The sequence below is a fragment of the Salvia splendens genome, chromosome 2 (assembly GCF_004379255.2).
Source record: "Salvia splendens isolate huo1 chromosome 2, SspV2, whole genome shotgun sequence".
NCBI lineage: Eukaryota > Viridiplantae > Streptophyta > Magnoliopsida > Lamiales > Lamiaceae > Salvia > Salvia splendens.
The window spans coordinates 16,667,626-16,725,170 of NC_056033.1; the positions used below are offsets into that span (position 1 = coordinate 16,667,626).

Consider the following 57,545-nt stretch of genomic DNA (forward strand, 5'->3'; position numbering starts at 1 on the left):
TGCCATCATCATCATTAGCGAGACGCCCTCCGCTATCCTCTCAGTGTGCTTAGACGATGTGGCCACAAGATCATTAATGCGCCCCTTGAGGGCCACGATTTCCTCCCTGACTCGCCCGACTTCCATTCTGACTTCAGTTACTTCCTTCCTTATTTTCTCTACCTCGACACTATCCTTTTTATTACCCCGTAGGGTCACAATCCCCTCCAGAACCATCTTAATTTCGGATCGCAACCATCCCACCTCCTGTCTCATATCTTCAACTCCGATCTTAGCACCTACCTCCACACTCGCCGTTTCCTGCTTCACCGGAACTTCTGACCCGCCAACCTCGTAAAAACATACCTCCTTTCCATGCGTATATAGGAGCCCCTTGTTGAAGAAATAATCCATATTGAAAACTTCCGGGGGTAGGTACATCTCCACTCCTCGGCAGGCTTTATGGACTTTCAAGATCACGTTGCGCTGCAAATAAGCCCCTAGGAGATGACATGTGTATAAATGTCTGGAAGGGTTGGCAGTTACCTGGTGGCAAGCCTGGGCAAGCCAATAGCCTAGATGGACACATAAGAAAGCATTTAGAGACTCTTGACAAAAGCGGCTGCTGCCACGCAAACAGGGTTGAGGTAATACTACTACTAGACCTAGGCAGGAAATGTAAACACTAGACCTAGAGAACTGTAAACATGCTGAGATCAAACATCATCAAGACTTCGGTATATTAAATTCACTTACTAGACCGTGTAAACGACTACCTAATTTAGTTAGACATGAAACAACTAACAGTGGGGACCATGACCCAGAAATAGCAAGAACGGCAGAAAAGCTGCAAATAAATAACTTAGCATTTAACTAACACAGCATGCATTTCTTCAACGGGATTAAACACGAAAATGAAGGAAACAGAGCACATACCCAGATTCGAACAGAATGTAAAAGTTTGGTCGTCGGAAACTTACGACTAACCGGAAATAACTCAGATCTACATATACTAGACGAAGCGAAATGAAAACACGAAGACTAGGCATTAAAATAAACCAACTTTGCTCAGATCTCACGTCGAACGCTTAATCCACTCCAGATCCAAGCAATCCGAAACCAACAACAACTAGATTCCACTCCAGAACTTTCGATCTAACAGATATACTCCGATCAACATCAAATTTAAACGTTTCCACAATCAAAACTACAAAACCAAATTCAGACCTCCGATTCATTCACCAACAAACTCCGATCACTCCGATTCAGCCATTACTCTGCACAGATTCAATAAACAATTGTGAAACGCATCCAAAACAAGCAAGCTAGCTCAAAACTCCAGAAAATCACAACAGCAAAATCAGACATCGACATAACAGAAAATTAAACTTGCATAAAACATGGAAATAGTCGACAAAACAGAATGCCGAGCTTCGAACAGCGAAGCTCGGTGGAAACCACAAAATGCGAGAAAAGTAAACTGGAACTTGTTTCTTCGCCCTCAACAGGACGGTGTTACAACCCAACTTGAAACGAGAAAGCCGAAAGTGAACCCCAGCGCGGAACCCCCTGAATTTCCCTCTAAAAACCCAAGTGTATAGAAAAGTGAACTAGCTGCTGACTGTTAGTGAAGTCTCCCCCGAGAAGATCCCTCTAAAATGCATGCAACCTTCCTTTTATAGACATGGACATAATCTTCTAGAACCTTCGTAGAAATCTCCATTCTACCCTTCAGTTCTGAGATTTACTCCGTCTTGCAATTTCTTTCACAATGTTCAATTATTCGCCAGTTTCCTCGGGCGTGTGATTGCCTCCTTCTTTTCCTGGACCTGGCGAATTTCTTCTATACACCTGGCTTAAAACATGTGTTAGACCGAGCAAATTCACAAATTTATCCCCTAGACCTATGCATGAAATTAGCCTTATCACTTCTGTAATTCCACTTCGAGAAGAAGCGATGAAACAATTTCTACTCTTAGTATTATTCACTTTTAGTTTATGCTTGACCTTTCAGACTTTGGATGTGTTGACTCAGTGATTTTAGTTTAACGACCAATGTTTTGTGGAAGTTGTTTACCGTGCATGAACTCTCTGATCTATGTTTGATTTCTGATTTATTATGAGCATCTTAGCTCGATTGTTTTGCTGCTGTTTATTCTGTTGGATCTGCTCTGTTGTCTATGAATCTTGCTCAGTTATGAAGTAATCCTGGATGGGAGGCGTTAGGTGAAGAGGTTCGCAGCGGAAGCGTATAGAAATCAATTACATAATAATTCTGATCTATTTAGCAGATTATTTAGATAAATTCTATTTGCGCAATTATCCCGTGTATCATGCTCATAACTTGAATTAAATTATGCTTTAGCGTAATTGAAACCTAAAACATGATTTCTACGGATTAGCCATTTTACCTTGGGGATTCTCTAAAGAATCGAAGATGGCTAGCGCCTTCTCCACGTGAAGATCTTGAGTACTAAACCATGGATCTTCTGACTGGTTACTAGGACTTAAATAAAGAAGACAGAATCTTATCTCATGGAGGAGAGGAAAAATCGTCCCTCACAGAGAAGGAGGGGGGATGAAAATTTGGAGTAAAAATTAAGTGTATTTTCTGTCTCCTTTATTCTCCTATTTATATTAAGTCACATATTGGGCCCAGTCAGGGATCTATGGAATGTTTTGGATATGACATCCCCCAATTACCTTTTTACTAATTAAATTGAATCCACAATTTAATACAAGCTTATATTGGAATATTACGAGCAGCCACTACGGAAGTAATATTGCACTGTCCATCCAAACCCGAAATTATAAGTAATCCGATTTTCATTTATTTGTCGTTCATTTCCCACGCTTAAGATAAAAACGTCCATTAATTAATTAGTGTCTGCTATGAACTTAATTAATTTACATCTTATTAATTCCAAGAGTGGACTTAGCAAGAAACGCTTATTTAATATTCATAGAGTAATCAAACTCCAACTAGCTAGGTTCTGAATAATAAATCCTTGTTTCGAGCTCCTCTTGAGGAAGTTATCAAATGAGACTCACCTCGCGCACGATTCAATATAATAGCAATCCTAGCACCACTAGATATTAATCACCACTACCCAATATACAAGGATTATTGGGTTGTGAAAAACCCGCACCATTTGGTAAGTCAAAGTAGTGCATAATCAATACCGTATGCCCAATGCTAACGTACATTGATTAAGAAATAAATAATTTATCAAGATCTCGTCATTTATTAGATAGCATAAAGACTTGTCTCGCTGTTAGATCCAATTCAGTGCTCTACCACACCAATGTCATCTTATTTCAGTAAGGCTTAGAAATATGCGGACTGACATTGCAACCTTTCACGATAGGTAGTCTAGGCCTATCTGGGTTGTGGAATTCTTATTTTTTCTTTGTTTAGAACTGACCGTGTTACCTTTAAGTGGACGACGTGCACAACCGGTCTACTAAAACAAAGACTTAGACTTTGTTAAGTTACTTATACATTTAAACATGCAATAAACATCCATTAAATGTAAAACACAACAACATTATGACAAAAATAATCAGTTTCATCCATTGGAAAATAAAATAAGAGTTTTACAGTATTCAATCACTCGAAAGGTGATTTCTAGTATACAAACTCTAACATTAGGACGTTTAGATCTGCTAATTGGCAACATGGTTGTGTAGATCTGAGTATGTTTGCGCTGATCGAAGAAGCGACCGTGTTTGATTCGCTTCGGTAGTCGTAGATCTGAAGTTTCATTTTAGTATTTGCATGAGCATGAGTAGGTCAGTTTGTTACGTACTTATAGCCGTTGTTTTCCGCATTGATTTGGAGTTATGCATTAGATTTATAAGTTTGTGCCTTCTTGCCTAGTTTGTTCTGATGGAAGTCTCTGCAGATCTGATTTACTCTGTTCCTTAATTTGGTTGTAGAAGAAGATGAGTTTGTTAGTAAAATTTTGCTTTATCGTACACCCAGCCAACCCCATCTTGTCTGCAACCAATGTAGAACACATCATCTCTATGGGATAGATCCTTACTTCCCTATACTAGTTAATAGTATTGTGGGTTAAGATTTTGAAATGCCCTGAGTTCCCATCCATCTCACTCAAGTCGGATTAAGTCAAGTTGACCAGTTTGAACATCCACTGGATCCACCCTCCGGTATTCGCAGGTAGAAGGCGTACCTTTGGCTGGCTAGATCAGTTTGACAATATAACTTGAGCAGTTCACAACGACAGAAGAAACGCAAAAGAGAAAGAAGGGAAGGCGCATGAGACTCGGGACAAACTTTCAAATGGTGCCGTTGCCGGGGATGATGGCGTTCTTTATAAATTTGTTGCAAGATATTTTGGTGTAAATATTGTTGATCATTTGTTTTTCCTTCTTTTTCAGTTTTCAAGTTGAAACAGAGACGGCTCAAGTCACCCAAGAGTGTTAACCACAACTCCTGTCCGTGATGAACAATTGTCGTTTGGTCCAGAGGAAGCTAACCCGCTGGTTTGGACCAAGGGGGTGGCAGGGGAAGAGTAACACTTGATGGGCGGAGCATCTTAGGTTACTTTTAAGAAAATCAGTGTAAATCTTGTAAATAAACTTTTTGTTGTTTTATGTTTTCCTCAGTTGGAAGACACCGAGTTTGAGAGGCAACCAAAGGGAGAAGTGGAACCAGTCGTTACCTAACCAAGACGACCTCCTAGCCAACTGTCTGACTCGGATGCCATCGGAGAAAGAAGTCAGGGCATCACCCTCGTGAGTCCGTCTGAACCAAAGGCCATCTCGAATGAGAAATAAGCTACCATGTTTGGCGATCAGGAAGATGATCCGGAGATAGGGTCACTCTATGCCCACAATGAGAATGAACCAACCCATGCTATCTTCAACACCTCCGGTCAAGAGTCAATATATGTTGAGCCGGACCTGCTGGCCACATTACCTGTGTTCTTGTGAACTAGTATCGAAAGTCCAATCAAGTTCTTGCATGAGTTCAGTAGAGTGCAGAAAAGACCAAATGGGTCGAGTGAGGAGGACTTCAAACTGAGGGTAATACCCCTCTCTTTGAAGGGCGAAGCGGATACTTGGTTAAGAGGATTGTTACCCAACACCATCAAGACGTAGTCAGATTTCAGGGAGGAGTTTCTTAACCAATTCTTTCCAGCAGCGAAGACAAATGCACTCCGAAGGGAAATCAAGGAAGCTACTCTGGGGTATGATGAGAGCTTGAGTAAATATTGGCACAGATATAGAGGTCTTTTGGACGCATGCCCAAACCACAACATGTTAGAAGTAGAGATCTATTCAAGGTTCTACGATGGGATGGATGCGAAAAACAAAGACCTGGTGAACTCATCAAGTGGGGAAAGTTTTTCCCAACTCCGGTTGAGTAAAGCCAAGATCGTCTTAAAAAAGCTTCTAAGTGCAAAAAGGGGCTACGATGATACATCAGACACTCTACCCCAATGCAATGTAAAGAATACATTCACGGAGGATGACGACGAGCAACTGAAGAACCGGGTGGATAAGCTTGAGTGGGCGTTCCAGTCAGTGCTTGAAACAAATCACCCACAAGCTTCCTCAATCAAGACCTAACCCCAGGCTGACCAAGTAAGTCACCACTAGAGCACGGGTGGGATCTGGAATGCAAACAGGAGTTGGAATCCTGGGGGGCAGCAGACAGATGTACACCAACATGAATACTCCTACTATGGAGAATGGAAGAGCAGTAGAGCCACACCTCAATGGAGCTGGTATGAGGACAATCCATCTTTCCCATATCCATCGGAACCGCATCCGAGCGTTACTCAAATGTCCACATGGCAAATGAGATATCCAGACCACCGATCTTACTCCAATTTCCAAGGCTATGAATCCAGTCAACCAATGTGCCAAACCGTTTGCTCTAGTTATTATCCACCTCTTCAAAATCAACCTCATTATCCAGGGCTCTCCAATGCCGAAGATCATCTTCCAACATGGTGAGGTGAGGACTGGCAGGCTCGGAATCACCAGTCACACCAGAGCCAAGTCCATCTAGGTCAATATCAATACCACTCGCATCCGCAACAAGATTTTGAACTGCCATCGGAAGGAAATTAGCATGCTGATCATACAGAGGAAAGGATCGAGGGATTGATCGTATCCTAGCAGAACATAAGGCGTTGCTTAAAATCAAATGACGAACTGACGCTGGAAATATAACACACATATTATGAGCAAAAATCCAGCATGGACAAAATGATCAAGCAGGTCTCTCAACTAGCCGATATCATGAAGGGGATACAAGAGGACAAAGCAAGGTTTAGGGAGATAAATAGATGGTAGGTGAAGAAGGTGTAAGCCAACTTGAAGAGAAGGGACCGACGGATGCTGAGCAAGAGTTGGATATACCACTGGAGAAGCAAGAAGAGGTAAGAATTGTTGAGGCCGAACCAGTGGAGAAGGAATCCCAAGCGGAGGACAAGTCGATCGCCGCACCTCTCAAGGATGAACTGTCACAGCAAGTGCCATAGGAGGCAAAGGATGAACCTCAAGAGAAGGAAAAAGATACCCTCAAGCGCTGTGAAGAACTCGACGCTACACTATTTTACCTCCAGATAAGAGCAGGGCATGCCTTTGAAGAGGGAATGGAGAGATATGTGTCCAGAGTGGAAGGAGAGAATGCACATGTAGAGAGACCACCTCCGGTCATAGATAAGCCAGATGGATGCTACGAAGAGGAAGGGCCAAGCCCAGGATAAGAAAGAGCTAGGAAATGAGCTGCGAAGCTAACCCACTGCAAGCAACTGAGGCCGTGGCCTAAGCCGCCTAAGGTGCAAAAGCCTCCTGACCCTGGACTACGCCCCATGGAAAAGACAAAAGTGCAAGGAACCTACAAGAATCATAAGAAGAAACGGGAAACCTTGATGGCAATGTACCCTCAAAAGAACAGATGGACATGAAGAACTGCTAGAAGAAAAATTGTCTCAGGATCTCCAGTTACAGGGAAATTCCCCGACGGATCGTCGACCTATGAATTGATCAAGTTGAAAGAAAACTCAGAATCGCTTGATCCAGCTAATTACAAAGATGGCGGCAGGAGCCGAGGGATGGAAGATTGCGATGAGGGAAGGAAACTGCCAGCTGACGAGCACAAAGTTGCAATGGCTACAAGCAGGGCAGAAGTACTACTCACCCAGTCTTGGTGGGATTCAAGATCAATCAAGCTCAAACAAGCAAGGGTCAACTTGCAAGCGAATCGATCCACCACACCCTGAGAATTACAAAGTTTCAGGGAAGTATCCTATTCCATAACCTTATCTTACTAATCCATCTGAGCGAGAAAATGGTAAATAAGTCTGTAATGTGCATAGCGGGAGAAACCCCGCCACGCATGCTCAGCTTGATCAAGTAATAAATGGTCTGGCACAACTCTTGAAATTCACTTTCTCAACTCATTTACACTTGTATGAGCAAAGCATTGGATCAAGTGAATTCCGGGAGTTGCCCGTGACTTGGAATAAAGTTTTTGTTTTTATTTTAGAAAATAGCAAAAATAATTTTTCGAAAAAAAATCTTGGATGTATCTGGGAGGGATTCTTATTTTCAATGGGATATCTTTAAACTCTTGAAGAAAATCTCTGACCAGTACTCCACAAAAATCTCTTATTTTGTTTCTTTCATGTTTAAGTAAAATTTTGACAGAAAAGCTAAGGTAGAGAGAATCACTGCGCAATTTTGTTTTTAACATGAAGAGAAAAAAGGGGGAAAATCGAAAAAGTTTGAAATTCAAAATCTGTCGCAGAAGGCGAACGATCGCTGATGTCATGGCAACCGTTCCCTCTCCCCTTTTCACCCCTATTTTATTAAACTTCCTCTTCTCTCTCACCTTTTCACACTCCTTTGCACTCTCATACCTCCCAAATTCCTAATTTCTTATTTCTTAGTTTCAGGCGAAGTCACTCTCCATCATCACCCATGGACAAATCATCCGCCTCCAGCCAGTCCCAGAAGCCCTTAGCCGGACGATGAGTGCGACTGATTCCTTCAACCCCTCTCCCAGAAACCATGATACCTCCAACTCCCCAGTCAATGACATCGCCAACAGCCGGTACAGCTCAACCAATGGAGACGTCCTTGGGTAGTACGTACCTAAGAATTCTTGAAGATGTAGTGGGGAGATTCAGCCCGAGTGGTAAAATGAGTGAAGACTTCTCCCAACTAGCACAAAAATTCAAAGATGAAGAGGAACAACTTGCCCCTACTGTCATCGGAATTTCAACTGGAACACTGATCCATACAAACCTAGCTGAAACGCAAACCCTCGTAGCATTAACAACCTCTCAAACTCACTCACCTGTGACAGAGTCCCCAAGAATTGTTGATAATCACGAAAAAGGAAGTGACCGAGAGGAGGAGAAAGGCGGGAAATGAATGGGAGAGGGAATAAGGAGGCCAAATGAGGAGAAATCCACCGGACAAGAAAAGGAAGTGGTGGATGTGGATGAGGAAAGATCGGACGATAACGGGGAGACCCTTGATCGGAGGGCGGTTAGGAGAAGCTCCCGTGCAAGAAGGGGGCTGGAGAGAGAAGGACTAGTAAGCCTGCGAGAGGAAGCTGCAGTTCTGCTGGCTGCGAAGAGAGAGGCGACAGAAAAGAGGAGGAAGGGGAAGTAAGTAGCAACCCCTAGCAAAAGTAAGAAATCAAGACCGGGATCACTGGGCGTAGAGTTCCGGGAAGTTGCTACCAATCCCACCCAAGCGACCCACTATCAAAAGGAAGATAAGCATATCGGGGCATTTAAGAGGATGGAGGTCGATCTAGACCAAAAGCTGCTGGAGGCTATGGTCTATTTCGAGGACCCAAAGTTGAAGAAGAACTGTGCGGGAAGAGTGTCGGAGTCAAGGCCAGCACAATCCGGGAGGAAGATTCACTATCCGTCCCTGCCTATGATGGGAGTCAAGGAGAAATTCCTTGGTTACATCAGAGGCATTGATTTTGGCTGGTTGCTGGAACACGCACCCTGTGAGGTGCCGGTTAACTTTGCGAAGGAATTCTTTACATCCTTCCACTTTGATTATACTACCGATTTGGACAATGAGTCGGTCTATTTCAGAGCAATCAATCAGGAGATGGCTACGACCCTCAAAGAGTGGTCATTGAGACTAGGGCTGCTAGGTCACGAGACGGACGAGAGAGGGGATTGGTCTTTGCGGGAGATTGGCCAACCCAAATGTACTAAGGAGTTTAACACTGAGGAGGTGTGGAATTTGATATGGGCTGAAGGTGCAGACCCTTTCAAAACCAGTGTATCAATAGAAGAAGAGATAACTGATCATGTCTTGAGAATGATACATCTCTTTTTGGCCCACGACCTCCTTGGCCAATTAAACACTACTATCACCACGATAGAGTTGTATTTCATGTGGTGCATGCTCAGGGAAGTTAAGGTGCATTTAGGCTACGGGTTGGCTCACTCATGTCACAAAATAGCCCACCACCCAGTCCGCCGCTTGTATTACTGCCATTTACTTGGGGCGTATCTGATAAGAAATGTGATGCCAAGGCTAACAATTCCCAAGTCACAGGACGATAACCCAGACACCACTCCCACCAAAGCAGTCATGAAGAGAAAGACCACCACCAGCCAACCACCCACTGCCTCATCATCGGCCAAGAGGGCCAGGCTGGCACGGGGTTCTGGCTCCTCAGGGAACAGAAGAAAAACTAAACTAAGACGAACCAAGTAAATTTTACTTTCAGTTTTTAGTTTTATGTTTTTCCTTGATCATGCTTCTATCTGCTTGTATATACGTTTGTGTTTATGCTTTGTGTTATCTTCTCCCACTTAGCCCATTGCTCGGTCTAAGTGTGAGAAGTTTGTTTGTAAATATGTTCACCTTGATCCTATTTTTCATGTGTTCTATTTACCTTCTCCCACTTAGCCCGTTGCACAGTCTAAGTGTGAGAAGTTTCATGTACATAACATGTTTTATTTGGCTTCAGTTTACGGCGTTGCCCTTCTCCCACTTAGCCCACTTCTTGGTCTAAGTGTAAGAAGTTTTGTCTGTATATACGTTTGGCATGCTTGTTGGTGTACATGTGTGTTGTGTTACCTTCTCTCACTTAGCCCATTATTTGGTATAAGTGTGAGAAGCTTGTGTTTTCTTTGCCCAAACACTGACCACCCTGTTTTCCACTTCATCAAGTTTGCATGAGGGCAAACGGAAATGGAGTGGGAGGGGAGAAAAGTCAGTGTAGTCAATGTTTTTGAAGCATGCATATTTAGTTAAGGCCTATATGTTTTTAATATCAACTGGTTTAAGAAAATAAAGACAAGATTCCCTTAGTAAGAGTGATTGAAGAGAGGATACATGTTGATTTGTGAGATTCTCTTTTTCAATAAACCGAAATCTGTTTGGATGAAGTGAGAATGATATAAATGCTTAATCTAGATCCTCTGTATGTGAGTTAAAGGCCTAGAGTAGAATACTTTCTACTGTTAGATAAATAGAGTGGCTACCATTGATGCTATGAGAAATGTGACTGAAGACAGTAAAGACTAAAGGCACTAGGAATAACCAGTTGAGCCAAATTCTTTCGAATCATGTCCAGCCTCACTGTAAAGGCACCCCCTAGTCTGCACAATTGAAACCTAAACACTTAACCTCTCCCTTGTAAGCCAATGTTTTACCTACATGTGAACAGAGGAGAAAAGCTGAGGCAACTCACCAAATTGGGGTAGAAAAGACAGGCTGACCCGGTGAAGGAATTGGAAAAATGAGAGGGATATATGGGTAGAAAAGTAAAAAAAAAGATGAATGAGCTTGTAAAAAAAGAAAAAGGGGAAGATTCATTGCAACTTAACCCCACAAAAAAAATTTCTCAAAAAAACAAAAGGGCATGAATTATGTAACCTGACCCGGAAAAAAAATAAAGGATAGAAAAAATGTATAGAGTAAGAATGGCCAAGAAAAAATGATCACTTTGGGGAAATGATCAGAATAAATAGGGAGGTTGTCCTGGTTCAGTCTCTAAGTTCACATGCTCACAAATTTTGAATTCTCGTTAGTTATGAAATTAGAACCCTTAAGACACTCACCTGATTTCCAATAACAACCCTTCAGCCCCTTTATAACCTGAACAAAGACCTTAAGGAACTGTCCTAAGTCAGGGATTCTCGCAGCATCAATGGTATGGCAAAAAGCATGAGAGAATGGTCCTAACAATTCTGGTGAGGATTGAGTGACTGAGTGAATCAAACAGTTGGAAAAGATAGGAGCTATCTTATCGAACAGACAAACTGATTAAGTAGAAAGGAGGAGGGAAAGGAATCTGAGACTGTTGACAATTGGATTGACCTTAAGCTTATGGGGACGATTGCCGAAAGTGTAAACCAATTCATTCTTTTCTTTCTATGTGTTAATGCTCTTCAGTTTGCTTGTGTTTCCTTTTCATGAACTCTTACATGCTTTATATGTATTGAATAAGAACCATGCATTGAAACTTGCCTTCTTCCTTTTTTCTTGTCTTTCATACTTGAGGACAAGTATGGTTTAAGTGTGAGCAGTTTGATAAGGCTCGTTTCATGCATGTGTATTGTGACAAAACTATACCCAATTCTGTAATCTAACGTGTAAATATGAGCCAGGTGTGTGTGAATTTCGCCATAACCAGAAAACGAACGGATCAATTGGGCGGAAAGACAGAACAAGAAAAAATGAAGTAGAAACTAGAAACTGATGTGCTGAGTTGATCAAGTCAGAATTTAGTGGAGCCAGCAGGAGCCTTCTCCACATGGAAGATTGAGCGTAATCCATAGACCCCAAAAGCCAAGGGCAGAAGTGACTTTTCGAGATGACGGTACCCTAGGGATTTGAGCCCTACTCCTCTCTATATATAGAAAGCCCAGCGCGAGTAGGAGGAGAACGGACAGAGGGGTACACAAGATGCATCTTACAATTCAGCTCTCTTCTAGGGCTGAAATGGGAGCTCATCCTACTTCACAGACTTAACTTCTGTCATAGATGCATCTTTGGGTTCTGTAATTCCGCTACGAGAAGAAGCGATGAAACAATTTCTACCCTTAGTATTGTTCACTTTTAGTTTATGCTTGACGTTTCACACTTTGGATGTGTTGATTCAGTGATTTTAGTTTAATGACCAATGTTTTGTGGAAGTTGTTTACCGTGCATGAACTCTCTGATCTATGTTTGATTTCCGATTTATGACGAGCATCTTAGCTCGAATGTTTTGCTGCTATTTATTATGTTGAATCTGCTCTGTTGTCTATGAATCTTGCTCAGTTATGAAGTAATCCTGGATGGGATGCGTTAGGACGTTTAGATATGCTAATTGGCAACATGGTAGTGTAGATCTAAGTATGTTTGCGTTGATCGAAGAAGCGATCGCGTTTGATTCGTTTCGGTAGTCGTAGATCTGAAGTTTCATTTTAGTATTTGCATGAGCATGAGTAGGTCAGTTTGTTACATACTTATAGCCGTTGTTTTCCGCGTTGATTTGGAGTTATGCATTAGATTTATAAGTTTGTGCCTTCTTTCCAAGTTTGTTCTGATGGAAGTCTCTGCAGATCTGATTTACTCTGTTCCTTGATTTGGTTGTAGAAGAAGATGAGTTTGTTAGTATGTTTTGTTTTATAGTACACTTTTCAGATTTCTGACACTAGTTACTTTTATGTTTTTTGCTATTTCAGGAAACCGTCATACAAGGCACAGTTAGAATAAGTTGATCAGTTTAGTTTAGTCAATCGCTCAGTTTGTCACACCCTTAGTAATTCCAACTTAACCCACCATAGTGAAGCGTGGCAGCAGCCAACCCCATCTTGTCCGCAACCAATGTAGAACACATCATCTCTATGGGATCGATCCTTACTTCCCTATACTAGTTAATAGTATTGTGGGTTAAGGTTTTGAAATGCCCTGAGTTCCCATCCATCTCACTCAAGTCGGATTAAGTCAAGTTGACCAGTTTGAACATCTACTGGATCCACCCTCCGGTATTCGCAGGTGGAAGACGTACCTTTGGCTGGCTGGATCAGTTTGACAATCTAACTTGAGCAGTTCACAACGACAGAAAAAACGCTAAAGAGAAAGAATGGAAGGCACGAGAGACTTGGGACAGACTTTCAGGGAACAGAATCTTGAAACATATTGGCGTCACTTACACGGGATGTGGATCGATACCAAGAACGGCCTATTGCCTTCTGCTCCAGCTTCCGAACTTTGACGTTTTTATGCCCCTTTTTAGCTCTATTTTGCACATTTTGCACAAAACACGTCAAAATACCAAAATGAATATAATATGCAAATAATGGATATATAATGCAACTTAGACACTCAAAACGGACCAAATAATGGTCTTAAAATAGTGCAAAATCTGAGCGTATCACTTGTCCACTTTCCCTTCTCCAATCGAGCACCTAATAATGAACTGGTCGGGATCTCTTTGATTCACGGCCTTCTCCCTTTGAATGATCTCGCTACAATGGTGAGGCAACTTAAGGTCTACTTTTGTAGGCTTTTTCTTCTTCATCACGGCCTCCCTTAGTAGCTTTGCTTACCTAGGTATTTCCTGCAACGATTCAACAAGAGGGATATTAGTATGGATCTTACAGAATATATTTAAAAAGTGCTTGAGCTGCTCTTCAAGCTTGAACTTCTTCTTTGGCTGGAAAGGGAGTACAATCCTGTTGTGCCGCACGAGCTCCTGCTTGGCGGCCGCTTCTGCCTCTTTGGTGGCGGCCCGCTGAGGGTTGTGCAGCGGTCCGCTAGGAGTCGGGCAGACCCAAGAATTCGTTCCGGAGGTGCTGCCTTCATCATTTTTCTGCTTGGCGACCCACTTCTTGTTTATATCGGCCACTCGTGCTGCTGCCTTTGCCTTGTCCTCCTCAATCTTTTCTTGGACTTGGTCCATTTGAGTCTTTATGTTCGAGACGGCAGTGGCAATTGTGTTGATTCCGGCCTCGAGGTTGTTCAACCTTGCTTCAATGACTCCAATCTTTATATCATTGATCCTCCTATCTTGCTCTAGCACCTCTAAAATCTTCATAATCCATTGGTCGTACTTCTCCTCCTTCTTGATGGGTTCAACTACTTCACCTTTGCTCACATTAAATCCTGCGGGGGGTTGCAAAAAATTATTTTTAGAGTATGAAAGGTTAGGATGAGGACGGTTCCCATTATAATTATTGAAATTACGTCCCCCATGGTTAGGGGGATAATTGTTGTTGTAAGCCTTATTGGGACCGCCTCCTTGTTGCACATAGTTGACAACCTCCATAGGAGCAGGAGGAGCGTCGTGTTTGGTGACCGCAATGATGGAGGTCGGTGGAGCTGGATCCTCTCTTCTCGATATGTCCATTTGGTCAACCCGAACTCTAAGTTCGGCCAATTCATTTGCAAAGGATCTTCAGCCTCCTCTATGGCTGCTACTCTCCTTGAGTTGTGCCTATCTTTCAACCACCCCCTGCTGTTGGTGGCGAACTCCTCAATGACCGCCATGGCATCCGGTCCACTCTTCCGCAAGAATCCTCCATTAGCCCCTGAATCCAACATAGCACAAATTTTTTCGTTAAATCTATTATAAAGGATTTCTACCTGATGGTCCACGGTGAAATCGTGGTTGGGGCACTTGCGGAGGAGACCTTTGAAACGAGAAATCGCCTCGTAGAGGGGCTCGTCGTGGCCTTGCATGAACTGAAAGATCTCACTCTTGAGCTTTAAGATTATGCCCGGCGGATAGTACTTGTCGAGAAAGGCAGCCACTATATCTTAACACGTGGAGACTTGCTCTGTGGGTAGACACTCAAACCACTCTTTAACAGAATCAATCAATGAAAAGGGAAAGAGTCTCACCCTAATGGTGTCGTTGTCAACACCATTTAATTTCAAAGTGTTGGTAATCTCCACGAACTTCGAGAGGTGGCGGTTGGCGTCTTCCGTGGCCCGCCCTGCCTGCAAAAGAAAACTGCTCAACCCTTTGTATAAGGGGCATTCGCAGCTCAAAATTGTTAGCATCTATACGATGGCCTTCGGGAAAAGTAATCATATTCTCGTGATTGAACATATGCATCACGGGCACTATCTCCTTATTCTTCTTTTCTTGCTCCTCGCGGGCAACCTTCTCCGCGTCCCTCTCATCTATCAACAACTTGACCATGGCCTGAAGCCTCTCTATCTCTGTCCTGTCCCCCATTAATCCTTGATCACTTCTTATTTTCCTACGGCTCCTTTCAAGTTCGAGATCGAGCGGCTCTAAGATGCTCTTCCCTTAACGCGTTCACATACACAACCTGAAAGAGACAAAACAAAAACCAAATTAAACAAAAATTTTAAAAAATAGAAAGCAATTAAATTCCAAAGTAGTAAAATTGTTCATTTGAATATATCAATCACAAAGTGAATGTAGTCCCCGACAACGGCGTCAAAAACTTGAGTAGAAATAGTATAGCTAAAGGTTAGTACCGAATATCGATCACGGGAAAAAAATCACAGACTGTCTACCTTCTACTAAAACTCAATTACTATTTGGAAAACCGAAAGTTTTGGAGAATTTTTAAAAACAAAACAATTTGAAAGCAAGTAAACAACTAATTGCAAGTAAATCACGAAGATAAAAGTATAGAGATAAGGGAATTCCAGTGATGTGCGTTCACAGTTATGGTTATACAAATTCTAACTACAACACCCTAGCACAGTTCTTACTTTGATAGAACGAGTCACCTAGCTTATGCTCATGCGATGCAAACGTTGATTACAAACATTGGGGTTGTCAATCCTAAATACGTAACTCATAAAATCTCCTAAGACCCTTGAAAAGTCCCCACTCTCAATTAACAGTGTCGTTTTAAAGGAAGCTAATTGTAGTGTCTACTAAGTGGATCTAACTCGCCAACCTCCTCTCACGATTATGTAACAAGTTATATTAAATCACCACAGAATGTGTCACTCAAACTTGAAGCATTATCCAATTACTTAGGGAAGAAACAAAGTAAGAACAAAACGGATATTAAATAGAAAAAGGAATCGTATAACCAAATTCGTTACTAACACATCCCTAGAATCATATGAGTTTAGTTACACATGATTGAATAAACTAAAAACATAGATTGTAGGGAAGACAATGAAAATATAAGGACTAAAGCAAATAAAAGCCAAAGGTAGAATCCTTGTAGCCTTGATGAATTCTTGAACCCTTCTTTAACCCCTTGCACAATGAAGTACTCTAATTTTTAAGCTCTGGAAATATTTGGCAGTCACGCCCGCCCTCACTAAGGATAGTAAAGACGGGGAAATCGTGACTATGGGAAAAACAATAAAGGTCGACATTTATTATAAAAACTCAAATAAATTTTCAAAAGAAATATTTTGGTCTATCGAATAGTTAAACAACGAATTAATGTCTCAAGGTAAATAATGTCATAACATAGTGTGGGGAAAAATGAAAGACTTTTAGAAGGAAAGCAATTTCAACAAGGCAGCGGAAATCAAGTATCTAGAGAGAGTCATAGGATGACGCCCATGTATGAAGACACGATGCATCCGAGAAATCTAAAGGCTCGACTCAACATCCGCCGCAACATCCCGCTCAACCTGCACATAGGGAAAACACATGCAGGGCTGAGTACTTGATATACTCAGTGGGCACACGCCAAAATAGTTGATAAAAGTTATGTCACACATACCACAGTGAACTCGAGTTTTTACATTTAGAAAAGAAATATCATCGAGTATCACAAAAACAGTTTTATAGACTGGCCAGTCAAAACAATCTCCCTACTTTCTCATCAATCAAATAATCACATACTCTTACCATAGTGCGACGAAAGTGTGGCCACACTATTCGCCCACGAGATCGGCCGACTAGCAATGACGGCTCCCGATCCCACCAGTGTACACAGCCTGATAGGGTTTGCTGCCCTACTCAAACCCGAATTCGTTTAACACAGCCCTATAGCCTAACGGAGCAAGCTCAAACGAACTAGACATCAGGAAACAATCTCAACATCAAAACAATCATGGCATGACATAACACTTTAAACCACCCTTATAACATCGTATCATACTTTTGAAAGCGTAAAAGAGTTTAGTAAAAGAAAGCCCACCTCGCTTGCTTATACACACAATTCACAACTTTAATGCGACCCTTGCTCTTGGTACCCTCGTACGCACAACCCTTGTCAACACCATAACACAATCAGTCTTTCCATCAATACATTCATCATGCATGCCCTATCGTTCCTTTCATCATTTTTCTCATATTGCCCATCTCAAACGTTCACCAACATAAACGAAACGAGCACTCTAGCATACAACAACGTGCAACACATAGACACATCATAGGATACGTTCCTTATTCACACATGTATCATGTAATTCACTCAAACTTATCAACAAAGCTTATTTCAACAAAACCAGAATCAGGCAGAACAACGCAATCTTTTTGTAAAAATCATTAAAATTCCATCCGATATCATATAAAGCTAAAGTTTGGTCACCGCCCAGTAGACACATCAGGTTGGATTGCACGTGGACCTCGATAGTAGTGGATTCAACCTGCAGGAATCAATTAATCAAAAAAAACAACACAACAAGGAAGATTTAATTTCGTTGTGTTTTACATGCTCAACTTGCAACATAATTATGAATCTAGATCTGTTATTCTTGTATGTTATTTCCACTGTGCTCATTAGATGAATACAAGAATTTCTAATAGCTTATAGTGAGCTCGAGACTATTTAATTTCTTTGTATGCACTAATTGAAAGTTCATCATCTTCCCTAGACTATGTTGGCTGCCATTAAATTGGAAGTCATGACTCCAACTGTAGAGGCACCTGATGAGGGATGCATAGGTAATATAGTAATATGTATTACTAGTTTTATCGCATTTTAAACGTTAGTTTCTTTTAAGTAATGATGTCAGTAACTTGATACACTTATTATTTGCGGCCATTGACTTCCACATGCCACCTATATTTTATTTTTTGACATTATGGCATTGCCACAATAGAGTTAAAATAATAAATTTTTTTAGTATATTTTATTTATAATTTAATTTTCATTTTGTAAATATATTTTAATACCCCTACATATATAAAACGGTTAATTTGTATAAAACGGTTAATTTGCATAGGAGTATTGATTTTGGAAGGTTAACTATACATATATTTTCAAACTACACATTGTTATAAGGTTACACGTATTGAGTAGTGATCTAGGGAAACCACTACTTAAATACATAACTAAAGAATACGAATTGTACTGAATTTTCATTGTCGGACTTTGTATGGTTTTTGATAATTACTTATGGGGCATCATTCCCCTTAAGTTACTTCCCCCCATCGGCATACTAGGCTTCGGCTATTAGGCATGTATCCCTCGGGTATGCCGGTGTTTTGCTTGTAATTTACTTTTCGCCTTTATATTCCATTCATTGATTCATCAAAAAAATAGAGAACATGAATTTAGTTCACTATAAGAGTGATTTAGTTCACTACACGAAGGAGTGATTCAAAACGTCATTACAGTGAACTCTAATCCTTCACGGAGTAAATACTTCACTATAATGGTGTTTTGGTTCACTCTTTGTTTTTAATTTCATACTGTGAACTAAAACATTCATATAGTGAACTAGATTGTTTTGATCTAATGGCTGAGATTCGTTCTCTAGTTATGCACTTAATATTAGTTATACTTTGATAGTGAACTAAATCGCTTTTATAGTAAACTAAATTCGTGTTATCTAGTTATGCAGTAGTGGTTTCCCTATATCACCATTCCCCCTTGAAGTGATCTACACGTATATCTTTACTTTCCAAGATACAAATTTGAATAAGGTATAGTATATCTTTACTTTTCAAAATTTCTTTGAAAAAAGAAAAAAAAGAGTATTATTTATATCTTTAAATTATAATTTAGATAAGTTAAAAATATTTAATTATATATTTACTGAATTTTGAAGTGAAGTTCTAAAAGGTTAAGAATCTAAATAAATTAAATTTGATGTATTACAAAATAATACTAATTGAGTTTAAATTTTTTTATTTTAATAATTTCATAATTTTGATTTTAATTTCATATTAATACTCATTGAGTTTAGACGAATGGAATATAAAATTATAAATTTATTAGTAACTTTTTACGATAGATCTACATAATTAATTAAGATTAATATGAGAATCAAATATGTTGTGACAGCATAACAATGTTCTTTTGGATAAAACAATCTCATTTTATTTTGTGTGTTACTTAAAAAATGCCAATTCATCCGAATCAACATGATTTTGTTGTCACATTTGATTACATCAATTTCAATTTTGGCCATTGTTTTACAATAGCGGAAAGTGAAAAAATTACTACTATGTTTTATATTCAATTCAAAAAATTGCGAAAAGTCAATTAAAAATTATTATTTCGATAAAAATTACTATTCCTTCCAAATGGAATTTCTATACAAGGAATAAAGACTGTTATTCTGAAATTGATAAATAGATTTACAGAATTATTTACCAATCATAAGATGAAAGTACATTTAACAATCAGATACTCCATTAATTAGTAATTTATTACTATAATTTAATTGTCTGAATATAAAAGAAATGTACCCTTGAAGTTAAGCAAAAAGGAAAAAAGAAAGAACATAATTTTTGCTTAAAAATATTTACAGCTTATAGAAATTTACAGCTTAAAGAAAATTTTATATACTCCTACTATAAATATTTCAGAGAAATCTGAAAATAACCAAAAAGGGAAAAAAGAAAGATCAGAATTCGAAGTTGTCCCGCCATTTTCAAATACGAAAAAGATAAAACACAAACAAATGGATTCGAAAACTGTGGTAGCTTCATTTCCTTCAAACATTGAGCGCAGCGTCGCCTCCGCGCTTCTCAGTCTCTCTTCCTGTCCTTCCGTGTAAGAAATTCATCGCCGTTCACCTCTATTTATCGTTTATTTTGATGATTGAATTTCCATCGTTGAATTTGGATTTGACTGAGTTTTTTTTTCTTCACAGGGGAATGAGCTGCGGCGACGGCGACAGTCCGGAGAGCCTCGAGAGCACGGCGATTTCCGCTCTCAGAATCGGCGGATCGCCGGCAGAAGTGAGTGCGGATGATGAGTCGTCGACCGCTCTGCAGCTGATGGCGGCGGCGTTTGCGTCCAGATCGCATGATCTGAAGCTCAAGGTGATCCTCTGCTTTGGTTTTGAGTAGATCTCAGTTGATTGTGGTGTTTCTGAGTTTGAAATTTCTCTTCGCTGCGTCATTTGGATTATACAGCATTCAACTTTATGAAATTTCGGTCGTGCAATGCAACTTTCTGCAAAACGCTGCTATTAGCTGATTGAGATCTGACTTTCCCTCAGATTTCCTCTGAGCTTGAAGCTCAAGTCAATTTGCTAGCTGATTGTTCATGACACCTGATGTGTTTACTTCCAAAATTGAACCGCCAGTTGATTTTCTGTGTATATTGATTCATCACAAATTTAGCGATTAGCTGTGAATTAGTATTTGATTCCTCTCCTTTTGTAGTGCTATTTGTCCACTCCGCTTTTGGTATGATTATATTGCTTGTGAAGATGCATTAATATCTATGAAACGTATGGAAAGTAGATGATGTATATACAAAATGATCAAGCCCTGAAAAACTCCGTTTCACAAATTCAGGGATGCCGGTTCAATTTACAGTAGCAATCAGTCAGTGAAGATTTCTCACTGTGTGTTATGTTCAGAACTCATCTCTAGTCGTGAATTTTCTGGGTCAAATTCTGTGTCTAATGCTCTCCTTTAGTTACTTATTAGTATGTTGAAACAACATTTGCTCTGTGCACACAGTCTGGTGTAATGCTAGGCAATATGACCATTCAATTCGGATCTTCTCTAGCAATGCTTCTCTACATTTTTTGCTCTTCCTCCATAAAACTAGCTTAATATTCAGTCCTGAATAAATTTTTCAACAATTCTCAGATAGTGCAGAAGAAACGCTCAAGAAGTATATACATCTCCAATGGCAAGAAACTGAAAACCAGCAGCAAGCCAATAGCAACTCCTGCTCCTTCTGCGTCATCTGAGACTTTCTCCGAGATAACAACCGAGGTTTCGTCCTGCTTTTCTAGCAACTCCAGGCAAAGTCTTAGTAGCAAAACTAGTGCTGTTGCTAAGGGGAGGGAGCCAGGTATGCCCGATCACATGGGCCACAAAGCTGCAGCCATTATGAGGTTTCTTGCTGATGGAAGTGCTTCTGAAGTGATGATCCGTCAGTTGCTCGGAGACAGCCCGTCCACAAGCAAAGCATTGCGAATGTGAGTATCATCAATTGACCCCTTCTTATGTTACAGATAAATATTTTCTGTACATTATCAAATAAATGTGATTATGCTTATGAAAAACGTTGGTGTTTTGATCATTTGCATGGATTAGTGTCTACATAACTCAGGAAAAGCACACTTGCTTAGATGATCAATGATAATCTGTAGTGTTGCTATTCAAACCCATCACTCTCGTTCTTGATTTTTGGAATTGTAACATCATTTCATCACAAAGTCTTGTTGAAGCCAGATTTTCATTTGGTGTGACATTGTATTGAGTGATAACAATCTCTAGCAGAAACAATTGTTTGTTATAAACAGGTTGCTGAAGTTGAAAGCAGTGAAGAGATTTGGAGCAGGAGGCCGCTCAGATCCTTATATTTACATGGTAACTAACTACTTCAGCTTCAATATACTCATCTGTTTGCTAAATTAGGTGCTGGTTTCTTAATTTTCTTTTGTACTAATATTTATTTTGTGATTCTTTTTCCAGATTGCCTAGTTAGTTACAGAAATGGATCGAGTTATCTTCCCAGTCAATAAAATATACTATAAAAATCAAGGTGAGAATTTATAAATTCTAGCACGTATTTTGTCCAGTATCTTAGGTATATTTGTTTATATTAAAAATATTTCTTTAGTTGTAATTTGATATTGAGATTTCGTTACACGAAGACGAACCTCAATAGCAGGAATTTTGTGCATCGCCCAATTCTTGTCAACGGTGCCAATTTTGCTTTTATGTTTTTATGGATAAATAAATAGAAATGTTTAAAGATCGTGTGTCTATTTCTTAGTAGTAGAACTAGTTTTTTTTAAGTGGAGTCAATTGGCCACCCGCACAAACAAAATAAATTACTGCTAATAAACTGAGTACTGTTATTTATATAATAACAAAAATATTTTTTTAAAAATAATAAGCATATATTCGTATTATAGACTATAGTGTTCAACATCTAATTGCAAACTTTTCACTGAAATTTTAAGTGTTGGATAATTTTAACACGATATAAAAATTCGATACAAACACACAAAATTAATACTCCTCGACAACAGTTTTCACGAGTTTTCGAGCATCAAATGAACTCCATATAGAATGAAATTTTAACAGACCATACTATATATGTATAGTAGTAGGATCTAAGACCGTATAAAATGTTCGTCAAACGAACGCATGCACACAGCTGTACATAGCCACGAACATGGCAGTCTGACTATTTTTTTCGACTTTTAACAAGAAGACAAAAAAACATGCATCGTAGAATGCAAGCACACATAAGCATCAAGTATCATTCAAATTTCAAACCAATGAGAGGAAGAGGTTAACCGCAAGTAGCTATGAAGCAGAAATCGAGCCATAGGACTCAACTTCTACACTTAGCCGAGAAGAGTTGTGCTGCAAAAAAATCGTGTGGTTCAAGGACATGAACACTTCGATTACCAACTAAGCATAAATGGTTCAAGATCAACTGGAATGAAGAAGATGAGCTCTGGTTTTCCAAAAGAAGTTGGTGAAGAAAAAATATGAGAGAGGAGAAGGAGAATGAGTGTTATAAGGGTTGGGCACATTGCTTTAAAATTCGCAGTTTAATGAAAAACAAGCATTTGAAAAGCCACAAGTTATACAAATGCTCACGTTGGGGTCTTTGGAGGGTCGGTGCGGATTGGTCCCAATGAGTTAGGGCACGGGACTGGTGGCTCGTGAAAGCTAAAGTATAGGGTTAAAATTACCAAGAGCAGGCTTGGTTCAAAACACGGAATAAGCAACAAATGATTCGAAGTCTAGATTTTTATGTGTGTCAATTAAGTATGAGGAATATGTTAATTCAATGTTAATAATGAATGAATGGTTCACATTGAATTTAATATATAATTAAATAGATAAAATTATTAGGTTTAACTAACTGGTCCTATGGTCTAGTGGTTAGGACATTGGACTCTGAATCCAGTAACCCGAGTTCAAATCTCGGTAGGACCTTTTTTCATTCATAATTTTTTGTTTTTATTAGAAATAGGAATGCTCGGAATACAGCCCACTCTTTCAGTCCACAAAATTCTTGACACTTGAAAATTAATAGGAATGCTCGGAATACAATTTCCATTTTTTGTTCAAAATAATTATAAAAAGATATAGTTTTCATAAAAATCTCCATAAATATATAAGTATATTAATTATGACACTTGAAATTGCAAAAAAGCACAAGTAATTCACATAGCTCACAAAATTTAAATATTTGAACTGAACACACCATTGAAATTAATAAAAATAATATATTATCACTCAATAAATCACATATTCTCACTCACAAAAATGCCCCAATTAAATTCTCACACTAATAAATAAATAAAAACACCAAAATCCAAAATTGGTTCGAAAACTCACTAAACCACACAGAAATTAAAATGCACACCAAATAGCACAATTTATTACCTAAAAACGTCACAAAGATTAATTTCATTAGTTAAGGTCGCTCCGATCCGGCATAATAACATTATGCATATTTCACTACTAGCGTGTTCACTCTAGGAGATTTCCATTTCTAACATTTGGAATAATTAAATCTTATAAGAATTGAGCCATAATTAGCCACATATATAATTATTTTCCCCATTGTTTAGTATCCTAGAATTGGCCCAAATGTTACCCAAAATAAAGACTTTGATCTAATTGATTTATGGATTGACAAATTTATCCCTCCAATGAAAAGGTGGAAAAATGAGGTAAATGTGTAAAACCAAATCCATTTCTTGGTGCACTTTTCAATGCACAAACAAATCTTACCTATGAGAAAAGATTTCAATTCTTCCCCAATTGGCATGAATAGTGCGGACCCCACCTAAATTGTAAGGCCGCCAACAATTAAATAGTGGAAGGTGAACAACCATTAATCCCCCAATTATACCAAGAATTGCTCAATTCTTACACAGTGAACACGCATAGAGTTAGTATAACTGAGATTCGGCAAAGCAAAATTTGCATTAATTAATTACTATATCCCTTCAAAATCCAACGGCATTTCTCATTTAATCCAATTACCCAAATACAAAAAAAAAAAAGCAAAATGCGGATGCATCACTATAAATGAATGCGAAGAAAGTACTAATGAATACGAATACGAATACAATGGCCTCACTCTCACCAACCATTTTGGCATCGGCAGTGGTTAAATTCCAAGAAAGGATGTCATGGCAAAATTTATCCGCCATTTGTACCCTGAAAAAAAAAGTTTCCAGACATAGGAAAGACGCGAGAAGCTGTCGCGTGTTTTAAAAGTATAGACGCATTAGCCTAATGCGTGTTTAAATAAAACACGCATATTCCTCTCGCGTGTATTAAAGGAGAGACGCGTCTTCCTCTCGTGTGTTTAAATAAAACACGCATATTCCTCTCGCGTGTATTAAAGGAGAGACGCGCCTTCCTCTCGCGTGTTTAAAGCAAAGACGCGACACGCTCTCGCGTGTCTCCCTTGCTTCACAAAATCCGCCCAGAAGGCAGAACATACCACAAAACGCGAAGCAGGAGCGAAAAACAGTGAAAATCGGCGAAATTCTTCCGAAAATCAGCGAAATTCGAAGCCTAATCCGATATTTAGCTCTCCTATTCCAATTTGAAGTGTTGTTAGGTAACTTTCAACCCTTACTTTCAATTTTTATTGGTATATTTTAGGTGGGTATAATAGTTAGGGTTCATGGGGTAGAAAGTATTTTGTTGAATTTGGTTGAATTTGGTGATGAATTATTCAATTTGGTTGATTTTATCTTGAAATTGGTTGTATTTGATGTTGAATTATTCAATTTGGTTGATGTTTTGTTGAAGTGTTGAATACGGTCGAATAAGGTGTTACTTTGTTGAATTTGATGTTATTTTGTTGAATTTGGTGTTAAGTTGGTGAATGTGATTGATATTTTGTTGAATTATTGAATTTGGTTTTGAATTATTGAATTTGGTTGAATTATTGTTGAATTATTGAACATGGTCGAATAAGGTGTTACTTTGTTGAATTTGGTGTTATTTTGTTGAATTTGGTGTTAATTTGGTGAATGTGATTGATATTTTGTTGAATTATTGAATTTGGTTTTGAATTATTGAATTTGGTTGAATTATTGTTGAATTATTGAACATGGTCGAATAAGGTGTTACTTTGTTGAATTTGGTGTTATTTTGTTGAATTTGGTGTTAATTTGGTGAATGTGATTGATATTTTGTTGAATTATTGAATTTTGTTTTGAATTATTGAATTTGGTTGTATTATTGTTGAATTATTGAACATGGTTGAATATGGTGTTAATTTGTTAAATTTGATGTTGATTTGTTGAACATGGTTGATATTTTGGTTTTGAATTATTGAATTTGGTTGAATAATAAATGATTTTGCACGAGGGGATCATAAGCAACACCCAAACCTGGGAGCTGAATAATTTTTCCATCCCAATATAAACTCACAAACACCATTAAACCTACAAAATAAGTACGACATAACATCATATACTATAAATTCAACATACTTAAATAAATATTGAACAAAATTAAAACCGAAAATTCAATACCAAGTTCAATGCCATAAACCCTAAATCTATACCTAACTAATATATATAGCAATGATAATTGAAATTAATAGTCAAAAATTACCTAACACCACTTAAATTAGGAATTAGAGCATCAAAATATCGGATTCACTTCGATTTTCGCCAGCTAGAGACGTTGGCCGTCGCTGAGAGGGAGAGAATGAGCGAGGTGGAAGTGAGGTCGAAAGTGAGGTTTCTGCCTTCTGGACCGACTTTGTAATTCAAGGGAAACACGCGAGAGCGTGTCGCGTGTTTGCTTAAAGACGCGAGAGCGTGTCGCGTGTTACATATACACGCGAGAGCCTGATGCGTGTTTAATTAAACACGCGAGAGCTTCAAGCGTGTTTTGTTAAAACACGCGACAGCTTGTCGCGTCTTTCCCCTCTCTGGAAACTTTTTTTTTTTCGGGGTACAAATGACGGATAAAAATCGCCATGAGGCTGTTTCTTGGAATTTCGTCCATCGGCAGTCTCGGTCTCAGTCTCCGCCGTCTCTTTACAAGAGATATGTGATCAAACCCGAAACTCGCTACGCTCTCTTGAACGGCCAGGCGCTCGACAATCTCCGACAGCTCGACGAATCCGTGCTCGTCGCAACCACAAACAGCGCTTCGAAAACGACCGCCAAAATCCAATCGCTTCTTCCCGGAACCTCCCATCCCAATCTGAAGGTGGTTTACAGCCTCTGCTCGAACTACTACCGCGCGGCGCTCTCCCCGGCCAAGGAGAAGATCGGATCGGGCGATTTCGGGAGCGTCAGGTCGGCGGCGGATACCGCTTTAAGAGACGGTAAGGAATGCTGGATTGCGTTTTCGATGGCGCCGACGAGCCCTATCGCCATCGTAAGGGAGAACGAGGAGTTTATGAATTACTGCAGTGTTTTTCTCGCTATTTTTCATAAGCTCTACACCATTGAATATTTTCTCGATTACGAGATGCTTTCTCAATTATATTTAATAATATCAAATTTCAATATTTGGATGAGTAATAGTTATTGGTAAGATAAAAGGGAAAGAGAAAGAGAAAGGGAAAAAGATAGGAAAATCATTTTTATGTATTATTAGTGGATTATGTAAATTTTTTTTTACTAAAATGGCTATATCCTATAGAAGTGTTTGTCAAATTAAAAAGGTGATGTTTGGGAAATCCACTTTATTGTGAGGCCGTTTAAAGGATTGTGTACTTTTTTGACAAATTGTATCCCATATAAGAAATGATATTTGAGTATGACAAAGTTTCTCAATTAAATTACGAGAAAAGATATGTGAAGGCACTTATGCTTAGGACTGCGGAAAAATGCATACGGTGATTTTCGGTACGGTATGATATTTTATCCAAAGATTCGGTAAGGTAACAACATGAATTTTCATATACTGCGGTATACCGCTTCATACCAAAATTCGGTATATATCGTAAATTAAGGTATATACCGTAAAATATAAATATAATTATGAATTTATTGTGAAATATAAATATAATTATGAATAAAATATATTTAATTATAAAATGTAAATAATATTCTAAAAACTCAAATTATCTATTTTCATTGATGTTGAAAGTAAGGTATACCGCAAAATTACGGTATACCGAAAATGAGGTACGGCATCGGTATGGAAATTGGTCATACCGAAAATAAGGGTATATCAAAAATTTTGGTAAGGTATGATTTTTTCGTATACCGAATTTACGGTAAGGTATACGGTATGGTGATTTCGGTAAGGTATACCGTACCTACCCACCCCTTATGTATTTTATTTCATTCGGTTTTTGTATAAATTTTTTGTTTTATTTTATAATTTTTTTTATTAGGTCATTGTATTAATTTTTTCTTTTATATATTTTAAAATTAATTCAGTTATAAAATTGACTCAAAGATCATTGGAAAAAACATAAATTTATAAATTGATAACGGAAAATATCAATAAAAATTTCATTTTTTAATAATTCTTGAGTCGATATTGCAACTGAATAGATTATAAAAAAATCTTAGAAAAAAAGAAAAATAAATAAATTTAAGTAACACAAAAAAGTCGATTAAATTTTGAAATACATTAATAAGATTCAACAAAAATTAAAAATAAAAGTATAAAAACTTCTTATATAAAAATGCATTAGTATAAGGAGATAATGACACACAAAAAAATTGTAAAAATATCAAATGAAACAAATACAAGGACCTAATGAATATTGCAAATAATGTACATAGGAAATAACCATACACATGCAATTATTGTTTGGGATGATTGTTTTTGAAGTTCGTGTACGTTTTGATGCTTTTGCTAACCCATATTTCGGTGCCGGCATCGCCAGTAGAAACTGCAGCATTTGTGGTTGAGGTCGTGCGAGATATATGGTTATTGAGAGAGAACCAATTAAAAGATGAGCGATAAAAATCAAAGATACATAACAGTTACTATCAGTAAAAAAACGTCGACACCAAATCATATTTACACTACCTATCCATAATCGTTATCAATGATTCGAAATATTGCACTCGTATTTTTATATTCTTTCAATGATTTTTCAACATCTCTACAAAATCATATGGGATTAATTACGCGATTATGCCAAGCCAAATCTTGACACATTAATAAAAAGAGTGAACTACCTCAAAAGTGCCTAACGTTTCCAGTTGTGTCACTGCAGGCCCCTAACAAAAAAAATATATCGTCAGACAACTCTAACCTTAAACATAATCACATATCGTGTTTTTTGTGACTATATTGCCTTTTAGCCCTAAAAGGGCATCTTGGTCAGTTCAGGGAACATGATTGACAGCGGCCTGCCTGCTGCATGCTGCCACTTTTACTGTGCCTGACACAAGTGATTGTTGGGTTGGCCGGCGATTGGACATATTGTGCAGCCATTTCGTATTCTTCAAGTAAAAACTTGGGGCGAGTATTTTAAACCATTTCAAATTATTCACACAATTTGACTCTACACTTCCCTCCACACCACTTCACTCCCACACCCCTACTCAGTAACCTCCCTTCGTCATTGATAGCCAAAATTACCATTTTCCTCTTTAAATACACATTTTGCTCCAATTCTCATTTGTTCAAATTGATCATTATAAAATCTAATATGTTTCTCATTTTCGTGAATCCCAAAATTTTAAAAAGTAGCTTTCCAAATTTGTTTGATCCTCCACTGGTCAAATTCTGCATTTTTGTTCTTTTAAAAATACGAAATCATTCGCTTTTTCAAATTTTTTATGTTTTTCAATCATCCAAATTTCTCCTGACCAAGTTTTAGTGATCATTGGTGTTTTGTGTATTTTTATTTTATTTATAAATGTTTTGTGTTGTGGTAGTTTCAATTTTATATAATCAATGGTTTAGCCGTATTATTTTTTCATTTGGCACAATTAAAATATAGTACTCCGTATTTCTATATATTATTATTATTTAAAACACTTTATTTAAATATATAATAAAAAATTGTGTACTAACTAAAAAAGCCAACAATATCCACCAAAAAATTGTTGAATTTATGCTAAACATTTCCATACGAAAAATGCTAAAAAAGCCCACAATATCGTGAGAAATTTCAAATATGACATAACATTACAGAGGGTAGGTCTGCAAGGCAGTGGAGGTCTGCAGTGTGTACATGTTTTTGGTAAGTTGACTAAAATGCCCCTGAAGGCATTTGGGTATTTTGGTCCGAAAAATGGCTACAAATATACGATATGTGATTATGTTTAAGGTTAGGGTTGTCTGACGATATTTTTTTTGTTAGGGGCCTGCAGTGACACAAATGAAAACGTTAGGGACTTTTGAGGTAGTTCACTGTAATAAAAACAACAACAATTAATATATATAGATGAGAATTGAGAAGAACCAAACGAATGATTGCAACAATGGCCTCTCTTTCTTCTCTCCTTGTGTTGTTGTTGGCCACATCAGCCTACGCCTGCCCTCTAAACAAGATATGCAACGACTCCAAAAACCCTGATTTCTGCTACACTCTCTTAAAAGGTCACGCAAATGAGAACGTGCAACAAATTGATCAGTTCGTGATCGATGAAACATTCAATGTAGCTTCATCAACGAGCTCCCAAATCCAATCCCTTCTCTCCCAAACCTCTGACCCGAAGCTGAAGGAAGTTTACGGCTTGTGCTCGAAGTACTACGGCGCCGCGCTCGCGTCCCTCTCCGCGGCTAAGGACAGGCTGAGGTCGCGCTATTTTCGTTATGTCAGGTCTGCGGCCAGTGCTGTTTCGGGCGACGCTGCTGCCGGTCGGGAGGCCTTTGCGTTGGCGCCGTCGCGGCCGATCCCTGTTGTAGGGTTCAACGCTCAGTTTGAGGATCTTGCCAATGTTTTTGTTGCAGTTTCTGCGGTTTTTTTTTGTAGCAGTTTCTGCGGTTTTCTTTTCATGTCATTCAATTATTATAAAGAAATCTACAAAGTGGTTGTACTTAGAGGTTGGGAAAAAATACTGAAATACAACACTTACCGTACCGAAGATATCAGTTTGGCGTTATACCGCAATTTTCTGTATGTTATCATACTGTACTGAAAGGTTTCGGTAGTATACCGCATATACTGAAATATTTTCAGAAAAAGATTTAATTATTGAAGTACTTTTATTGATTTCAATGTTATGCAAAAGATTTGATTGTGTTGGAGTTTTATTGTCTTGGACGTTATTTAAATAGTTAAATTGTTATTTAAAATATTTTGGATAAAAAACTGATTTTTTCATGATAACCCATGTATCATTCCATATTTTGGTGTACCGCAAAAGTACGGTATACTGAAATATTGTATGGTATACCGCAATAACAGTACGAAAATGGTATTGAAAATTTGGTATAGTATCGGTATAATATTTTGTCATACCACAGTTTTCGATAAGGTATGCGGTATGGGGTTTTCGGTACCGACCCACCCCTAGTTGTACTTGTAGGTATGCATACTTGGATTTGTGAAATGCAAACCAAATTGAGTCATACACTGAACTTATCCCTCTTTTATAATCAGAATAGGCTAGCTAGTTGATAACAAAAGAATCATGAACTTTAATTTCATAATAATAGCATTATTTTCTATTGAGTAAAGGTCCATTTTGGTTCTAAACATACGGCCGAAATACGAATTTGGTCCAAAACATTCACTTTTTGAAAAACAAGTCCATAACATATGAAATTCGTGTCGTTTACTTCCATTTTTTACAGTGCCGTCAATTTTTAACGGTCAGCCATCGATTAGCACAATTTTGACCCGATTAAGCTTAATCTTGGATTATTAGGCATCTAATTATTTTGCTAATTAAATGGATTTAAATTCTTTTTCAATTCCTTTAGCATTTTTAATCGTCTCCCAACTCTCCAACTATCTCCTCTCTTCTCGCCGTTCTGCACAGAAAAACCCTAGCTACGAATCCGACCAAGAAAGTGAAGGGCGGTCAGAGCCCGAAAATCAAGGTGAAAGTGAAAGGCGGTCGGAGCCCGATCCTGTCGGACACCATTCTCCTCCTCCGAAGCAAATGGAACAAGGTCCGTCGGCGAACCCTAATGCCGACGCAGAAATCGAGCTTTCTCCAATTCTAGAAGTCGAGCCCGACGACGAAGTACTCCCTGAGAAAGAAGACAACACAAGGAGGATGACGACAAACCCTAGTTCTTCCGACTGTGGAGCTCCACCGTTCAATTTTCCAGAAATCAACGATGATTTTGAGAGGAGGACTAAGCTCCGACACGACCTTCCGGTTCCGCCGCCTCAGAGACCGAAAGGGAATGGGGTGTGTTGGTTGGTGGTGGGGAACAGGAGGTTTGGTTGTAGGGAACCAGACGACAAGACCTTTTGCTATATTTGTAAATGTTTAGGACTAAGCTGGTTCATTTGGTAAATATATTGGACCTGTGTGGTAATTAGAAAATAATTAGATGCCTAATAATCCAAGATTATGTTTAATCGGGTCAAAATTGTGCTAATCGATAGTTAACCGTTAAAAATTGAGGGCACCGTAAAAAATGGACGTAAACGACACGAATTTCATATGTTATGGACCCGTTTTTCAAAAAGTGAATGTTTTGGACCAAATTCATATTTTGGTCATATGGTTAGGACCAAAATTGACCTTTACTCTTTTCTATTTAAATATTATAATTTCAATGTACACAACTGAGATTTTTGGTATATAATGACAATATACAAGGATCATTTTGTGTTGTTAGTTGTCACTACCAGTAAATAAAAATATTCACAACTCTGGATTGTAAAACACTTATTTCATTTGTTAAACCCTGCAAAATATTTTAGGGTTTTAAAGTAGAGGGAACGTCTTTTTAGGTCCACAAACTTTATCAAAGTATCGTTTTAGGTTCGTAAACTTTGAGGCCACCCGCAACGTGTCACGCGGGTGGCCCGTAATCCGTCACTAAGGGACGAGACCGCGACGTGACGCGTTGCAGCGCCCCGTCTCGTCCCCAGCCAGCCACAAGTTCCATCCCACCGTGACGGATGGCGAGGCGTCTCGCCACGCGCCAGGGCGACGTGGTGCGCTCCGGCGGGATGCGTGACTCCCGTATTTTAACTCTGGCGGTGGCGGGTTCGACATCAACGCGTTCGGCGACTGGGGAGGCATGTACAATGTCCTGGGTGGTGGATCCGGTTCATCGACGCTGGGCACCCAGGGTTCGTCGACGCCGGGGGGTACCAACCACCCCATTTTGATGTGGATGCATACGCCCGTCCCTCCGCCCCGAGGTATTCACAGGGATTATCCCAGATTAGGGAGGATTATTCCGTTGAACCCACTTCGTAAGAAGGCCGAGGCGGAGGAGGAAGCCGAGGCGGTGGAGGAGTCCGAGGCGGTGGAAGCTCCAGGGCGGAGGCGGAGGCGGACGAGGAGGGGGATGATCTAGGCCGGTATCCTTACAGCCCCAAAGAAACGCTGGCGGTGTACAACGCCTGGATCAGCGTCTCGTACGATCCCATCGTCGGGAATCGACAACCCCGGAAGTGCTTCTGGGAAAAGGTCACCGAGGCCTACCACGAGATTAAGCCGAAGGGGTCCCGCCGCCGCACATATAAGATGCTCCGCACTCACTTTGACCGAGTCGATTGAGAGGTCAAAAAATTCTGCGCCATCTACAAGAGTGAAGCGACTCATTACCAAAGCGGAGCCACAGGAGCCGACATTCTGAGGCCGGCTTTGCGAGTCTACTACGACGACACTGCCAAACAATTCAAATATATCGATGTTTGGGAGGTCGTCAAAGACGAGGAAAGGTGGGCCGGCGGTGTCCGGTCCAGCTCGGGCTCAACCTCAAAGCGCACGAAGCACACGACGGGTGGCCAATACCCGTCTAGTGAGGGCGGTTCGGGCAGCACCGCGCAAGAGTTTGCCTTGCAGGAGGTTGAGGGCACGACAGACGATGCCGGGGGGTCCTCCCGTGGGCGCCGTCAGCCGCAAGGGAGAAATGCGGCGAGGGCGGCTAGAGGGAGGAGGGGCCGAGCCGAATCAAGCCAGGTGGGCTCGGGCTCGCGGGTACCCTCGAACTCCCTAATGTCCACGTACATGACCGCCACAATGGCGGACACTTCGCGCATGACGCCTCCCCAATACCAAGCCTATCTTGCCGGAATTGAGTTTATGGCAAGACAACTCGGTATTCCACCTCCAGGTGGCTTCAGTGCATCTCCACCGCCTTCGGGGGATGATTCGCCGGCGGAGTAGTTTTTTTTATTTTCTATAAAATTGTATTTTAAATTATGTAATTTTTATTTTTTTAGAATTTTAATTATGTGTTTTTTTTGTTTTTTGAATTCTAAGTTGTATTTTTATTTTATGTTGTAATTTTATTTTATTTTATTTTTAATGAAGTGTGTTTTTATTAATTGAATTTGTTGGAAATAAAAATAAAAATGAAATTGAATGAATAGTAATTTAAGGGACGGTTAAGGGACGGATAAGAGATGGAGGGTTGCAGGTAGGCATGCACAAACCGACCCGGCTCGGCGGTTAACCGCCGGTTCGGGCCCGCCGGTTCATGAACCGGAACCGGGCCCGGAACCGGCGGGTTGAACCGGCAGAAGGGTTGAAGGGTCGGAAGGGCCGGTTCAGGTTCGGCAATATATTGAACCTGAACCGGCGGTTCGGCGGTTCGAACCGCCGGTTCAAAGGGTTAAATAGTGTTTCGTAGGTTAGGGGTTCGTAGGGTTCGCGTAGGGGTTTAGTATAGCCGTTGGAACCGGCGGTTCGCGGGGTAAACCGCCGGTTTGAGGGGTAAACCGCCGGTTTGTCGGGGTAAACCGCCGGTTCGGGAGCCGGTTTCTGACGGTTCCGGCAACTTTTCAGAGGCTAGGCCGTAGGGTCAGTGTGTAGGCCTGCAAAACCGGTCAGAAACCGCCAGTTTTCGGTCAGAAACCGGCGGTTTTCTGACGGAAACCGTGGACAACCCGCCGGTTTAGGGTTGAACCGCCGTATGTTTTTGTATATGCAAAAACAATTACATAATTGTATTTGTATATACTCTAGTCGATGAAGTATATTTCTCTATACGGCTAAATGAGGGAAACTTTTGACAATTCTACTATATTTGTTGATTGTTAGACGAAACTCAACATTTAAAGTTGAATTGCTAAAGGTGTCTTTAATTTAGTTATGTAGAAAGATCTTCTTCGCCGGTTAAGAGTATATATATAATACACTTATACGTTTAAGAACTTCAACATCGTTTCTTGTCATTTGTAATTAGTTCTTCACTAGTAGTCTCATTTGTATTTAAATTTTGTTTAAGACTTCAAGACCGCCATATGTTTTCAATTTGTAATTGTTGTAACTTGTAACGTGTAATTTGTAATCATGCAATTTCAATAAAATTGCAACTTTATTCGTATTTTTTTCAATTTTATTTACTCACATTTCATAAAAAAACAAACTTGAAAAGTGTAATGTAAGTTGATTAAAATTGAAAAGTTGAAAAATGCAAAAAAAAAAAAAAAAAATCGTCGAACCGGCGAACCGGCCCGGAACCGGCGGTTCAAGCCGAAAACCGGCGGTTTTGAACCACCCCGTAACCCGCCGGTTTTTTGAACCGGAACCGGAACCGCCGGGAGCTAGGCGGGCCGGTTCAGGTTCATACATTCCCCGACCCTTGAACCGCCGGTTCATGACCCTGAACCGGCGGTTTTCGACCCTTGTGCATGCCTAGTTGCAGGTTCCGTCCCTTAGTTAAGAGATGGAGTAAAAAAGTACAGTGGAGCCCATGAATATTAATTTAAGGAACGGTTAAGGGACGAATAAGTGACAGCGTTGCGGATGGCCTGAAAATATCATTTTAAAGTTAATATCATTTGAGGTATTTTGAACTTTTTCCGGACGAAAGTGCCCTTAAGGCCTTCAAAGGGCAATTTGGACAATTCTTTCGCCACTCATCTTGCGTCAAACACCTAGAGTCCAACAATTGTTTGTACTACTATTTAATTTAATTACCATCCAAATTGTATTTAAATATAATTAAAATTTTTCGTAAAAAATAGTACTATGTGTTAATTTTTCAATTATTAGATGACCAATTATATAGGGATGGTGAATTGAAACTTGATATTTTATTTTATTTTTTTCAATCTAAACTGCATTTTAAGAACTTACTATAGGTGATTTGTGAATTATATTTAGTTTATTTGTCTTGAAATTAGATAACTATTAATTTGAATGGTCATTCGGAGTATTATTTATATGAATTTCAGAATGGAGATCAATTACCATCCAAATTGAATTTAATTATAAAAATATGCCGTTAAAAAATGTTGGACTATAGGCTTCTAGCGCAAGATGAGTGGCGAAAGAATTGTCCAAATTGCCCTTTGAAGACCTTAAGAGCATTTTCATTCAAAAAAAGTTCAAAATACCTCAAATGATATTAACTTATAATTGATAGTCCTAAAATGATATTTTTAAAGTTCACAAATCTAATACTTTGGCGTGAACCAACAAAAATGTTCCCTCAAGTAAAACACATTGCCCCGATTCTTCACCTCCGAAGCAAGTTGATTAGCAATGGCATCTTCAATTTGCAAGCACGCAGCCATCGCACCATCTCCGGCCACCTTCCGCTCCTCCAAAATCCCCATCGTCCCTGTCTACCTCACCCGAAATGGTTACTGCCGCCCATCCACCGCCTGCTGCTCCCTCCGCCGCCCTCACTACATCCCCAACCACATCCCCGACCCTAACTACGTCCGCATCTTCGACACCACCCTCCGCGACGGCGAGCAGTCCCCCGGCGCCACCATGACCACCAAGGAGAAGCTCGACATCGCGCTCCAGCTCGCCCGCCTCGGCGTCGACATCATCGAGGCCGGATTCCCCGCCTCCTCCGACGCCGACTTCGAAGCCGTCCATTTGACCGCCCGCGAGTTCTCCAGCGCCGATTCCCGCCCTGTTCCGGTGATATGCGGCCTCGCGAGGTGTAATAAGAGGGATATCGAGCGGTCAGTGGCGGACACAGTAAGAGGTGGGGAAGGGCTTAAGCCCCTCCCAAGAATTCCATTTTCTTGGTTTTTCTACTTTAAATTTTTTTAAAAAATTCTGAAAATCATCTTTAGCCCTTACTAAAATATTGTTTTAGACGACTAAATGAACAGATGTTGAAAGGTAAGGAGGGGCTGAACGAAATTTAAAAAATCAAAAATTACAGAGGTGAAAATGTAGCAACAATGCTTGCCGTGTGGTTGAGGAAGGAGAAGACAGGTTTAAAATAAATATTAATAATATTATATTACTCCTATTACTAAAGAGCCTTTAAAATGTGTAAATGTTGACAGCTGGTCACTTAAGCTGGTCACTTAAATGCTCTCATTTCGATACATTTTGATTTTGTTTAAAATAAAGTACTGCTTTACCGTGTAAATTGTATTTAGTAATTGTGGATTGACCACAAAATTTTAAAATGAATATCAACCAATAGAAATCTAATTATAGGAAGTCACGACAAAAATCATCATTTACAAAAATTAATTTTAATATTCTTTTTTAATTTAAAAGTATTGGACTAGTTTTATATAAAATGTTTATGTATGCGTTATGTGTATAAGTGTTGTGTTTGCCATTTTTCATAATATGATATAGTATTATTATATATATGGGTTAGTGATTAATTGAGAACTAAATTAAAATTAGAACTTGATAACTTATCAGTTTCTCGATAATAATTCGTTGATTCATGAATATCAGTTGAATTTTATAATATTGAAAAATAACAATTAATATATATTATAATCAGCTAACTGAGAAGTTCTTAAATTTCATTTTAGTTTAGTTATCAATTGATCACAATTATATATATACGGGTTTCGGTTCGGTTTTTTGCCAAAACCGAACCGAACCTGAAAAACCGAAAACCGAAAACCGAACTTAAAAAACTGAAAAACCCGAACAAAACCGAAAAACCCGAAAAAATCGAAAAACCTGAAAAAAATAAATATAATATAAATATATATTTATATATGTGTATTTTATTTTATTTTATATATACTAATAAAATATTTATATATAATATAAAATTAATAATACATATAATATATATTATATAGTAGAATATATTAAAAGAATATATATTATATATAATATAATATATTAAATTAATAGAATATATATATAATTCGGTTTTTCGGTTTTTCGGTTTTTTTCTTCGCCCGAACAGAATCGAACCGAAAAACCAAAAAAACCGAACCGAATTTCAAAATTTCGGTTTGGTTCGGTTCAGAAATTCGGTTTCCGGTTTTTTTGCTCACCCCTAATATACACTTTCTTGTCTTATAAAAATAGAGATTTTAGAAATATCATTTATTAAGAAAAAGGAAGAAAAAAATAAATTAATATTAGTAGATAATGGGACCCACATCATTAACAGTATAATGTGTGGTAAAAAATCTCTAAAAATAGAATTGAACTGCATTTTACGTACGAATCAGAAAAAAAGAGAGACTATTTTATGAGGGCAAAGTCACTAGTAATATAGTAGAGCCCCTGCCAATAAAATTTCATGCGTTCGCCACTGCGAGCGGTCCTGGGAGGCCGTGAAGCATGCCAGCAAGCCTCGGATCCACACATCCATCGCCACAAGTCAGATTCATATGGATTTCAAGCTAAAGATGACGCCCGATCAAGTGGTTCACAAGGCCGCCACTATGGTTGCTTATGCTCGGAGTTTGGATTGTCGAGATGTTGAGTTTAGCCCCGGAGATGCGGGAAGGTCACGCCTTCTCCATTTCATTTATCTCCTTCTATAATTAATCAATTACTATTTGATAATGAATCAAATGAAATTGAAAAAAAATAGGGAGAAGTTTCAAATTAATACCGCAATTCAAGCTCAAATCAAACTTTTCTGAAGATCTAAAACAACAAGAGCAGCAATCAAAGGATTCAAACTGCTACCACAACCAATAGCAGGCATTTGATGAACTCGTTTAGTGTATTTGATGTTTTTTTGGGTTTTTTCTTTTTTTATTCTAGACTACAATTATAATTCCTTAAGTGTACTGGACTTTTTTTATTCCGCCTCTGAGAGAGACGCATGACCCTCATGCATCTCCTTTTAATGAAACGCATGACAGAGATGCGTCTTTCATAGAGACGCATGAGGGACATGCGTCTCTCATTTTTTTCGATTTTTTTGAACGACGGATACATACACTACAACTATAAGCCATTGAGTAATGATTGCTATTTGGAGAGAGAAATTGTATGAATACTGTGACACTCAAGGTCTACAAGTATAGTCACGTCGAAGGGGGGCAGGTTTTGCAGAAATTGGGAAAAAGTGGAAGAGTGAGAAAATTTTTAATGTGAGAGCAGTGAAATTTACTACTCCTATGATTTCTTAGGATATGTTACACAGGATGTGTTTCTTTAAAATTACTTATCTTGTGTTTAAAATATCAAATAAAGATGTATTAGAATTTGAACTTATTAATCAATTTAATTTAAATAACTAATTGTCGCAATAACTAAATTATCTAATTGGCATAGTAACTGAAATAAAATGTTTTAATTAACTTTTTAATTAAATATAATATTAGTATGGTGTTAATAATAATATAATTAATAAATTTAAAACTACAATAATCATTATTATGAATAAAATGCACATATCTTAATCATAACTTTATATAATTAATATTATGAACCCTAAAGATAATTTTACATGTAAGGCATGACATAAAATATTAGTACTGCTATGAGATTACAACTGGTCAAATAAATTTCTCAATAGAAAATGTAATTAATTGGTCATATTATATAGAGTGAACTGCACAAAAGGGCCATAACTTTTCGCGTTGTAACAGCAGAGGCCCCTAACATTTAAAAATCCCACCATAGGGATCTAACAAAATATACAATCACAATCGTGTTTTTTCGGACCATAACACCCTCAGGGCTTGGAAGGGCAAAATCACCCTTTTGTATGGCCGCCACTGCAGTAGCTGCTGCATGTACTGTGGATGATGTGACAGGAACATCAATTAGTTTATTTGGTAGCAACGGCTAATACCTTTTTCCTTACTGTCACATTCTTTTCATACCTTCTTTCCTTACTGTCATATTCTTTTCATACCTTTTTCCTTACTGTCACATTCTCTCTCTCTCTAAATTTGAATATGTGTTGCAAGCTGTAAATGAATGTAGAGCCCCTTTATTTTGTATTGTTCCTCACTGCAACAACCTTCTCCTACTTCTTCAATCTCAAAATTTAATTTTTTAAATAATTAATTATTGATGTTCAGCAGCAGCATTTCTGTTTCCTTATAACCTCCATTCAAATTCCCCCATGGATTAACACTAATTTTTACATCTCAATCTCTCTTTCTAACTGAGTCGCATTGTAGCTCAAAACCCACTCCCAAGATTCAATTTTGTTCCACATTGCTCCACAGCAGAAATCCAATTCGATAGCAATGGCGCCGTGGTGGGGGAAGGAATCCCACATAGGCACACCGGTGGTGGTGAAGATGGAGAACCCCAACAACTGGTCAATGGTGGAGATAGAATCCCCTTTCGACGAGGAATTCCTGAACGACGCCGTCTCTGATTAATGATGTTAAAAGTGACTTTTTATTGCCTAACTCTGATTAATATAATGATTAGGTTAAGATTGGTGGGTGGAATTATATTACAATCCCCAATTTCTTAAAAGTTATCACTTATATTGACAATTTGGGAGAGAGAATATATTATACTACTATCAAACAAACTTTTATTTGAAGAAAAGTCACCAATCTAATAAAAGTCAGAGAGAGAATGTGCATTGGAAGAAAAGATACCCCATTGACAGAATAGAATGACAGCGTACACAGCAGACAACATAGAGTGTCAGAAATGGTAGGTAAAGAGACTAAACTGCCCTTCGGCCCATTTGGACATTTTCGTCCGGAAAATGGCAAAATATGCAAGGTTTGTGATTGTATATTTTGTTAGATCCCTGTGGTGGGATTTTTAAATGTTAGGGGTGTCTGATGTTACACAGCGAAAAGTTAGGGCCCTTTTATGCAGTTCACTCTATTATATATAAGGTAATAGTAGGCTAATAGCATTATTATTCATGCTTTATTCATGAATTTATGCTTACGGTCAGAATGGAGTAATGCATGGATCAGCACACTCCCGACAGCATCAGGGTCGTCATCAGTATTCATACAATTTCTCTCTCCAAATAGCAATCATTACTGGCTTATAATTGTAGTGTATGTATTTAGAGACGCATAAGCCTCATGCGTCTCTCCCTTCGTCTAATAAAATTAATAATTAATAATAAAATTAAAAACAAAGACACCTCATGATGGAGATGCGTTTCTCCCAAAGCCGGAATAAAAAAAAGTCCAGTACACTTAAGGAATGTTAATTGTAGTCTAGAATAAAAAAAGAAAAAACTCGGTTTTTTCCCCTAATTTGAATTTGAGGTTCATAAATTGGTAGTTGGGGTGGAGTATGAAGTCTGGTATAGATTTTGAGGCCTAATGCAACCTCTCTAATTTGTGAATTCATCTTTCTTTTTGTTTGGTTTCTTACAGATCAGATAGAGAATTCCTTTACCGAATTCTGGGAGAGGTTATTAAGGCCGGGGAAACAACTTTTAACATCCCTGATACAGTAGGCTACACTTTGCCCTCTGAATTTGGGAGCTAATTGCAGACATAAAAGCAAACACACCTGGAATTGAAAATGTCATTATCTCAACACACTGTCAGAATGACCTTGGACTTTCTACTGCTAATACTATAGCGGTATGCATTTCTCGCGCTTGGAGTGCTTAACGACTAAATTCAGGTTAGATATTGACACTGGCGCTTATCTGAATCCCAACTTCAGGGGGCATATTCAGGTGCAACGCAAGTAGAGGTTACCATCAATGGGATTGGTGAAAGAGCTGGTAATGCATCACTAGAGGAGGTGTGTTCTCCTTCTCTTTTAATGGGATTGGGCCCTTAATGGTTTCTTCTGATTTGGCACATCATAATTTGTGTTTTATTCCTATATCTCTTGGCATCAAATAACAGGTATCTTTCTGTCGAGCACCCAGTTGGCTCAGGGACTATCTAGGTCCTTATCATCCTCTAATTGAGAGTGCGTTTCTCTTTCTGATCCACTGCAGGTTGTAATGGCCATAAAATGCCGTGGGGAGCAATGGTCTTTACTCAACATATTATCATGGCGAGCAAGATGGTACACTATCCTCTGCATCATTATGCTTGTTGACATTTTCTTGAGATATAAAGTTATAAACTCACATTCCTACAGGTATACATGTTCTCACATTGTTGAACACTGTGTTTCAGGTAGAAGAATATAGTGGGCTACGTATCCAGCCGCACAAAGCAAATGTTGGAGCTAATGCTTTTGCTCATGAAAATGGAATTCATCAGGTTGGTGTTTGATGGTTCTCTTTATGCAAGAGTCTTCTGCATTTACATCGAATTATACCTTGGTTGGTTGATTGATTTTGATCTACCTTTTTTCATTTATTGCAAACATCGAATTTGTAAATCTATGTCTTACCATGATAAAAAACAAACACTGTCTTACCTCTTGTTTTGCAGGTGGTGACTTTCCAATAAGTTCCTATAGAGAATAGTATGAAAAATAATTTAAAGAAATGGAATTGATTAACATTTTCTATCTTGAAAAGTTATTCTCTAGTTTATGGACCTTCATCAGTTCATCTTATAATTAGTGAACTTGCCTGTTGAAGTTTTTAACGAATATCTTAACCATCGAATTTGAATGTGTAAAAACAAACGAATGATTATAAATGTTCGATGCTGTTTGGATCTCATAATTTTCCTTGTTTAACTTGAGTTGGACCTTTTAACTTGTAACAAAAATTTCTTGTTTATACATTTTATCTGAGCTTTTTCTGCAGGATGGAATGCTGAAACATAAAAACACATGAAATTATATCTCCTGAGGATATAGGACTTCTTCGTTCTAATGAATCTGGTATTGTGCTTGGAAAACTCAGGTATGCTGGACGTAACTGCTGTTGCATGCCTTACTACTCTCTTGCCCCTATTTCTGCAATCTTCATTGTTGTCCTATAATTGCAGTTTTCAAGTCCTATGATACTTATCTTCCTTTAAATTGTTAATAAGATACATTAACTAAAATGCCATTATTCTGTGCCCTTGTCAGTTTGTATTAGTGCTGTAACTAACACTAGATTGTCACTCAGGTTAAAGTTTCATGTGCAAACCCATGTGCGGCAACACTGAGAATTTGGCATCCTTATTACATATTATAGTGAAAGTAGGAAATGAACAAAATACAGAGCTGCTATCTTCACTGTGTTGTCTTTGCAGTTTCTTGCTACTAAATAATCACGAGAAACAAACAAAAGTAAATTTCATATGCGGTATGTAATCACAGTTTGACCTGAAAAGTGTTGGCTGCATACCAAGTTGATCAAGCTGTTGGTCAAGCCGCTGCATGCCAAGTTGATTAAGCTGGAAGAGATAACAAATTTGGTCAAGCCGCTGCATGCCAAGTTGATCAAGCTGTCGGTCAAGCCGCTGCATGCCAAGTTGATCAAACTGCTGCTTGCAATGATGAGATTACGCGTGATAAACAAGTCATCAACTCCAGACAAGCCAAGGCGGCAGAAAAGATAAAAGAGACGACAAAGGCTGCTGCACCAAAAGAACCAATCCGAGAGCTCACACGAGCTACAGCTGTGATTGAGCCAAACATGCCAGCTAAGGTGGAGGACCACCGTTGTACTTGGAGAGACGTGTTGCTCAATGGAATGAAGAAGAGAGAGATTTTGCAGAGTTTGTTAAAGTAGACTAGTACAATGTTCAGAGTTTGTAAACGTAGATTAGTACAATGTTAGGACAGGTGAAGAATATATGTATTATAACTTGTTACATTCGGGGCAATGAAAAATGCTGATTTGAGAGCTCTCTCCAAACATAACTCTAGCATGTGTATCTTCATAGCTTCCGCAACTTCTTTTCATGGTATCAGAGTAGGATCTCTCTGATTCGCTACTCAAAATGGCAGAAGCCAATGAAACTATTCTAATGGCAACACTGCCACCAATCTACTCTCAACTACCTCCAATCTCAGTGAAGTTAACTGATGGTAACTTCCTCATGTGGCAGCAACAAGTTGATGTTGCTGTGTATGGCTACGGCCTTGAAGGCTTTATCACAGGGGACACCGATCCCCCTCCACAACTGATTCCAGATCAAGATGGAGAGTCCATGGTTTCAAATCCAGCTTACATAAGTTGGCAGAGACAAGATAGGAGAGTAGCTGGATGACTCTCGTCTTCATTATCAGAGAATGCTCTAACCTTGGTTGTAGGGATCAGATCTGCTAGAGACATGGTGTGCACTGGAGACTAACTTTGCAAGCCGCTCCACAGCTAAGGTGATGCAATATCGCCAGCAAATGCAAAATTTGAAGAAAGATGGAATGTCTATGACAGATTATCTGGGTAAGATGAGAACATATTTGACTTGCTGAGCAAGTACTCCACATTCTTGGAGGACTAGGGCAGGACTATGATCCAGTAGTATGTGTAGTAACTTCAATGTCAGATCGTTGGAGTCTTGGAGATGTTAGTGCTTTCTTGTTCGGTTTTGAGTCAAGAATGGAATCAACTAGAGCCAATTCCATCAGCTCGGATGGATCTCAGCCATCATTGAATCTTGTCCATCAGCAGTCTGGGCAGAAGAGGGAGTCTCAGAATTTCAACATGTTTCAAGCAACGAATGGAAGAGGTTTTGGAGGAAGATTTCAGAGAGGGGGAAGAGGTGGTAGAGTATTTGGCCGAGGAAACAACAAGATTGTTTGCCAGCTGTGTGAGAAGCCTGGCCATTCTGCAGCAAAATGTTGGCATAGATTCGAGCAAAACTTCACACCACCTCAAGTCCAGTTCAGAGGAAGTACTCCACAGCAACATAATCAAGGATTCTTTAATCCTTCAGCTCATCTTCCTTAAGCATCCTTCTCTGTTGGAACTCCATCAGAGTTTAGCTATGGATCAAATGCATCTTCAAGCTGGTATCCAGACTCAGGAGCAACACACCATGTGTCCAATGACTTGACCAATCTCAACATAAACACTGAATACACTGGAGGTAAGAATCTCTTGCTTGGAAATGGATCTGCTGTTAATATTGCAATTATTGGAGAAAGTGCATTTAAATCTCACTCAGCTAAATTCTCTAGAAAGCTTCATCTTAAAAATCTTTTGCATGTGCCTAACATCACTAAAAATCTTTTGAGTGTCTCCAAATTTGCTCAAGACAACTCTGTCTTCTTTGAATTTCATCCAAATTTCATTCCCTGAGCTTGAGCAACTCACATTCTAGCAGTAGTTCCAACCAAGTTTTTAGTTCTGTTTTGTCTTTGTGGCATAGTAGACTAGGGCACCCTACTCTAGATGTTGTTAAACTTGCTCTCAACAGTTGTAATATTCCCTATAATTCAATGGAAACTGCTTCTCTTTGCTATTCTTGTTGTGTGTCTAAAGCTCATAGATTACCATATTCACATTCTGTCTCTCAACACAGTGCACCACTGGAACTTGTTCATAGTGATCTTTGGGGGTCTTCTCCAGTTAAATCTAAAAATGGATACTCTTATTATCTCTCATTTGTTTACCATTTTTCTAGATTTACCTGGATTTACTTACTCAAGAATAAAAGTGATCTCACTGCTGTTTTTAAGCAGTTCAAGGTTATGAGTGAAAACCTGCTAGGATCAAGAATTAAGATTCTTCAATCAGATTGGGGAGGTGAATATCAGGGATTAGTTCCTTTTCTAAAGGAGAGTGTGATAGTGCATCGAGTCTCCTGTCCATACACCCTACAACAAAATGGTTTGGCTGAGAGAAAACACAGACACATTGTAGAAACTCTAGCTTTGTTAGCTCAATCCTTCCTCCCTCAGAGGTTCTGGGATGATTCCTTTGTCACAACCTTATATCTTATCAATCTTATGCCATCTAAAATTATCAACAACATTTCTCCACATGAGGCTCTCTTTCTCTCCAAACCTGATTACTCAGCTCTCGGAATCTTTGGCGGTCTGTGCTTTCCTCTTACTACGCCTTATAACAATCATAAACTCCAATTTAGATCTGCTAGGGGCATTTTTCTGGGATATAGTACCTCTCACAAAGGATACAAAGTTCTTCTGCTTGAAGGGAAAGTCATAGTGACTAGAGATGTCATTTTTGATGAAACTGTTTTTCCATTCCAAAATTCTTCATCTCCTTCTGCTACTGCTGCTCCATCACCACCATCATGTGATCATTCTTCATCATCATGTGTTCACTCTTCCTTGCTTCCTATTCTTGCACCTACTGTCTCACTTCATAGGGAAAATGCTGCACCAGATCACTCATCTGGTACAGAGTCAGCGAACAGTCGTTCACCACAGCCACCACCTGATGTTCAATCATTTGATCCATCACCTCATCATTCTCCAGTTGTTCCAGCAACCACTTAAGCAACTCATTCAATGACAACCAGGTCAAAATCTGGAATTTTTAAGCCTAAAGTCTTCACTCTTTCTGTGTCATCTCATCTGCCTAAATCTGCTCTAGATGCCTTACTTGTTCCTTGTTGGAAATCTGCTATGTTGAGTGAATTTAATGCACTTCTTAACAATAAAACATGGGTATTAACAACACTTCCTCCAGGCAAGAATCTTATAGGGTGCACTTGGGTTTTCAAGATTAAACTTCACTTGTCTGGTGTCATTGCTAGATATAAAGCTAGATTGGTTGCTCAAGGCTTCTCTCAACAGCCTGGGTTTGATTTTAATGAGACTTTCAGCTCAGTTGTGAAGCCCACTACAATCAGAATCATCCTCAGTCTTGCTGTGTCTCTTGGCTGGGCAGTAAGTCACCTTGATGTGAATAATGTCTTTCTTAATGGTGAGCTTAAGGAGGACATATACATGAAGCAACCAATTGGTTTTGAACAAGGGGGTCCTCACTTGGTGTGCAAACTCAACAAAGCAATCTATGGACTAAAACAAGCTTCTAGAGCATGGTTCTTCACAGTTCATTCTGTCCTGATCAAGCTTGGCTTCTCCCAATCCAAATCTGATGCTTCCATGTTCATTAGACAGAGATGTGGGGAGGTTATCTACTTTGCTTATCTATGTAGATGACATGCTCATCACAGGGACTTCTCAAGACTCCATTCAGAAGGTGATATCTCAGCTCAACTCTTGCTTTTCATTAAAAGATCTTGGGGAGGTCAGCTTGTTCTTGGGAGTTGAAGTTGTCAAGATTACTGATGGAGGTCTACATCTTTGCCAATCCAACTACATCAAAGATATTTTAAAGAAAGCTAACATGACAGGAGCTAAAGGCTGTCCAACTCCAATGATTTCCAACTCAGAATTGAGCAAAAACTCTGGAGAACCAGTTTCTGATGCAAAACTCTACAGAAGCATTGTAGGAGCTCTGCAATATGCTTTTGCTTTTATTACCAGACCAAACATCAATTTTGCTGTCAACAAATTGAGTCAGTACATGGCTGAACCATTAGACACACATTGGAGGACTGTGAAGAGGATCTTAAGATATCTTTCAGGGACTTTAGATTATGGAATTCAAATTAGAAAGTCTACTGGCGAGGTTTGTGCATTCTCTGACTCAGATTGGGCAGCAGATCTAGATGATAGGAGATCCACCACAGGAGTGTGTGCCTATCATGGAAGGAACCTTGTCTCATGGTGTGTTAAAAAGCAAACTGTGGTTGCTAGATCCAGCACAAAAGCTGAGTATAGGAGCCTTAGCTTAAACAGCTGCTGAAGTGAGTTGGTTGTCTTCTATGCTTGGTGAATTGAAGATTAAGAAGAAAGGGAGTCCAGTGATTTGGGTGGACAACTTGAGTGCAATTGCATTGGCTTCTAACCCTGTCTTACATGCAAGAACTAAGCACATTGATATAGATATCCACTTTGTTCGAGATAAGGTTCTGAGCAAGGAGATTGAGCTGAGGCATGTTCCAACGGTGGATCAAATAGCAGATATATTCACTAAACTCTTAGTCATCAACCCTTCGTGAAGCTGAGAGAAAGGTTGGGAATAATATCTCTAGCCTCACTCGGTTTGAGGGGGCGTGTTGGAAGAGATAACAAAGTTGGTCAAGCCGCTGCATACCAAGTTGATCAAGCCGTTGGTCAAGCCGCTGCATGCCAAGTTGATCAAGCTGTCGGTCAAGCCGCTGCATGGCGAGTTGATCAAGCTGCTGCTTGCAATGTTGAGATTACGCGTGATAAACAAGTCATCAACTCCAGACAAGCCAAGGCGACAGAAAAGATAAAAGAGACGACAAAGGCTGCTGCACTAAAAGAACCAATCCGAGAGCTCACACGAGCTACAGCTGTAATTGAGCCAAGCATGCCAGTTAAGGTGGAGGACCACCGTTGTACTTGGAGAGACGTGTTGCTCAATGGAATGAAGAAGAGTGAGACTTTGTAGAGTTTGTTAAAGTAGACTAGTACACTGTTCAGAGTTTGTTAAAGTAGATTAATACAATGTCCTAGAGTCAAGAATATATGTATTGTAACTTGTTACATTCGGGGCAATGAAAAATGCTGATTTGAGAGCTCTCTCCAAACATAACACTAGCATGTGTATCTTCATAGCTTCCGCAGCTTCTTTTCAAAAAGACACAACAATTATACCGTACAAGTCATTGTCATCTATTTGACCTGAATCCACCAGGTCAAGTGGTCACAGTTTCAATAGGGTGACTTCTGATAAACCAGTGACATCAAAGCTAATAGGCATATGTGTCTCATGAGCTCTAGAAACACGTTGTCAAGTCAATCTTTGTTAGTTACTTTCTAGATTGTTGTTTTCATGATGGTCATCAGCACATGTTATGGAATATCAGTATTTATTGTACTGTTCTATTCATTCATTTTTCCGCATTGTTTTCAGTGGACGCCATGCTTTGAAAGCCAAAATGCTGGAGGTAAATTGCAATGTTAAGCTTATCTTTCAACTATTAAAGTAGGCTGCAATTGTTCCACCTATGCATCAATGTTTACTGCAAATGAATCTGCAGCTTGGGTATGATATTGATGGAAAGGAACTTGATGATCTATTTTCATGCTTCAAAGCCGTAGCTGGAAATAAAAAGGTACTGGTTGAAATCTACCAAGACAGATGTAGAAGAATGGAAGAATGTGTTGCATATTATGACTCCTTTTAATACTGCATATAATATTATAATCCAACCATCTCGTTCCCTCTCCTGCCCTGGTTGTAACTGATGTACTGCTCAGCCAACTATGCATGCACATATGCTAAACCTTATAATATTGCACCACTATGTCACGTATGTTTATATTCTGTTGATGTTCCATAATATAAGCGATGATGATCTAGTAGCCCTAGTTTCGGATGATGTTTTCCAGCCACAAACTGTTTGGAAACTTGAAGATGTACATGCATGTCTATAACTTTCTTAGTAGTGGTTAATCAATAGATATAGTTGTGGTACATTAAGATCATTAAATTATTATACTTTTACCTTGTCTCGACAGGTTACATGTGGATCTCTTGGCCTTTCAACCGCAACAGTCAAACTCATTCATGCAAATGGTGATGAGCGTATTTCTTGTTCGGTTGGGACTGGGCCTGTTGATGCAGCATACAAGGCAGTAGACCTTGTTGTTAAGGTAGAAACTTCAAAACATTTAAGCTGGTCTACACTGTTTTGCCGCCTTTTTAATTTGATCCAGTGACATCAAAATTAGTTGATTTGAGTTTCATAGTTTGTTTTTCTTGTAACTATCACTTTTTAGGCTGTGAATTAAGGATCTCAAATACTCTTGATTAATGAGCAAGATCTTGTGAGGATTTATAGGCAGGTTGAAATTACTTGTCATCATTGGCTATTGGTCCCATAACACAACCCCTGCACCTTGATGTTCGGACATCAAGATTCTCTTATTAGTTCTCTATTCGTGTAAATTTTATCCATATGAAACTAGTTTCGCTTGCTTGCAGGTTCCTGTAACACTTCTTGAGTATTCCATGAGTGGTGTTACTGAAGGCATTGATGCTATAGCCACAACACGGGTTCTAATTCGTGGCGAAGATAGTGTAACAGCTACTCATGCTTATACCGGAGAATCTGTCAACCGCGCATTTAGGTGCTGATACACTTTGCATCTTTCAAATTCTTTCTAAAGGATGGTAAAACAGAAAATGATTGATTCTTGTCATTTTGAACACTTTCTTCTTCTAAATAACTAGTGGGACTGGAGCATCCATGGACATCGTCATCTCAAGTGTTCGAGCCTACTTCAAGAACCGCCTAAAAACTGAAGACCCCAACAAAAGCAAGGTAATGCATACATTATAAGTGAAGAATCAAGTTACTTGTCGATATTCAGTAGATCTTGTTTGGATTTTCTATGTTTGTAGTGGGAAGAAGAGGGGGGTGAAACGCCTTTGTTATTAGAACTAAGAAACCTATAAATAATGAAATGATTGTAACTTGTATTCTCCACTTGATTTTTTTTTGTTTCCTTTACTTTTACTTTTGTTAAAAATTTATATAAAAAATTAATTTAAAATCACAAATAATGATCTTTGGAATCCAAGAATAAATGTGTAAATATATCATATTGCAAAAAATAGTAAAATTCAATTTTAAAGCTCTCCTCTTTATTTTAAAAAAATCTCTTCTTTAGTTCATTTACTTTTTATTTACATTGAATTTTATTGTAGAGATATTTGAATGCAATCGAAGAATAAGAAGTACTAATTCTTCACCTAGTTAGATACGTAAATATATCATATAATATCATTATAGTATTTTGATATTTTTAGAAATATATAATCTATTTATCATAATTTTTGCCAGGAGAAAATAGATAATTATGTATAATTGCTTGTCAAGGAAGTATGATACCTTGTAAACTATTAATTGTCATACTTTGACTCGACATGAGTGTTAAAAATATGATGCAAAGTGAGTTTGAAAAAATTAGTGGAATGTGAATCATATTTATGAAAAAATTAGTGGAATGTGAATAGTACTTGCAAAGTGAGTTTGAAAAAATTATTTTTATACTCCCTCCGGCTTATAATTGACGTCATACTTGGATGATGAGACGATATTTTAGGTGATGTTTTGTGTTTAAGTGAAGAGAAAATATATTTTTATATATTGATGTAAGATAGAAATTTTTTTAAAATGTGACATTTTTAATGGGACAAACTAAAAAGGAAATTGTGACATATAATTAGGGATGTCAGCGTAGCCTGTAACCCATGGGCTGGCCCGAATAGCCGCTAAATTTATAGGGTTAGAGTCGGAAATTCCCAGCCCGATAAAATTAAAACCCGATAAGCCCGCACCTGATTAAACCACAACCCGTTAGGGTCAGACCCGAAAATTCGATGGGCTAGCCCGAAAACCCGATAAAATTTCTATTATTCTATTTTTTACTCTCAATTCGACACTTCATTGACTAATTTTATGATATAGATAACTAAAAGAATAACTTTCAATTTTAAATTAAATATACAAATTATATATTGAATTTTTATTAATATAATAATTGTTAAATAAATTAAACTCACTAAAAGAATATTTAAATTTCAAAAACATGCATTAAAATTTCACGAAATATCTCAAATATTAGTGTTTATCATGTTTATGATTGAGTTTAAGCATATATCTCAAATTTATCATAATTAAATATTTTATATTTTATAAATATAACTAATTTTCATCATGATTTATTGAATTGTTCGCATCCTAATCTTATCGGTAGCAACCCGATTAACCCGCTGGGCTAACCCGAAACTCGAGCTTTTAGGGGTAGGGTTAGGGTTAACTCGAAACTCGAGCTTTTAGGGTTAGAGTCGAACTTTTATAACCCGAAAGAAATAACAACCCGGCTGGCCCGTACCCGATTGACCTGCAACCCGAGTAAGGTTGGCCCGAAACTCAGTGGGCCGGCCCGATTGACATCCCTACATATAATATGTGATAAAGAGAGTAATACAATGTAGTAAAAATGAGTCATCAAATATGATATTCACTACTAAAAATAGTAAAAAATAATTAAAAAGTGAGTTATGAAATATGAGATTCACTGCTGAAAACTAAAAAATAATCATGACAAATATTGGCTTACAAATGGGCTATTAATAGTTGTTATGACAACATCACAATCGCTTTCCCCCCGACAAATAACGTTGAAATTGCTTTTTAACAATTATGTATAAACTCTCTCTTTTAAATCTGGATTTGCGCCAAAACAATATTCACTCTAAAAAAATAATGCTCCAATTATGATACACATACACCACTTTTTTTAAGGGGAATTACGATCCAACTTAAAATAAGCAGACTATATATTACCACAAGTTTTTGTATATTACTATTCCGACAATGAAAATGAAAAATCTAACGTTACTATTTTCTCCGTCCCAACTAAGTTTGTGTTATTGTACTCTATTCTTTTTTGGAATATTTTAACTAAATTGAGTCATTATTTTTTATAAAAATAAAATATTTGATCACTTTTATTTGATCCTATAATCTATTTTACTTTCTTTTGTCTTTTCTATTTTATTCTTTTCTCTTATTTAATCTACACTAAATTTAAATTAATTTTAGTGTAAATGTCATATCAAAAATGATTTCACTTCAATTATTTACACTAAAATTAAACTTAATCTCTATATTATGTTTTTTAACTCACAAAATTTGAAAAAGATTTCTAGTGTAAACCTAAAAATTATTTTTTACATAGAAAACCAAAACTGAGGATTGGTTTTAGTCTTTTAGAGGACCATTAGAGCATCGCCAATAATTACACTAAACTCAAACTCATTTTATTGTAAATGTCGCACTAAATATTGATTTTGCTCCAACCATTTACACTAAACTCAAACCCCAAAGAATATTCCTCACCCATTAACTTTTTATACTTTTCAATCATACCTATATATTTTATCTAAATTACACACTAACCCCATGGCATTTTGTCAATATCTTAAATTTAATAAAATAATATAATATTAGATTTATTAATTAATATAACTATATATGAAATTTATTATTTATTAAAATATTAAATTACAAAATTTAGAAAATTTAAATACAATAAAAATACTATAAAAAAATATTACAACGTACAAATAAAAGAACTAAATCTCAAATTAAAATTCATTTAAAAATACCACAAATACATAAAACATACTACAGACGTACACATAAAGTTTTAATTACTAATGTACGTATAGTATTTAATTAACTAATAAAATAATTGTTTTCATACATTTTATATGTACCGTTAGTTATTAATCTATATAATAAAATTGGTACTAGAAAAAAGTGACGGCTCGTTAGTATAAATAATAGATTATATTGAATAATATAATATTAATATGGGCCAGCCAACTATTTAATAACTAAATTAAATATTAATAAGATTAGATTAGGTTAGGTTAATTCACGGCTTCATATTCTCCACGCCGCTTTCTTCAGTGTAAGGTTATTTTTTTCTCTGTATTTTAATTTATATTCTCTCAATTCTTCTATTTTGATAAATATGAATTGATTTGGACTTGAATGCAATAACTCAAACTATGAAAAGTGTTTTTGGTATACTTTTAGTGCAAACTTAAAGATAGATATTTTTTCTTCCAAAACTTATAATAGGATTGGTTTTGCAGTACTGTTGGAGGCAATATTTTACTGCATTTTAGGTTTTGCAGTACTGTTGGAGATGGTCTTAGAGCTAAATGCCTATTCCATTTTAGGTTTTAGTGTACCATTGGAAATGATCTTAAAATAGTGCAAGTACCCCCTCCATTCCAATTAATTTGAGTTAAAACTTTTGGGCACGTAGATTAAAAAATTGATTGAAAATTAGTAGGAGAGACGAATACAGTAGGAAAGATAAAAAAAGAGTAAAGTAAGTGACGAAATAAAGTAAGAGTGAACGGATATTTTGTTTTTTATCAGAAATGAAAACAACTCAACTTATGAGCATCCCCAGCGGTGCTTGTCAGTAAGGACGGCGTCCGTGCCGTCGGCGCGGCATGCTGGTGTCCGCCGCTGTGCTCTTGCCGACGGCACGACCCTGCTCTATGCATAGAGCACGTTCGTGCCAACGGCAAGAGTACGAGCAGCCGGCGTGGCATGCTCTGGTTGGCTGTAGGTTTATTATTATTTTTTATTATTATTTTTTTAAAATTAAAAAAAATCTGAAAAATTCAGATTTAACAAAAAAAAATATTTTCCCACTTCCTAATAAAATACTCCCTCCGTCCCGGGCTACTCGCCCCTTTCCTTTTCGGCACGGAGATTAAGGAATGAGTGTATAGGAAAGTCAAAAATGACGGCTGCAGGTGAAATTTTTTACTAAAAATGGAAAGAGTGCAAGTAACTTGGGACGCCCAAAAAGGAAATAAGTGCGAGTAGTGCGGGACGGAGGGAGTATATCCGTTTTTTCCACACTTTTAATTTATTTTTTCATTATTTTTACCCTAAAATTCGTAATTTCATCTATAAATACTCTCATTTTAAACACAACAAAATGACACTACACCAAACAACTCTCTCAATTTCACTTTTTAGGATTTTAATTATGTAATTTTTAATTTTAGAATTTTAATTATGTAATTTTTAATTTTTTAGTAATTTGTAATGGTATCGGGTATTTTTAATGTATTTTAATATTGTGGAAATGTTTTTAGTAATTGAAGTATTTAAATTGAATAATGGAATGGTGTGATCTTTGAGCATGCTTTTGGGAAGAGCATGGATGTGGGTGTTGTGCTCTTGCGGAAGAGCAAGGAGTAAAAAATTAATAAATGTGGGTTCGGGCCCACATATAGGGATGCTCTAATTGGGACATTAAGAGTGAACTACTTAAATAGTCCTTGATCTTGTCGAAAAATACACCAATAGTCTCTGAAAATTTTTTATAGCGTTTTTGGTCTCTAAGAATTACATTTTTGGTACCTATCGGTCTTTTATACCTCTTTGCATTTGAAAAATCACCTAAATGCCACAGAGGGTATTTTCGGTCAAGCACAAAATGACCTTTACAGTTGTGCAGGTTTTAACAGGCCCATCCATCATCTTACTGTTTCTTATCCCCTTTTCCGATCTTTCTTATTCCCCTTTCTTTAATTGCATGTTAACTTTGCTATATGCATAAGCTGAAGTGTAATCGAGATGCTTTATTTGTGTATATTACTATTGTCACTGATAATGTTTTGGTGTTGGGGTTTGATTGGAGGTGAGATGTGAGAATGTTTTGGTTTTGGTTTGGGATGTTGAAGAAATTTGGGAGGTGGTAGTTGACGGAGGTGGAAGCGGCGGTGTTGGTGGTGGAGAAGAAGGGGTGAGGCGTGACGGGGGTGAACCTTCTGGGCGAAGGGGTGGGCAGATCTGGAGCCAAAGAAATTGGAAGGGCCTCGAGAATGGGCGCGAATAGAGTATGGATCAAGTTATATGGAAGATAACCGAACCGGTTGGATCAGTTAGCAAATGTCGTTGCTACTTGATCAATGCAATTTCGCTCTCACTCGTTTCCTACCAAAGTAATTTATAAACTCTCAATTTTGTACTACTTTAACAGTAAAGCGGCAAGTTCGGGGTCGATCCCACAGAGAAGCTAGTGTATCAAGTGTGTGAGTAGTGAACAGGGGGTTGGCTGCTGCCACGCTTTAACTTTGGGAGTTTTTACCTACTGATTTTACTCTAGACAGAATTTAACTTACTAACTTGATCAAGGAAATTTTAACTACTGGGTCAAGTGAATTTCAGACTAGAATGAAAATTAACTACGTGAAACAGTAAATACCACGATGAAAACGAAAGCGACTTTGATTAAAACTAAACTCAGAACAGTACAACGTGAAATTTAAACTAAGCTAACACTTCGGAAAATACGAAAGCAAGTAAAACCGAGGAGATCCTCGGCGGGAAACTTAAGAATACGCCGACAGATATCAAGTATTCTGCAGCGCTCCTTCGATCACCCATTCTAACTAAGAATTACTTTATCTAAGCTATCTAGAGAACTGAACTAAACTATAGAGCTAAGCTAAACTAAACTAAAGATGGAAAGTAAATGATGAGATCTCCCTAATGTGGTGACACATCCTCTATTTATAGGCTCGGCACGACCTCCAGCTGGATAACGATCTTGGCAGGGAATATTAGCCCACGCTGAGTGTGAGCGACTCATCGATTGCTACGTGCTCTCCTTCTAGAATGACGACGCTTTTCAGTAACAGATTCATGACTCAGCTCCGTCCTTGCATCTCATATATCAGCACGTGTCCCCCTTCTAGAACGTTGTCCTTGCTAACAGAATGATGCGCCCCATCCAGCTCATTGCCTCGCGTGTCCTTCTTCTGGAAGCCTGTGGTCCCCTCCTTGCCTGCTTGGTTACTCCCTTTGATCAACTCCCCCGATTTCTGGTCTCTTTTCGCCTATTGTACTTGCTTGATCAGTTTGGCCTTGTTGCCTTGGTCAAGCGGCATTCCTGCACATTTAAGACTTGCTTTGCGCGATAAACCGATCAAGTAGCGTACATTTTTCTCCTAAACCGATGCATGAAATGAGCCTTATCAGAAATCGAGGCTGTTCCTAGGGAAAGAGGAGGTGTTGAAGGGCGGCGTGGGGATTCCGGTAAATTCCTGGATCATGGCTCTGAAATTGGTGGTGTTTGTGGTGAGGACGATGGTTGGCGCGCACCTCTGCACGCGGGAGCACTTCTTCGGATTCCGTGCCGCATGCTGAGCAGCTCCGGTGTTGTTGATTGAGGCCGGAGGCGCTGTTCTCCGCCACTAAGGAGAAGGGAAATTTTGTATTGATAAGCTGATTTGGGATGGCTTGAAAATATATCCATGCTCGATTACCAAGTAATTTCATTTTTGTTCGAGAGTGGAATCACGAAAAATTTACAAACAATGTAAAATATGTGTCCAATAGTTTAAAATTGCCAAAGCTAAAATCGACAATCATTCTTTTTCTCTAAAATTTTGAACCAACTAATATTTTGCAGTACATAATCTGATTTTGACTATGAATTAACTTGAGAAAGCGACTTGTCGGCATTTTTTTGTAAAACTTGATGAGCTTAGTCCTGTTATTAACTCATAATTAATTCAGGTAAAAGGAAAAAAGAAATAAAAATCAAGATTGATTGTAACATAATAGACATTGATGTCAATTAGCATTCTTTATGGTAAGGAAGAGGAGCAAGAGAGAGATAGCGAGATAGAGGTGATGTCAAGTAATGATTGCAAAACGAAAGGTCTAAAATGTCCTCAAATGTTAAAATTTACCCTGGTTGTGTCTAGGGTTATTTCAGACTTAAAGTACCAAAAATGCTATAAAAATTTTCGGGGACTATTAGGGTGTCCACAATAAGGCGGACACCCCAATAGCCCCACCCCAGTTTTTTTGTCCATAGCCCCAAAATTTTGTTTCCGCCACTACGGTGGACACTTCCAATAGCCCCCAAATTTTATAATCAATTTTCATTTTAAAATGTTTTTAGTTTTAATCAGGTATAATTAAAATCATCGCAGTGTAAATAATTAGAAAACGAGGTAATTGGGGCCGAATATTCGTCTACTCGGTGTCGTAGTCGGTTTCCTCTTCTTCTTCTTCTTCTTCTTCTTCTTCTTCTTCTTCTTCTTCTTCTTCTTCTTCTTCTTCTTCTTCTTCTTCTTCTTCTTCTTCTCTTCCTCTTCCCTCGTTGCTGCCGGCCACGGTTCCCCAGGAGCATCATCAACCGACCCTAGCCGATTCTCAATCCGAGTGATGAGCCTCTTGTAGACGTTCCTGACGTACGAGTCAGATTCCGCTGCGTATTTGCTGCATACGTCTTGCAGTTATTGCATCAACTGTACATCTATGGTATCCCACAAGACCTCGTGGGGTTGCACCATGTGCTGTGGGATTGGGGCGGGCGGGGGGATGTGAGATCCGGACGCGGCCGCCAATAGGCGGGAGGCACTTCTAGCTCCTCTGGTGCTGCGGATAGAGGCCTATTTTCCCGGGGCCGTCGTCGCCTAGTGTGAGTAGCGGCTGGCTCTTCGACTTGCTCATCGGGCTGCTCGAACTCGTGCGAGCCGCTTCCGCTGCTGTAGTCCCTGGCAAGGTTGTGCCTTGTACGCTTTGGCCCAGGACCTGTGTTGACCTCTTGCGCCA

General features: G+C 38.5%; 2 protein-coding genes, 1 non-coding gene and 1 pseudogene across 3 annotated transcripts; all 4 read left to right on the forward strand.

Moving 5' to 3' along the window:
* The first annotated feature begins 19,800 nt into the window (after window positions 1–19,800).
* On the forward strand, window positions 19,801–22,061 carry LOC121774882. Its single transcript, XM_042171790.1, has 5 exons — window positions 19,801–19,892; window positions 19,993–20,164; window positions 20,945–21,279; window positions 21,607–21,673; window positions 21,779–22,061. Exons 1-5 carry the CDS (start codon window positions 19,801–19,803, stop codon window positions 21,785–21,787), a joined length of 675 nt encoding a protein of 224 aa, XP_042027724.1. The 3' UTR covers window positions 21,788–22,061.
* A 1,130-nt stretch (window positions 22,062–23,191) lies between these two features.
* On the forward strand, window positions 23,192–23,263 carry TRNAQ-CUG. The gene has a single exon. It is a non-coding gene; the product is annotated as a tRNA-Gln (tRNA).
* Window positions 23,264–25,983: 2,720 nt separating this feature from the next.
* Window positions 25,984–26,911, forward strand: LOC121777322. The gene has a single exon (XM_042174546.1). It carries the CDS (start codon window positions 26,267–26,269, stop codon window positions 26,849–26,851), a length of 585 nt encoding a protein of 194 aa, XP_042030480.1. The 5' UTR covers window positions 25,984–26,266; the 3' UTR covers window positions 26,852–26,911.
* Window positions 26,912–35,862: 8,951 nt separating this feature from the next.
* LOC121769073 lies at window positions 35,863–49,849 on the forward strand (annotated as a pseudogene).
* The last annotated feature ends 7,696 nt before the right edge of the window (window positions 49,850–57,545 follow it).

Coding starts and splice junctions, on each gene's coding strand:
- LOC121777322 (XM_042174546.1), top strand. CDS start 26,267: ATGACGGATAAAAATCGCCATGAGGCTGTTTCTTGGAATTTCGTCCAT.
- LOC121774882 (XM_042171790.1), top strand. CDS start 19,801: ATGGATTCGAAAACTGTGGTAGCTTCATTTCCTTCAAACATTGAGCGC. Junction 19,893..19,992: donor CTCTCTTCCTGTCCTTCCGT/GTAAGAAATTCA, acceptor TTTTCTTCACAG/GGGAATGAGCTGCGGCGACG. Junction 21,280..21,606: donor ACAAGCAAAGCATTGCGAAT/GTGAGTATCATC, acceptor TGTTATAAACAG/GTTGCTGAAGTTGAAAGCAG.